General features: G+C 39.7%; 1 protein-coding gene across 3 annotated transcripts; it reads right to left on the reverse strand.

The window, feature by feature from the left end:
- Nucleotides 1-5,252: 5,252 nt before the first annotated feature.
- LOC115583727 (calcium-dependent secretion activator 1-like) lies at nucleotides 5,253-59,108 on the reverse strand. 3 transcript variants are annotated; one of them, XM_030420874.1, is made up of 10 exons: nucleotides 58,973-59,108; nucleotides 54,999-55,133; nucleotides 51,476-51,631; nucleotides 50,439-50,586; nucleotides 47,747-47,821; nucleotides 46,143-46,226; nucleotides 44,428-44,460; nucleotides 37,984-38,091; nucleotides 10,944-11,048; nucleotides 5,253-8,636 (listed from the first exon to the last, which is right to left on the reverse strand). In XM_030420874.1, exons 1-10 carry the CDS (start codon nucleotides 59,035-59,037, stop codon nucleotides 8,463-8,465), a joined length of 1,083 nt encoding a protein of 360 aa, XP_030276734.1. In that variant the 5' UTR covers nucleotides 59,038-59,108; the 3' UTR covers nucleotides 5,253-8,462. The 3 variants fall into 3 exon arrangements, with proteins under 3 accessions (XP_030276734.1, XP_030276733.1, XP_030276735.1); XM_030420873.1 differs by having other exon boundaries at nucleotides 44,428-44,466; XM_030420875.1 differs by lacking the exon at nucleotides 54,999-55,133 and having other exon boundaries at nucleotides 44,428-44,466.
- Between the last annotated feature and the right edge of the window lie 12,981 nt (nucleotides 59,109-72,089).

Here is a 72,089-nt window from a genome sequence, read left to right on the forward strand (position 1 = left end):
ATGCAGTGAGCAGTGTTCAGTGTGGGACGGTTATGTATTGCCATTCAAATTATAAAATGCTTTCAAAAATGTTGAACTGGGTCATTTAGAAAATGTGTCTGATCAGGATAGTGCAACACCAATTCAGAATACTTCAACAAGTACATGAAATGTGAACAAAAATGTTTTAATTTCATTCCATTGTCCTGAAAACGATACTTTGACTCACCACTTAGTTGAAGTAAAAGCTGTGGAAAAAGAGCCTTCAAGGGGGGAAAATGTCTGGTAAAAAGCTAGAAGTGTGCTCAATCAAATGTGCCCACAGGGGGGAGGATTAACTCCTAACATCCATCTAATAATAACAGCGGCCTCAGCAGTCCCAGTTTAAGATTGTGATACTGTTGATCCCCATATGGGCTCTTACTGTATATGACTATTACACAGAACAAATAGTCCTGTGTAATATTCATCCCTGAGGTATGAAACAATCTGCCCTCATGTCTTGCCCGAACATTGAGTGAGATTGCTTTAAACTGTAAGCTACTCTTTTCATGGAAAAGATCTAAAATTAATCAGTGAGCTTGTTGTCCGCTCTTAAGGCCGCGATAAGAAGGTTTTGGTGCATGGGGCGGGAAACATAAGAGGCTTTGGGGGCCGCTTTTATTAAAAGGATCTGACATCTACCTGCCCTCTCAAATGGCAGGCAATTTTGACACTTCTGGCACGCAAAGCAGCCCCAAAAATAACCACGTCTTCTGGGCTGTGGGCCAACTCTGTTTTGATTCTGTTTACCTTAAAGGACACAGTGGAAAGCATCGTAAATGAAATGCCTCTTCACAACAAATCACAGACCCATTTATTTGGCAACTCGAGTGTCTACACATTGGCTGATTTCTCTCTTCATCTTTTCATTTTCCTTGTTGTCATTATCCACACGTATCATGTTGGAGACGGCTTGATGGACTCAATGTGTCGGAACGGCTTGTTCTCACATCCGTATCACTGCAGGACTCCCCACAGTACAGCAGCGGCTTGTCAGCGCTCAGACTCTGGGCCAGTTTCTCACTGTGATGGTCAGTTGGAGATTTCTTTTTATTTTGATACAGTTATCGTTTCCCATTTCCCCACTTGATTGGAGCTTAAAAGCCAAAGCAGCTCAGATCGTGCCGGCATAAATCTCCAGGCCCATTAATCCGTCCTGGTGCCTTGTCTCGCACAGAACTGCCCAATCGTGTCTGGATATTCATGTGGAAATTAAATGAATGGTACTCTGAGGCAGCTCACCGACACTGCAGATTGGATGTTAAAAAAGGGTGGGCTGCTTTGTGTGTTAGCTGTTGATTATTGTCATATGTATAGGATGTGAAGGAATAACCTCTGTAGAGACAGCTGAGAGCATATGAAGTCTCTGTTACATTAACTCAAACAGCCCTTTCTCTTTTCTCCTCAGCTTCACATCCTTCTTCATTTCTGAATAGGAATTCCTGGGTATAAGGCACATCATTTTGAATGATAGCTAAACCAGGCATCCTCCAACATAACCACTGTAACCAAAAACATTTCATTTCAAGTACATTTTAATTAACCATATACCTCCTTCCCAAAACATTTTTTCTGATGTTAATGTATTGCAATTATCTCATATGGAAAAAAATAACTGAAAATGTGTTAAATGTTTGGATTATTGTGTGTAAAAAGCCTGTTCCACATTAACACCATTTCACAGGGTGTGGAATCTGTCAGTGACATTGGCATATTGTTTAAAGGACCACTCTGTAGTTTTGGTGAAGAAATGTTAATGAGCGGAGCTTTCTCTGCTCATTAACATTCTCCTCATTGGCTGATTTTCTCTCTGCCTAAACAAACAAAAAAAAAACAAACTCTCTTTGTTTTCATGACTGAATAAACAGAATATGTGTCTGTGTTTGTGTTATAATCAGGTATATAATTTCTAATATGATGAAATGAGCATATTATGAAGGGGGAATATTCTGTAGACACAAAGACATCACACCATACACAGCAAGGCTGTAAGCAAAAGTAACATTGCTACCAGCAATTTCAGTCATGTGGAAGTGGTTTGATCACAAATTATCAGATTTACAAAAGAACACTGTAATCATGTGTGAAGAAGGTGGCAAACTCATTTCACCTCAGCATCTAGTTGAGTAGGCTCACAAGGAGAGCCAGAAATCCTGCAAGTTCCAAACCAAAATATAATTCAGTATTTGCTCATATTGTCAAGAATATGATTAGAGTAGAAATACACTGAAATATTATACCATTTAGGGCCCTTACATCCATCCCTAGTATTTGGTATGATCCATTAAAATAACATCCTCCTTCAAAAAGTACCACAAATACCTTATTGCTCAGCCCTTATAATCTAAAATAGAAACATTTTCACTTCACACGTTTCTGTTTAAGTAAGGATTGATATAAGGGCTTCTGTTTTGTCCAGCTCAGCCTTCTAGTGTGACAGAGCGTGCACCAGTTACAGTGCTTATCTTTGTTGGTATGTGGTGGCAGCAGGCTAATTAACTCAGGTAAGACTAAGGACAAAGGTGCAGGCGAAACTCAAGGAGGTGGAGGAAGAGTACCGATAGAATCCTCACTGGTGAACGTCTGTTGCTGCACTGAATGCTGGCTTGTGGTTGGCGTTTAATAGCATCTCACTGTGGCAATCAATTTTATTCAATCAAGCCTAATCCAACATCCATCTTGAAAGTCCTATATCACATTTGAAACCACTTGACTAAAATTTAAGAACATTAGATCTGGGATCTGCATCAAATTATACTCACTCATAGATACCAGCCAGCTCAATACAACAGATTTTTTTTCATCTGCTCCCAATCTGAGCCCCTGTTCTATGTTAAAGAAGGACTTTTTAGATTTTGGTTGGCATAAGGTGATAGCATATTTTTAAGCAAGAGAGCAGAGAAGATGAGGAGTGCAACAGACAGATGAGACATCTATAGAGCTACGACAGAGGTGAGGGAGAGGACAGCATCAGATGGACAGAAAAGACACAGAGTTAACACAGTTTGTCACAATTCAAAGGAAACCATTGTCTCACAATAGAAGCAGAGGCTATGAGAACAGGTTTAATCGATGTAAACCTTTTACTCTGAAATAACCAGAAAATGATGCAATTATTGGGTGAAAATCTAAATAATTCTGGGATGGACTAAGATCCCAATAACTCACAATCCTAACAAACTCCTCTGCCAACATAAAATTAATAACTTGTATTATTATTATTATTATTATTATTAAGTTAAATAATACAATAGTGTTGATTTGCTGACTTGTTGACTGTAGCTTCAATGAATCATGTACAATTACAAAAAAATCTGAACAATTTAAGTGAATAACTGCACATGTCTGGTTGATATATATGGGCCATGCATCAGTATCATTCAAGGAAAAAAAATATCAAAATGTACTTGTAGTTTTATTTACCTCATTTCCTCCAAAATCTTGTTTTTCTCTATTCTTTCTAAGAAGGATTTGCCCCCCCCCCCAACATCATTAAAAGATATCCTCTCTTCTTTTAATTTGAGACTATATTATATCTAATCCGCCTGTCTTTAGTCTTTGTTCTCCATCTTGGGCTCTTGATTTGATTTTGGTCATTGTTGATTTGATCTTTAGCAATTTTTTCAATCTCCTTCTCGAAGGTAATATCATCTCTCAAGACGACTAATGCTTTAATCCACAGCATTAATCTCAGACCTTCTTTCTTAAGAAAATGCTGCCAGAGGATTAACAAATATGTATTTTTTGCTGTCTGCTGACACATCCCTGTCCCCTCTTTGCCCCTGTGCTTATCTCATTGTCCAAAATAGTATAAGTCATGCCCACGCCTTGAAAATACATTTATTACTTACTGAAACCTTTCTATTAAAAAAATGCAAAGCTTTTAGACTTGTTTTTGTGCAAAGCACCAGGACACTTTCATCTGATATCGCCCTTAAAAAACATTCAGCCAGTCCCTTCACAGTAGCAGCAACAACAGTAACAGTTTATATTGGATACTTTTAATAAATCAATTTGTAATAAGTCCTTATGAAATGCTTATTAATAAGATAATTTATACTAAATACCAGTGCTGATGATAATAATATCATAAACATGTAACATCTTACTATTATATGATGATGATAATAACACTATTATTATTATTATTATTATTATTATTATTATTAATAATAATAATAACAATAAGAACATTATTAATAATAATAATAATAATAAAAAGAAGAAGAAGAAGAAGAAGAAGAAGAAGAAGAAGAAGAAGAAGAAGAAATTATCATAAAACAAGACATTTATGGACTTAAAGCCAGAACAATGTCTTGTTAGAGTTAATATTTCCTTTATATAACACTTACTAACATTTGTTATTTACTAAGTGCTTATAAATGTGACATTACAGCAGCAATAGTTAACACTATTTGGACAGTATGCCTACAGTTACATTACACTGTAAAGTTCTGCTGGGAAGTCCTGGCATTCATGTAGATGTTGCTTTGACACGTACCAGGAATCAAAACACTGTCACACAAGCACACTCCATCATGACAGCTGCATTCTTGATGACAAGAACAATAGTTCCTATCAAGCTGAATATTAAGACATAAATTGGTTATATTATTTGATTAAGAAGATTATATTGTAACTCCACTGTTGCAACTTGTTAGAATAGTTTGACATATGAAAAAAAATATTCGGAACATGTAAATAATTGGATTGGAAATGTTAAAACTGATAAAAGAAACAACATATAAACATTTGAACTTTTTTATATGTACTGTCGAACATTTGTATTATTGTGGAACATTGGGAAGTTCAACAAAGATTAATGAAATGGTTTGCAAAGTGTTTGTCTAATAATTATATGTGTTTTGGTACAAATCTGTAGCATAGATTGAGTGAGTAGTTGTAGTTCAACTACATTGTTCTGTCAATATTCAGAAATACAAATAGTCAAATATACTCGAGACAATATGTAAAACACACACATACACACACAAAAAAAAACACAGGCTAACTGTTGAATCTCAACTAATAAGCTTTTTGCAGTGGGACTGTCCGAATAAAGGGTTCCCAACAATAACAATGAACATGTTTATGCTATTATTAATGCTTATGCGACCTTATCAATGCTATCTCCTTAAAAGGACTTTTAAGGCCTTATTACCTATAGACTAATGCTTATTCCAAGGACCTTAATATGAAGCATTACTGAAACGAATGAATGAGCTGGCAAATTATTTTCATATTTTCTATCACCTTTATTTAGATGACCATGGTGGGTTCTTCTACAAGGCAGAAGCATGATGAACCCACTGGTTACTTCACACATGGAGTGAAAACACTTTGGACAGTGAATATTGGGGACATGCAGTACTTGCACACAGGGTGACACAACGCTTTACAGTACAGTATAGAAAACAATTGACAGAGGGAAAGTGAATGTAGACTTCACCACCCATTATCCATTATAAAAATGTGGATTCACCCCATCATTAACCTGCAAATAAAGTACAGGGCACATACAGTAACAAATATAATAGATGGCAAATAAATTGAAAGACAAAGAATGTATGACTAAAATAGAATAATTGCTTTAAAACTGAAAATAAGTTGAAAACAGGTCAATCATTGTGATAGTACTATATGAGTATTGCCATGCTATCTTCTCTACTAACTAAAATAAAGAACGGTTGGGTTGATGTGGAAATCAAAGTACCATTGTCTGAAGAAGTGAGACGACAGGCAGATAGTGTTTATTTCAAAGGTGTGTTGTCACTGGCAGATTCATATGTAGGCAGCTGGACATCGATTCTTAAATTACTAACACAGTATCACTTTGTTTGTAGAGGATAAATGCAGCTGTCTCCCTCTCTAATAGAAGAACATGTGGTGGCAGTAGAGTAAAATGTTGCCATAACAGATTATATTGAAGCTTTAAAATGTTATTTTTTTAAAAATACAGACCTACCGTCTTCTTTGATTCTAAATCCTCTATAACAATTTGAACAAAACACTATTATTATACTATTTTTCAGACATATTCAAAACATTTCTCGTTTTCGATTAACATGTGCCTTGTACTTCAAAGTGCTTACAGATGATACAATTATCTTCTGTTTCATTTTGCACCATGTACACAACTCCACACAACAGCTTATTTTCTTGTCACAATTATTTAAATTAATAACGCTAATGTTTGTTTAAAAGGTTTTGTCCTGCTAAAGTCAATCCTATTTACTGACAATTTCCGATGGTAAATCGTCCATCCAACATCACAACCATTTGAATGGTAGTTGTGTTGCTCTCCTGAGGATTATATTTTATCGTACATTTTTTTACCTTGTGGGCTTTTCATTAGCATAACGCTCAGCAGAATTTAAAACTGTGTAAACTACTACTGGTAATGTTTTAACCACTGCTAACTCCTCGTCATGCTGTTTGTTCTGTCCAACCCTTTTGTTCTGTAAAATGTAATGAACATTGTAGCCTCGTTGGGCTGCTGCCTGGGATTTGATTGATAATATTATTCATTAAAATACACTTAGTCACCAGTTTATTAGGTACACCTAGCTCAAATTAACGCAGTCTATCTTTAAGCTAACTTTGGTACAGTCCAGCAAATAACATTTATGCTTAATACTGGCCAAGGTTACTTTGCAAATATATAAATAAAATTATGGTGTTTTTTGTTGAAACTACTTTAAAGAGGTGCTAATTCAACTGTATAGCCATGTTGTAAGATGTAGTTTGTGGTACCTTAGTTACATTTTGCTGAAAGATGTTATTGTTTATTATTTCGTCCACCCCATTTATATGAGTAAGGGTGGGTTAATAACAGAAACACCTCTAGAGTTTAATGCAAGGTAGTTAACCAATGCCACAAAATACATCCTTCAAAACTATCATACACTTGAGTTTGTGCATACATATGCTAATCTACATTAGTAACTGTTTGGTTCACAGGGCATACCCAAAAGAAAGACATGTACCAAGGTGTGCATTTGTGCTGAAGGGTATAATGAGATCAGTAATTGATAATGATCTTTACATATGACATCCAGATAGAGGGCAAACAATGGGACTCTTTTGAATGACTGTTTCCTTGAGATAAAAATGTTTAAAGGTTAATTGATATCTTTACTTTTTGTCAATATGTTACTTAAATTACTGGTTCGTTCTTAGATTTCACTTCGAGTGTGTGACAGTTGTTCTGACTGTTAGGCTCATCATTAGGCCTGTTTTAAAAAGCTGGCCCAAAAGAGCTATACAAACTGTTAATGTCACATCCTATCACTGCACACCATAGTAAACATTTATTTAGATTTTAAGATTGAGACATGATACATATCCACTACAAAAAAAGTATAGTGATACCATTTTCACACTCTTTACAACAATGCAGCATACAGTAGCTGCATTCACTGCACATCTTTAGCGCAACACAAAGAAATTCATAGTTTTGTTCATAAACTTGAACATCCATATTGCTAAAGAACATTCAAGAATTATTTTGGGGGTATCTCATGAATATTTTAGATTTAAATCTGTTTTGGACTCAATAGTCCAGTTCTAGTGTCATTTGGATCTTCTTGATTAAGTCAGACAGAAATATGGAACTATTACAGGAATGAAAAATTATAAATCTGTTTTGGACTCAATAGTCTGACGTCAATTCAAGTGGGAACCATCAGTTCTAGTGTCATTTGGATCAGTTGTAATATGATTAAGTAACAGTGAGTGGGCTAAAATTAAGCACCCATCAATCTATATCAATTTCACTATTTCACTTAGAACTACAATATAGTGGCCTGGATCACATGAGTGTTTCATTAGTTGTTTTTGGGCAGAACTGCCTTAAATAAAAAGAGCACTTTGTACTTTATGCACTTTTCAAAATGTGGAATTCAAATCGTATCAACAGGCAACAGGGAAGATATTGTGACATTATGTGCTGCACTATATGAAGATACAACATAATATTTTTCATGCCTTCAAAAGTTGTAATCCATATAGATGCTTATCATCATATTTATGCGAAGAGTGTTGGCAGCCACATTGTACACTTGAATATTCTGGATAATCATTTGTTCACACTTCAGGAGAAATCAGTCAGTGTTTAATCTGGATTACAGTGCTATCCTATAGTACTTGGATGTTGGAAATTTCAGTTTTGAGAAATTAAAGCTCAATGACCCTGCATGGGGAATTTCAACATCAAAGGCGTTGGTAGGACAGACTTGCATCATGCAAGTGATTAAAGTCCCAAAAACATTCTTCTTGATTAAGTCAGACAGAAATGTGGAACTATTACAGGAATGAAAAATTGACAAAGCAAATAATAGAGAAAACCAGTCGGACTACAGGCCAATCTGTTCTGACCTCACGGAGCGGCTGCATGGGTTCTCAGGCAGTGTGCATTCTTGTAGTTTTCAGGGCCCTTTGTTCTAGTTATCGTTGTCCTCCTCATCGCTGTCCTTCATGGAAATGCCCTGCATCCCTCCTTCCCTCACTGAGGCGGTGGCTTCTTCCAAGGTCAGCCGGTTTCTCACTGTTTCATACATCTTACTGTTTAATGTGGAGTCCAGCACCCCTTGAAGGCGGAAGTCACGGTACTTTTTCTATCCCAGATATAAAAAAACAAAGTATCAGAAATAGTTGGCGAAGACCTTTGACATATTACTTCACAGGTTTTATCAGACAGAGCGTGTCCTGCTGTTTATGTCTTCATTCAAAAGGAAAAAATGTGTTTGCCTGAAGCCAGCCTCTCTTGTTTCTCTGTGCAGACATTTGGACACTTTTAACAATGATACAGTGATAATTTTAACAACGATAAAGTGATGATTAGTTAGCATTCATCAATAGCAAAAACCACTTATCTAAAATTTGACCTGATCAACATCATTGATTCAACAGATTTTATTTGGGGTCAGATGGATACTTCTAGACTGACATGTTGACTTGGAGGTGTGTGGCTGTCAGATTTCTGCCCTCACACTACACATATCTTTATACTTGGCAGCGATCTTTAGAAAGGATATGAAATGATTAATCAACCAGATATGTGTCAATGAATCTAGATGACCTGTCATGATTCCAACGGGGTCATCATCATGCTACAGTATCATCACCACCACAAGCTGTATCATATCCAGCTAAGATGTAATAGGTCAATTCCCATTCCCTTTAAAGCTGAAATGATGAGAATGAGGAAAGCTTTTGCTTTTTGTTCTACAGCTTTTATTTAACCGTCATCTTTACTTTTACTTTCTGAGTCAGTGATGATAATCAAGACAGGTGTTAAAGTGGGTGGCACTGTGGACTCTTGTCTTGTCATCTTCTCGATGAATATCAGTTCAGTCTACTGTTCGGGTTCAATCAGCCTCAGCCAGGTGTTCCAGTGACCTGACCTGCTGGTGTTGTGGATGTGCAGCCTCTGAGGGATCATGTCTTACTTTATATTTGGGGCATCTTCATCTAACTTGAACCTCTCAGTGCTTCAGTATTTTAGATTATACTGGATTATTATTACTGATGCATTTACTGATGCATCTACTTGTCTGTTTGGTTGTCTAAACCATATCAGCACCTCATATTTTGAGATGATTAAGATGATCTCAACTTTTACATGTAAAATCTGCAAAGTAGCACGTAAGAGCTGCCAGATAAAAGTAATGGAGTAAAAAGTACAATATGTTCAATATGAAGTTGAATGTAGTATCAAGCATATAAAAGCAGCAAAAGAAATGAAATTATACAAGTAAAAACCAACTGGAACATTAAAAAAAATTGTTCCTGAGATGGAATATGTGATGTATTCATAAAAACAATATAATGAAGCCTGATTATAATAAGCAAATATTCATGACACTGTATCACAAACTTCATCCCAGTTACCAGAGCAAAATGTTGGCAGTTAACGTTTCTGCAAACCAGGGATGTACAACTTTGTACATCATGCATGTCATGTTGATATCTAAAAAAATAAAATAAAAATGTCATATCATGTTCTGAAATCATGTATATTGGAGTAGGTGGAGGGGATGGTGGTAGAGTTACAGGCAGCAAGGCTGGTGAGCCATTGACCTCAGTTTGATCCAGGCTAAGTGTCAAACCATTGGATATTTTTAAGAAGATGTTGAGACATGTCCAGCCAGCTCCGTGGTGACAAAACCGAGTATTTTATGCCAAAACATGGTCGTTTTTAACCCCAACCAAGTGTTTTTTTGTGCCTAAACCTAACCAGACTGTAAGCAAGTGTCAAGACTGGGGCAGCAGTAGCTCAGTCGGTAGAGATTTGGCTTGGGGACCGGAGGGTGGCCGGTTCAAGTCCTGCCGAGGTGCCCTTGAGCAAGGCACCTATGCTCCCCGGGTGCTGACATGGCAGCCCACTGTTCCTAGCTTGCAGTGTGTGCGTGTGTGTATACTTACAATGTGCAGCTAGTGATGGGTTAAATGCAGAGGACTAATTTCAGGTGCGTTTGCATGTAGCATAGAAATATATGCTGACAAAGGCTGAATTCTAAAGAAACATACATTACCATACTCTGGCGATTGGGTTGATTTTCATTTAAATAGTTTTACTCCATTAGCATACAATTTAGCAGGAGATACAACATCAGTGGATCACTACCACTCACTGTTAAAAGTCTCCACTCTACCAGAAAGGCCAAATAAACCAAATAAAAAGTGCAACTGTCAGAAACGCCACACTGTGTGTCAACAGAACAGATGAATCATGTTTTAACATTAATCACCAAATGATGTGGGATGCAGAAATGTAATGTTATGTGTCAGAAATTAAGAGTCACACAAGTTGATATCATTGCCACTGATTTTTGAGAATACACATATGATAATGGTTCATGGAAAATCTTTGCTGACATTTAGACATGATGTTTAGGAATATAAAAGGCAGCTGTTCACACCTTGACAATCCTGATGAGAATCTTCAGCTGATAAACATGGAGCTGCAGATCCATACGGTCAGTCAGCCATGTTCCTAGAAGGTTCATAGTGCTGGTGTACCATTGCTGAAACAGACACACAAGCACATGGTACATAGCAACATTGTCATGACATGAATGTACTCCAAGCTCGTTAACATCAAAACACACATGGGAAGCAACATTAACACTCATAACAATGAATCCACAGCCCTGAAGACCAGTTTCTGTAATGTATCAACTCTGCTCATGGTGTATCTGGCAGAGAAAGCATGTGATGTCATCTTTGCACTGTATCATCATGAGTTTCCTTGCAAATCCCTGAAAGAGAGGCTGGAGGGACAAAGCTGACAAACAAGTCCTCAGCAGAAAGACGTCTCTAATCTGAAGATGTTCATGTCATGTTGGTTGCACGGCCTCATCAAGCCATGAGGTGACACACAGTACAGAGCAGTACTTCTCTGTAGAAGGGGTTGTTCTGCTGCAGTTCAGCCATGCCCACATAGTCTTCCCTGGGACATAAGCTTAGGAAACAGTTATTGTACTCTGGTCATGTTGGCCCCATTAGATAGACCCATAGGCTTAGGATCTATTTGAGTCTGGAGTGTGGACCCCCGGAAGATCCAGCAGCCAATGAGACGTCAGTTAATGGGAATCCTAATAAAGAGTACAGCTTATGATGCTCTTGGCATGCAGTGACATTTTTTGCCAACAGCACTTGTCATAGTCCATGAAACAAATCTTCTAGGTGTCAGCTTGGCAGTCTGTTCCAAGATATATTGCCTTTGACTGTTGCAGTCTCTCTCTTTGTTAATGAACATGTCTCTTGAGTGTTTTCATGACAGAAAGGTAATGTAAAGGTTCTGTACAAAGACAGCTCATGCTTATTATTCACATCATAATTTATATTTTCACAACATCTATTTGCAAATTTCTGTTTGTAGCATCTTCTCCAAATGTTTTTATTGAAGTGCTTGAAACTACACCTCTCTGGATTGCAGGTTGAGTCCATGTAGTTGGAGAAAAAGTGTATTCCAATCAGTGAGTCCATTGAAGAGAAGCCTGTATAAATAGTAGGTAGGCAACCAATTAAATGTAGTCAGTGAGAAACTGTGAAACTGTGAATGAGTAGGAAACATTGTGAAGAGAAGACAGGCTGGTGAAATGATGAGATGACACAAGTGAAGGAATACTTGTGGCACAGATACCTTTGTAAAATGGAGTGATGGGAGGGTTTTGAGTGTTGTTAAAAACAATTTACCATCACAACAATTGAAGTGTTCAATAACATGAGAAAACCTTGTTATTAAATGTCATCAAGATCTTGATAGCATAAAGTCAGGCCTACATTGACATTTGTCTGTACTGAAGTCACTGGTTTAGCCATAACTGATTCAGTAATGGTACAGTTGATCTCATTCTAAAATAGCTCATTCACTTTAAGTTAAAGTTGAAGTTAAAGCAACATTATGTACATTTTCTGACCTTAAAATAATAGCTTGAAATCACTTCGATGGTACAGTGTCTTGTAACGGTGAATGGTGTCTAGGGTCACGGCGTTATATACATGTTTAATTCAACATACCAGTTTTCAAGACATGATACTGTTATGATATATAATATAAATACATTTTGTTTGTAGTGAGCACCGACATTACGGCTAACAAATAGTTACAGATCAGGGGTCTGATTATTATCATTGCGTACGCACTCAATGGGGCCTGAGAGAGGTTTCCACCACCTCCCACGCAAAGTTGTGATCTATAAAAACAAACTTGACGGGAGAGTGTGCGCACCTGTGAGTAAAGCCTGACCCATGCATATGAACATTTTGGAAGTGAAGAATTGAAGCCAGACTGTAAAATGAAAGTCTCAAACATTTAATTCCATTTAATATAAAATGTTAGATAGATTAGACATAGATCCATGTTATCCAGCTGTGTTATGTTTGCTTGTGCTTTTCTTGAGCCACAGTTATTTCATGAAAACTTTTCAATTGATATCTGCTAGATATTTCATCAGCGCTGCCACACCTCAGCAACTGTGGGGGGCACCAAATAGCACAAAATGCCAATTTCTACATAATGCTGCTTTAAGTAGGCTAAGATGAATGGGTTTGTGAGTGTTAAGGGTGTGTCTGTGGTCCATTGCAACCCATTAATTTATCACAAACTTTTAAATGACATCTGTTTGTGACTGAATGTTGATTGATAAATATATCCAACTATTGATCACTGCTTGGTATCTGAAAGGTAATAAGCTTGTATTTTTAGCTAGAGAGCCAGAGTCTATGTTTTTAATTTGTATGACATGCAATTTTTGTTAAATTGATCCATTATGTAAGTATTCACACTATAATAATACTTCTTTCAAAACCTTGCTCTGAAAATTGTAACATGTTTGTCTGTAAAAACTATTCATATTAAATAACAGAGACAAAGGTTTCAAATGTAAGTTTCTGTTTGTACCCAAGCAGCCGTGAAAGAACTTAATTCAAATCAATTGATATCTGATTTAAAGTATCCAGGACTACAAGTCGACCAAACCTTTAGAGCCTGTTCTTATGATGTTCAAGCTGATATCTGAGTGGATATCAATTACAAAACAATATTATTACATTATATATCATTAACCACTGCTTGTATCTGACCAGGAAAGACCGGTGGCTGTGGCCTTTAGTGTATTCCATTATATTCATAACCTTTTATGACAAAGAAGGAATGTGTCAATTTTATAATTATAGGGTTAAACAAACTAATTTAACATCAACTAGTGCAGAGAGTTAGTATTCTAAAGATGACAAAGCACACAGTGCTGAGTTCCAGCACTTCTAAATCTCTGCCTTAAGAATCAATGGACACAATTTGGTCAGTACTAATAGAGTACTCAAGTGCCATATAGTGGACCTAGTCCTGTCACCATTTACACAGGTGATGCAAGCTTTAACATTGAAATTTGTCCACAGCTTTATTTAGACAAGACCCCTCTAATCAGTAACCTCTGCGAGGCACAGTGAGCTCAGAGCATGGCAGCCATGCAGAAACAGAGCCGAAAGGCTGCAGATGTTTCTCTGTGGGCCCTGGCTGTTGCCAGTCTAATTGATGGATAATGATGAGTGCGGGCTGATACTAATAGAAGCCGACTGACTTTCAACAGTCAGGGTCACAGCAGAACTGATGCAGTTGGGGGGTGGGGGGCTCTGGACAAGAATAAGAAGAGAAATGAAGAGGAGGGGGGGAGCAGTGTGATACCATACCATTTTATTTTTGAATCTCAACAACCTCTTAACAGAGTCATCAAATATAAGCCTTATTGTCCATCAATTTTGATGAAGTAGAGAGTCAAACGCATAATCTGGTAATTTGAAAATATTTCCTGGACAGTTTTTTCAATCACAGCACTAATGTCACTATACAATGATGGTTGTTGCCGTTATTTTAGATTGTAGGGCTAGGCAATGGGCCTTAAAGCATTTTTAGGCCATATCTAGGTATATATTTCAATATTTTAAAATATATAAAACGGATGCAGTTGGGGGCAATTTCAATATTTGGAAATTGCCTTTTAAAGCACCTACAATATTTTTTTTAACAAAATACCTCAATATTGTGACAACATGTAGGGATGACCATTGGTCCTTTTGCAAATTTGAACACAATGAGATTCATCATAATATAATCATATCCAGCATCTAAGACCCCATATAGTCTCATATCACAATATCCATATACAATCTATATATTGCCCAGCCCTACTTGATTGTACAGAAATTATTCACGAAATACACGTGCTTCATAGCTGGTTCTGCATTCAATCTTCATCTCAAAAATATGTTTAAGATCCATCCATCCAATGTACTATATATAGAATAATGAAACAATCACTGTTTACAATGTTCACTATAAACCTCCATATCACTAAACAATTTGATCTTCCGCTGGGCACATGGTCACCCGGGAAAAGTAAGGGTTAAGTGGGGATCCATTTCTATTATAGACTAAATGAGCGAATGAGCTCACTTCTTGTCCTGTGTTGTTATTTATGACTCTGAGGAAAACTGAGATCAGCAACGATCCATTTGTCTTTGCCAGCAGCTGTGCCAGCAACAATACCATACCAATACCAACGCTAGGAGAGAAAACTAGTCTGTTGCCACTTAAACAAAAGGCAAGGCAAAGAGCAAAGAGAGGATGGTGAGTTTGACCAACTACAAGTGCACTGATACTGGCTTTTGTTGGCTGGTGACCTCGGCCTGTGACAAATAATTCAAAAATAATTCATAATTCACTCAATAAAATGTTAACTGGGTAGGTTTCAGAACAAATCAAAATTCATGCTGTAAACTCATAACATCATGAAACAGACACAGACTTTGTGGTGTGTAGGAAGCAAAAGAAACACGAAGATTTAAATGCATTGCAAATATTTTGTCTAGAGTGAAAATCACAGATGACACAGCCTGAGAATTTTGAGAAATGTGTCTGCCTGAACTAACAGTTTCTATTATTTGGAATATATATAATATAATATAATATAATATAATGTCATATAATACAATATATTATATTATATCATATTATATTATATATACATAATTTTTTGTTAGACAAAAGACCAAAAGCTGCTCAGTGGAAATTCAAGATCACCTATTGCTCTGAAACCTGTTGAGGCCGTTACAAAGGGCAAAGAGCAGGTCTACATGTAGGTCAAGCTTAGTCAGTGGAACATGGGTAAATGAGAAGATGGCTGTGCTGAGGCAGTGCTGGGGTGAATCAGTGAGGCGACCTGGTGCCAGCAGCTTTCTATCTGTCGCTGTGTGCCTGTGAAGGCTTCAGCGTGGCAGCAGGCCTGTGATCTCGCCCCGAGCACAACCCCCCGCCGAGAGGCCAGGCCTGGAGTGACTGATCCACTGAGTGGCTGCTCTCCCTCTTTCTATCATTCACTCCTCCTTCACTTCTCCTTTTTCTTTTGATTTTGCACCATGCCACGCAGCTCCCATCTGCAGCCATTTTTGCAGCAGCCATTTTGTGCCCTGTTCTGCGTTACTCCTCTTCATTTTATATAAAAAGAGGCTTGACAGTTATGTCACAAGTCTTCTTGCTGCCATCACTGGCATTTTGGAGGTCTGTCAAGGACATCTTGTGTACACATAATGCTTGTGATTTTCATCAACTTTAAGACATTATCAATGCCAGTCTGAATGGAAAACTAGTTTCATCATTTAATAAAAGAAAGTGACTGCTGATCCATCGGGAGACATTTGCATGCATACTTTAGATTCTTATCAGGAGAACAGGATAAAGAAATGCTGAAACTATTGAAGACAGAAAATTTGTTCAAGACAGTTTCCTTATTCCAGTCTAAGGTTAGAGTCTCATGCTGGATCTTTTCATACAGATATGTGATTTTGGTGTATGATTTGGCTCGACTCTTTTAAACTTTCACCATCCTAACCAAGGCATATGAAGTGAAACACATGACAAACTGTCGAGTATCATTATGTTCCAGATGTCCAGTTGGATTTAATAATCCTAAATATCAATGTGATTTTAAATGTTTTGACTTTAAAAGATGTTTACTAGAGCAGAACCCAGAAGTGCCAGTTTCACTTTGATTCTCTATAAGAGCTTGCCTTAAAAACAGATTAATCGAAAAACAGTGCATGTCCCGCAAGTAACTTTAGAAATGTAATTAAAAGTTGGCTGTCTGATTAACTTGTCTCCAATAAGTACTTCAAAGGACATTCAGCCTTCCCATAACTACCAGTTAGAGCAATATCTTAATCTAATGTGACCTATATGGTCATATAGGTTTCACAGTGAAGCCGTATAACATACACTGAACACTAGTTCAGAAAACTGGATAACTTACTGATTGAAAGTGACACCCGCCACAGCTTTTTCAACTGTCATGATATGAACTCAAAATACAGCAGACATCCATGATTCATGATTATCCTGAAAAGCCTAAAAATTACATTAACTGAATTCTGTTGTAAGATCACAGTCACTGATGTAATCAAGGATGATAATCCAATCCACAGGATACAGGGCTAACACGTCTGTCCTTGTAGACAGCATTATTTTCAAGTTCTCTCGAAGCGAGTCCTCTTTTTAGGAAAGTAATCATTGGGATGCCTCCATGCAGATGGGTTATGTGCTTGATATTGCATGTCCAATCAGGTACACAGCTGTTCATTTTCCCAGCTGTTTCAACTGGTGATGTGCTGAAGATGGCCTTTGATGTGCTGCATCAACCCTGCTCTGGATTTCCTGAAGTCTACCTGTGTAAAGCTGTGATGTGGGAAGGGCTACTGGTTGATATGTTTTTCAGGGCACTCTCCTGGATGATGATATGATCCTATAGGTTTTTGTTATGACCAACAGTTTCAATTATTTCAACCTCCGTTTTACCAGTCACTTTAGCAAGGTGGATTTCTCTAAATGCGGCAATACTGCTATGGAGAAAAAGTGTTCCAGAGGCACTAATCAGAGTTGTTCTCAATTAAAATTAATTTCAGTTCTAAGAACCACAGTTGCTGAATTTATCAGCCATTTATTTCCCCGGAAATATTGAGTGATTTGCATTAGGACTGCAGATTGTAAAATCAGTTCTCCTCATCATAATCCTTGACTCCCACCTGCCATTTGCAGTCAACATGACAGAATTTGAATCCCTGTAATTCAATGTTTTTTTTTTTTGCCGAAATGTCAATTGAGGGTCATATCAAGCACTGAGCAAATGGCCTCTGATCTGGATGCTTCTTCTCCAAATACTGTCAACGAGGAGAAAATAGGGGCGACAATTCTGCAGGATGAATTGGGCATTAGATGACCTTAATGTCAACAAGCTTGTGAGGCTGGACTTCTAATTAATAGCTCACAGACCATGTTGATCACCGCAGCTGAAAGAAGGAAAGCTATATTGCATGTTATTGAAATCTTTGAATGCGGAGTGCTAATATAGGACACATCTAAATCTTTGGTAAACTAACACTAGTTTCCAAATGTGGAGATTTTTATGTCACAGCCTTCCTAACTCTCATGATATATTCTAGCATCTTTGTTGGAGTATCTTATAAACACACATTGTCACCTGTAAATCAATGTATATGTAAAAGTATTTTATTTTCAAACATGTGAAGTTGAGAACACCGTTTTTCCTGAGCACTGTTTGAAGGCTGCAGATCATCCTGCCAGGCCAAATTCACCCTCAATAAACTTCACCAGTCAGGTGATTGGGATGGGGTTGGATCATGATGGTGACGATGGGCAGCATCTGCAGTAGCTGAAATTATCTGGAATTAGTTGTCTTCTTAAACTTTTTCCACTATTTTCTACTATTGTACTCTTATCTTTTGCGTTTCTCCTGAATAACGAACTGTAGTAATTGATTCTCAAATATTACACAAAATGTACTTTTAACATCTTAAAGTGAAACTCTCGCCAAAAAGCAACAGAGGCTTTATTTGTGAATGTATATGAGTCAAACCTGACAAAAAAGTGTCGGTCCACGAGTGCGACCATCAGGAAGGAGAGTAATGGTGGGACGCTCCTCAAGCTTAGTTCCATATGAATGCACGGATAATTCATTGTTTTGTCGTTAGTAAAAAGATTGCCTGAACGGTGGTTGGGGAATTGGTGGTGTATGTGTGGGCACTGTGAAGTAATGGCCATCGAAACCGAGTGTTTGTGCTGCCGCGAATGGGACCTTCGTCATGATCGAGAATCCCAAGCACGGTGTGTCAACGAAACTCAAGATTTCCCCTCCCTTATAAATCGGATAGTGCTACAAACTTTTTTCCATGTCCCCAAAATCAACTGGAAGTGGCGACTGACCCCAGCAGGACCAGATGGACAGCTATCTGACGAGTAAGTAGCCTAAACAATTACTGTAATGCTGGCTGTATATATTTTGAATGTGTTGTGCTGTTGTGCTGTGTCTGTGTCTCTCAGGTCACCGATAGCATACTGTCTTCTGGCAACAACTACCCACGCGAGATGTCACGTGACTTTTCCGGCTTTTGATTGTAGTATTGTCTTTTATATGAGGCTCCTTTTTCAACTTCAAGGTCAATCTTGTTTTTCGCTAACTACAAAACAATAAATTATCCATGCATTTATATGGAACTAAGCTTGAGGAGCTGTCCACCATTACTCTCCTGCCTGTTAGGTCGCACTCGGGGATCGACACTTTTTGTCTGCCATGATGGCGGTGCGCCGAAGATCAGCTAACGTGAGTTGTCCAAAAAGCTTCTTTTTAGTAAACTCTGCGCACAAAAACAATGTTCTCAGTGCTCGTGTTCATGTGTAGAGACCCTGGTGATACCACGAGCAAAGTTTCATGTTGTGTCGAGCCTTCTTACTGTTTTAAAAATAGAGATTTTGATGCTATCGTACGAGTGCCCCAGCACTCCATTGAAAATGAGCCTGCCTGAAAAAAGAAACTACGGTAAATCTTAAAAGTGCCTCTTTCATCGTAATTATGCTTTTACACGAAGGTTTGACTCGTATACATTCACAAAAAAAGCCTAAGTTGCATTTGGCGAGAGTTTCACTTTAACATTGATCTTTCATGAGACACTGTTTAATCATTGAATGACTACTCCATGTTCAAACTTGTGTTTGGTTGCTTATCTCTTTTACCCTGACTTCGCCCACCTTCCCTTCTAAATGTTTTTTTTCTGTTTTTTGCACCAATTCTTGAATTATTTCTCAACCTTCTCCAACACGCACTTATCTGAGCCCTATAAGCCAGCTGTTAAAATATCCACACAAAAAAGCCACAGTTTCACTGAAGAATCCTGGACAGGATGACAGTCCAGGGCAGGTTTAAGACGCTGTGGCATCCACGCGTTGATAAATTTGAAAGCCACTTTGATGCTTGTTGAGCTCATCAAATGAACAGTGATGGCCTCTCTTGCTTTGTTCCTCTTGGCAGGAACTAACAAAAGAAAATCATCAGAACAGACAAATTCACCCAAGCTCCCTTTTTTTAGGCTGCATGGGGATCAGCAGGGGGCTAGCACTTGCTGACAGCCAAAACAAGCGTAATATGTCTCTGAATACATAATGCCATAACCCGACAGGGATCAAATCTGTGACATTCTAACGAGTTCCATCTGAAGGAAGGGTTTCATTCCTTCAACTGGGTTATATGTGTGTGTGCATTTGTGTGTTTTGCCACTTCCCAACATGTTGATGAACCCCTACCTATACACAGGCGACATGCACGCCCAGCACAACACAACACACACACTCCCACATACACACGTATACATCTGCTGGTCCATCCCCCTTCAAGTGAAAGCTAGGAGACAGTACGACCTCCTGCCCCCATCTGACACCAACCTACCCATCCCACTGAAACCCCCCCACCCACCACTACACACACACACACACACACACACACACACACACACACAGACACACACCAACCTCGCCTTGAAGCCAGTGTTCACACCCAAGTCTTCACATACCGCTTGGCAGGGGGGGCCTGCCACCAGCCGGATTTGATGCAAAAAATGGCACACCTCTCCTTCTCTCCCTCCCCATCCACCTACTCACCTCTTTCATGACCCTTTTGCATTTATTTGCTGGGTAGTGTAATGAATGGGAACTGGCCTTTTTAGATTCAAAGAGCAAACAACACATAAAGCATGCAGTCTGCAATCAGTGCAATCTGCTAATATCAGGAGACAACTTTCACTTCCCTCTGAGAGCGCTGTAAGGAATTACAAGCAAGAAACGTGCATCAGATAGATCAATGCACCTTTATTAAAACTGAGATGATGGCATGACATAATAAAGCCGGGCAGAATTAACAGTCCTATATGTGTATATGTGCTATTGCCTCTCTTTGTCAGGTCCAGGTGCTAAGGATGCAGAGCTAGTCAGATTAAATCAGAAATTTAAAGTCCCCTTCAGATATTCCTGTTGGTGGTTCCACTGCATCTAACAACAATGATGGTGCATTAGTTTGGTAATAAATTAAAAAATGAAAACAACACAGTGGTTTTGCTCACATGTTCTTTGTTTTCATTGTGGTGGGTTTGACTGTCATCTATTTATGTTTTAGAACATAAGCCATGGAACTATTTGCAAAGGTCTGCTGCTCCATTGCCTTGTTTCAGTTTAAGTTATCCTCTATTGATCCCAGTAGAGACATTTTTCTCTGCATTTAACCCATCCCAAGTGATAGGAGCAGTGGGTAGCCATTATGCTGCTCCCGGAACCAACCCAAATTCTATGTCAGTGCCTTGGCCAATGCAGAGATGATCACAAGTAATTTTGTACAAGTCCAAGTCAAGTCTCAAGTCTTTGAGCTAGAGTCCAAGACTAGTCTCAAAATGCAATCTTCACACAGAAAGGTGAAGCCAGGAAGCTTTTGCTGTAAAATGCCATGCTGCTTAAACTTTCGTATCTTGCTTCTGTCTGTCTGTCTCTGTGTCTGTCTCTGTCTCTGTCTCTGTGTCTGTCTCTGTCTCTGTGTCTGTCTGTCTCTGTGTCTGTCTCTGTCTCTGTGTCTGTGTCTCTCTCTCTCTCTCTCTCTCTCTCTCTCTCTCTCTCTCTCTCTCTCAATTTGTCAATTCAATTCAATTGGCTTTATTGGCATGAGGTAACACCGTACATATTGCCAAAGCAAGCATTTAGAACTCAAAATAATAATAACAATAAAGGCAAACAATATTTACAATAATTAGTTATACTGTATGTATACTATGTATAACTTATGATTGACTCAGTCATAGTCACAACAGGACTGTAATAACAAAAATAAGAAAACAACAAACAAACAAACAAAACAAAAAATATATTGTCACTTCCTGTCTCTCAGTCTATGGCAGACACAAAGACTGTGGAAGTCTGTGTGTGTGTGTGTGTGTGTGTGTGTGTGTGTGTGTGTGTGTGTGAGTGTGAGTGTGTGTGCGTGCATGTGTTGGTGTTGGTTGTGGTGTTTGTGTGTGTGTGTGTGTGCGCGTTTATGTTGATACGAGAAATAAGTAAATAAATAAATGAATAAGTAAGAATGAAATAATTAAAAACAATTAAAAGAAGTAAATTCTGAGTAGTTTCTCAGGTTCCACTGGCTGTCCTCAGGTCGTGACATGAGATGATGAATTTGGCTGCAATGTTCTCACATTTGGGTATTTCCCCAAGTAAATATGGGAGTTTCTCCATGTTTGTTGTGTGTTCAAATTCAGGGTGTATTTGTATTATTTTGGGAAAGTGTTGATTTCTCAGAGCCTGGTATATGGGGCATGAGGTGAGGAAGTGCAGTTCTGACTCGACCTGTTGTCGGTCACAGTGGGAGCAGAGTCTCTGTCTCTCTCTCTCTCTCTCTGTCTCTCTCTCTCTCTCTGTCTGTCTGTCTCTCTCTCTCTCTCTCTCTGTGACTAGCTCTCTTTGTTACATTTATTTTTGAACACCTAATTTAACTCCTTATGCTTCAGACTTGAAAATCTGAAGCTGACAGTGGTATTCTAGAGTCAAAGCTCTTTTTACACTGATTTTGCCCTCTTTTTTTAATGTTTTTTTTTTTTATTTTTACACACCCCAGTGTGGGATTTTAAGATGTCATGCTGGCTTTATGCAAGCACATGGAGTGACATGTAATTCCCAGGTAGCACTGCGCGTTTGTGCAGAACCTCGTGCTTTTAATTTCGGCACCCATGTTAACTGTGAGCAGCACCGCTGAAGCATCACCTCATCTGGAGATTCGGAGACTCACATACTTTTCTCAGCAGAAACAGACCTGAAAATGATCTGGGGAAATACATATCAGCATTTCACTACAGTTTCAAGGTTTGTACATGTAAAATATGAGTGCATGTAAAAAGATGACAAACCAAATTGTTGGAGTATATACGGTTTAGGTTAAGATGGTAAAATATGGCTATTTCATCAACTGCTTTTTAATTTAAATAAATAACACATGGAAGAGGAGTAAATTAAAAGAAATCCTCGCAGGGTGGGTGGTCATAACCAATCATAGCCACCCATAAGGTTTAGTGCTGAGGTCAAAAACAAGTGCGCCATAATTCCAACACAAAAACCCAACAGCAAGAACAGAGTTTTAGTTAAAGCGCAGAATCAGGAGAAGGGAGAAGAGTTCACGGAAGAGCACGGGGAATCTAAATTCCAAATCTGAATGTCAGCAGGGTTTATCAGAGAGTGAGTATTGATGGGAACTTAAAAAAATCATAAATATGAATAAACTCAAGGGTACTATTGTAAGCTTTAAGGTTAAAATACCATCTTGTTTGGAAGTAGGATGAAGGCACCATTAAAGTGTGTATGAGAAAAGAGTAAAGAAAAGGGCAAATAAAACAAGATTATTTACACACACACACACACACATGCACACCCACCCACACCCACACACCCACACACACACGCACACATGCACACACACACACACACACACACACACACACCTACACACACACACACACAAAAAAAACCCCAAAAAGCCAACTGATTTGTTAGGTCAGAGGCCCTCTTTTGTGGGGCGGCCCAGGAGCTTTTGTACTGCTGAGAGCCAGGAATGTTGGAGCTGAGGAGGGGCCTCACCACAGGGGGTACACAAGGATTACAAGCAACCTGGGACTCTGCCTCTTTCTGCCTCTGCTGCTGCTCTTGTGTGTGTGTGTGTTTTAAAAATTGAGTAAGAAACCAGAGACCTTGTTAAGTGCTGCCTTGATTATGTCAGGAGAGTATTGGAAACTGTGAATCCAGTTGCCATTAAACGCTGGGTTATATTATAGTCCAGTGCACAGAGTACATACTTACTGATTTAAATTAAAAGTGTTTGTACTTGATACCATATATTATTAAAAAGTACTTGTTTTTGCTTCGTAACAAAATGAGAGATGTGACACTAGCACGAAAACAGCTTTTATAAATAGTACCTAGAATGAAAAAAACCTTAAAAAAGGCTTTTTCAAGTGCTTATCTGCAGGTCATTTATGGTGAACATTAGAATTCCAAAGGATCATGGTACTGGTGTGGGTAGGTCAGGTATGGAGCTGGAAGGGTTGAAGAGTTCAAGGTTAAGGGGGAGCAGTAGTCATCACATGTTGAAGCACAGCAGAAGCACAGGTTGTTGATTTCAAGGTTGACCAAAATACCTTTCACGTTCAGAGAATAGTTGTGGTTAATGATCTACTCTATTAGCATGCTAATGACTTGGATGCTGTGAGTGAAGGAATCAATTAATTCGCTTTTTAATATTCCTTCAGTATCAAATTAACTATTATTATTAAGTGATTGCTGTCAGCGAACATCCATGTAACTGTGTAACTGAAGTTCTACTTTTAAAGGCGCTAATACAACAAAATCAAACAAACATATAGGCCTAAACAACATGGGGCTCAATGGATATTACCCATTTATATACACATTTGCTTTTTACTGTTTACATTTTGGGTCACATTAGATTAGCATTTCTGACTCACACAAAAGTCAAATGTATATGTATATGTACGTACGTACGTATGTATGTATGTATAGATAAAAATAGATTAAAAGGCAGAAACCTCTGGAAGAACCAGACTCATCATGTTTTATATGTTGTGATTTGGTACAGCTCCTACCTTGGCCTGGTCTCAATGTAAAAGAGATTTTGATCTCAACAGGACTTCCTAGCCAAAAAAAAGGTGAAATGAATAAACATAAAACAAATACATTTTTGGTTGTTGATGAAAAATATGTGAAATTGAAGTTTCATCCCTTCCATTTATAACACACTCCCATTAAGAGCACTTCAGTAAAGGATACCTCAGTAAAGTGTCTGACATCACAACTTAAAGCCTAATTTCTAAATAAATCCATCATCTCATTTAAAGTGCAATGACTGGTAACTACACACAGAGATGATGGCTATTGATTGGTATCCACTTTTTCATGGTCATGCCAAAATGTTACTGAACGCTTGGTGTGTATGTCTGAGCTACTGCTCTACGCAGAAGAGATAACAGTCTGTATTGTCATTGCTATACTAAGGCTGTGTGTGTGTGCGCAAGAGAGAGAGAGAGAGAGAGAGAGAAAGAGAGAGAGCATGTCCTGCTGAGACCCAGCTGTGTCTGCAATTAGCAGGAGGCATGGAATGATGATTGCTGGTGCGGCAACACTAATGCCAAGTGACAGGCTTCCTTGTGAAGGAGAAGGAAGGCCACTGAGTGCCATAAAGCAACACTACTTTTTCTTTTAAACACGCATGCTTACACTGGTATACACACATAGCACCCATACACATACAGAGAGAGAGACAAGGAAACAAATACGATGAAGGCTGGTGTGGGTGGGGGAGCTTTAAATCTGACTGCAAGACATTATGCACTTTGGACAAAGGCTTGTCTAATCCTACCTGCTCTGCTTTTCAGAGCCCGCTGCTGGCCTATTCTAGTCCTACTCACTAGCTCAGGAGAGAGGGTCCATTGATGACGACACTCAATTACCATAGTAACTGAAACAGTAGGTAAGGAGGCGTCCCCCAACCCCAATCTCAGTACCAACACTATAGGCCCCATCCCTCCAAGCTCCATGCCCACCTTGTCACCCAACAGGAGGACTAAGCTTGACCCTCAGAGAACAAATAGGGCTTTTCACATGAGGTTAATGGGGCTCAGCATCTTGCACTGAATGACATCATCCCTGAGGCCGTGTCCACACTAATGTAGATAAATGCACATTTCCTCGCTGAAATCCTATTCTATCAATATTAAGATGGCATTTCCAACCTCAAATCCAGAGCTTTTCCCAAATATCACTTAATGGTTTACTTCACTTCAAAAACAACATTTGGTGTGTAAGTGTAGATACTAATGTCCAGACAGACGCAAAATCCATGTTCCAAAAAATCAAACTCAGAGACAACACTGCAAACAGCTCGCTGTCAGAGCCTGCTCTTTGCTGCATCCCACTGCAACTTTAGCAGTTTCACTCATCTGGTCCATCACTGTGAAATGTGGGATTATTTGTAGAATTTGTATTATTGCTTTAATCATCTTCATACTGTTGGTCGATAGTGTGTGAATGGCAGACTTTTAGTAAATTCTGTGAAAACGCAATTGTGACAGTTGTGCAATTTGACCCATAAACATGTTTTCAAATGTATCTGTATGCGGACAGACAAGAAAGGAGCTTTTCACAAGCATTAAATGGGTCTTAGCATCTTGTACTGGATATTGCCATCCTGGGACTCTCTCTCTCTGTCCCTTTCTTTTCCTTCTGCAAGAGGGGGAGGAGGGAGCAGAGGGGCTCTGAAAGTAGGACTAAAGTAAAGTTTTGGGCTCAACGAGCTCACAGGTCTCAAACTGTTTTGATTGTGCCGGTGACACAAAAGGCAAACCATGGCTGACCATTGACCACAATCTGAGCACAGCTGGGACGGCAACAAAACGGACTCAGTGGGCATTTCAGCCAGGCAGCTGGTTAAAAAGGAGTGCTGAGAAACAGGATGGCAGCCAACCCCGGGTGTACAATCACAGGAGAAAGGTAAATGTTTATCTCAGGTCTGTGTTTCTTTTCAGGCTGGCAATCTGGGTCTCTTACAAAACACCCGTCTCCTTCTCCCTGCAAGTCAGTTCAACAGACAAGAGAGTCTAAATAAGGAGCAACTTCATAAAAACACTGTGGTTTGGAGAAGGGGATGGGTGTATATTTGGGGCTGCGGGTGGAGGGGGTTGGTGGCCATGTTGTGAGAAACTAAACAGTCGAAATTATGGTCAGCGACCAGTCATTGAGTAAACACACAATGAACGACAGAAAAGCTCTGTGGTGGACAATAAAAAAAGGAAAAACGGCGGCTTCAGGCCATGAGAAAAGTGAGCCATTCTACTTACAAAGAGCCGCTTAGGGGTGGATTGAGGGAAGGAAAAAGGGGGCTAAAACACTTGTGGGCTCAGGGAACTCTATAGGGGGAGTGAAAATGGAATAAGCCAGCAAGCACTTGAGGGTCCCGCCGAGCACCTGAATGAGATAGAGGGGCGGAGCGCCAGAAGGGGGTCTGGGGAAGGTGAATGGCCTTCTTTTTGGGTCCAATTTGTCTCTTTTCACCCTGCTCGCCCTGCTCCGGCTCTGACAGATGTACAAAGAGGGAGCGGCGCTGGGCCACTCATCCACATACACCCATGAGCAGCTGTCACTTTTGTCAGACAAGTTAATCAAACAAATGCCACCGTACCTCCCTTTTTAACAAGGCGGAGGGAAAGCGGGATGGAAGGGGGCTGTAAAGGGTGATAGAGACCTGAGAGATGACATGTGTGTCCTCGATCAATTCACCCTGCCAGCCCTCATCAATAAACCAGCGGGACCTGACAAAGGAGAAGTCTCTATTAAACTTGTATTTCCTTCCTCTCAGGATCATCGTGGCTTTAGTGTCCTTAGCTGGCAAGGACGGTGCTGGGAATGCTCACAGAGGATGTAGAGCAAAAACAAAAGCAGGGAAACAAAAATGCTCTCTCTCATTAATTATGAAAGGACTCTAAGCTACTTACAGACTTCATTAAACGGCAGTGAAACCTTTTCAGGGCATGCTTTGAACAGTCACACACAGTCACTTTAACCTTTCTGGCTTGGCTGGCCTTTTTTATTATCGTGAGCAACAACTATATCCATTATTTTCCTCCCTATGGCTTGTGTAATCCATTTACAGTTCTTTTACTTCAATGTAAAAGAGATTAATGACTGGCATGAAAAACAACAAGAGGACATCTAGCAATATTGCAGTCATAAGCCCCTGTATCACATGCAGTGTAACTCCGGATATTTCCAGAGTTGACTCTGAGAAGCTGTATGGGTGAACACAAATGTCCGCATTATTTGCCCCTGCACTTTACCCTGCCTGCTCCCTAGTCTTTTATCCAGGTGTGCCATATGTGTGAATAGTGCAGACAATTGTCCAGTGTGACTTTACAGCAAGTGAGTGGGAATGTTGATGACATGTAATATTCCTCGTTTGTGCTAACTAGAGATGCACCGATCAGGATTTTTGGGGCCGATCACCGATCACCGAAAGCAGTATCTGCCGATCCCAATATTGCCGATCACCGATCACAGTGTCAAATCCATAAATTCCTCTATATTGTTGTCTTGTGTAACTTTCATATATTTAATTAATGATTCTTCTTACACAACATTGACATTGTATTATTAAGTATAAAAATTAGGAGATGAGAAAGTATCATGAATTGACCACCGTTTTATTGCAGGCTGAGGCAATGTGCAATATTTCACACTCTAGTGGCTCTTAGAGACAACTTGGAATCAGCTTACACAGAGTAACTGTAGCTTACTAGTGGGAATGCAGTCAGGGTGGGAATTTCCTCATTTTAGGGGCAAGTCCATTTGGCCTTCACTTTTTTTTCAGGGGCACCAAGGCCACATGACAGGGCACAAAGGCCACTGAGTAAAATGTGTTGATTTACCTTTCAGACTGACACCATAACATCCTAATTTATAATAAGACATGGATTGTGTATTCAAACATTTTTTAATACCAAAATCAAGTTATAGTTACATTAGAAAGTAGTTTTTGTTAAGTAGGGTTAGGGTGAGGTGATTTTTGTGACACCACACTGAATATTAGTGTTATTTAATATTTCTCCCAAATAGAAATTCCCCAAAATTATGGCAAAGCACATTTTTTCCAAACAAAAAATTGTAGAATAACCATCAGGAGACCACTGATGTGTGGAGTGATTTTGGTGACACTACACTCTGAATAATAGTGAAGTTATTGAATTTTTTGTAGTTTCTCTTTTCAGTGTTGCACTTTGTAGACGGTCCCTGCGCCCTCGTCTCACAGCTGGCTGACCATACAGACCAGAGTTAATGTCCAGACGCTCGTTTTGATTAACATACGGTTGTAGCTCGTTGTCTACCGTACTACGGTAGGAAAGAGCCGTCGTTTGTGTTTTAACAAGGTTTCACTTATGAGTTATTGATCTGGGAAGTTCGAATCTGTGAATATATTTCCAACTTTACCGGACTAAATCCTACCACATAAGTCAGTTACGTATCATGTCAAAACCGGCTGCGCTCGCACCTGTGCTGTAAGTTTCGTACTTCTGTTTTGAGACGCTGCTGCTGTTTGAGAGGCTTTCACGTGAGATCATCGTGATGATGAGACTCCACCTGCGTAAACCGCGGACTCACTGAAGTTACTGTGAGTGACTACTGTGCACTCAGGTGGCTGTAATTAAAGGCAAGCTCGCTACGCTGACCGGGCCAGGGGCACAGAGGACACTGTGGCGCGGGGCAACGGCGGCCATGAAATTCCCTCTCTGCATGCAGTTAATGCACTGTCTTTATACTTAAACGTCATCTGATCGGCCTGATGTGATCTATTTTGAGAACTCTGATCAAAACAGATAGGGGCATTATCGGCCGATTGCGATCGGTTGCCGATCGATCGGTGCATCTCTAGTGCTAACCAGCTATAACTAATACTTCCAGACTCACATCATGCATGTGGAAATGGCATCAAAACTGTTTATCGGGAAAGTCCTGCATAACATCTGCCCAGAATATTTCCCCACTGGGTCTATTGAGCTCAGGTCTAGCCCTCGGTTCTTGCTGCTGCTGGACACAGATCCAAAATGCTACAGCTTTCTTGCTATGGTGGGATCTCAGTGCAGAGTGTAGCTGCTTCGTAGTCTTCTTTGCTTGCCTGTGTATTAACTTCCACTCTTTGGCTGACATTGCGTGCAAATACATGTAGTATTGATATCGATGCAAAAATAGTCATCCTTACGGAGCAGTCTGTAGCCTCCTACCCAGGTGTCACCGCTTGCCCAAACCACACTGTGTATTTCCAACATGTGTAAACACGTCAGACACAACAATCTCCTGTTGTATGCTGCATGTGTGAACAACCAAATATGGAGTATATCCTGATCTGATTCTCTGGATATATGTCTGGAGTTCATATGTGAACAGGGCTATACTGTTGTGGATAAATGGTAAAGGGAATCTGTTCATGGTTTCTCCAAAAAAAGCTAACTCATTCTAGAATCCAACTACGATCCCCTGTTCGCTGCTATTTCTCAAATATTTAAATGATAGATTTTATCTTTTCTCTTTTTTGATGGCAGAATAACAATTTGGCCTCTTTATTCTATCCTCACATAAATGAGTTGTACGAGCTGAATCTACATCTGCAGAATCTGACAGGCTGAGGGAGTTAAGTTTGCGTGTTGCCTGAGCTCAGTGTTGATTAAATTGTTCACTTGGTATGACTGTGGTGGCGGCAGTTCATGACCGGAGCCGGCAAAGTGGTGAAGCGTCCCCGGACAGCCAAGTGGTATGACTGCAGCTCTATCAACCGCTCGTCTGCTGGCATTCCCTGTCACCACTATAAACCCCCCACCCACCCACCAACAAACCCACCCACGGTGACTAACAGACATCAGTGGGGACAACAATCTCAGATTCCCCAATCTGTGGCTCCATCTGACCCCTAACCTCTCTCTGCTCCGACACAGCCGTCCAGCAGTTGGTGAACAGAGCAAGACGGGAGCAGCAGCTGTGAATAAAAAGCTCTTTAACTGTTACACAGAAGTGCAATATCGCCACGCTCGAGAATCTGATAACTGCCCAAGGTCAACGGAAATACTTCAAATCAATCAATGAGCCGCGCTCCTAATCCCCTCCCGGCAAAGGCAGATTAAGTGTATAATTGACCTGTGTAATCCCAGTATCTGCAAGTCCAACAGGGGGAAGGGATGGGGAAAGGGGGGTGACTCACTGGCTCTACAGCATCATCTCTATATTCCTCTTTCTTCCTGCTCTCCTTTCCCCACTTCTCTTAAAACAAGCTGGCGTGTTGGTCGCCTGGGCTGGGTACAGGGGGAGTGTCATGGGGCAGGAAGCTGTGGTATATCAGTGCAGGGCTGGATTTGGCTCAGGCTAAAGACATGGCTTTTTTTAATCAATGATCCCCAGGCTGCGCCACACTAAGTCCCCCCTTCAGTATCATTTAAGCACATCTGTCTTAATCCGGGCCTCTTCAGCCACTCTTTCAAGAACTAAACCCATGGAGGGGAGGGGGGAGGGGTGCAGGGGAACCAAATTAATTTCTTACTATTTCCCTAACACACACACACACACACACACACACACACACACTCAAGCATCTCATACCAAACAAAATGCCAAACTACATCATATAAACACAAGTTGTGAAAGACCAAAAAAGCAAATAACAAACTACCTTTACAATTTTGAAAACTTACTGTATGTCCTGCATGAATAAATGTACTGCAAATAAAGACAATACAGACAACAGAAACATTCGGCAAGTCAAAAGGTTTCTAACGGAATGATCCAACTAGTATTAAGCCAAAGATAAACCCTACATTGAACATCTTAAGGTCTTATTTATCATCAGTGATAAATGTTTCATGTCAGTAAATTAACCCCACCACTGTATTCCCAGATCAGATGAGATATCTTATCCCTCCATTGTGTTCTGAGCCTGACTCAGGGTTTCCTGGATGTGACTGTTTTTTAAAAAAATGGGATCCACCATCCAGGTCTGCCTGTCCACAGACACAGCCCTAACCTTCATGTGACATGAGAGAAACATTCTGGAAATAAATGGTAACAGCTGTGATGTGGTTTCAGCTAAACTGACGAAAAACATGCAATCAAACAGAAAGCTGCAGCTCATTTTTTCCTTTCATCACATTTTAAATATGTGTCCATTCTGAAGTATGTGTTTGAAGAAAAAATCAAAAATATTTTCGAATGTGCTTAATATGGTCATGACCTGAGGCAGAAAATAAGCGCATCTTCACAGTCAATCTCCCTGCAGGGGATTTCAATGTAAGTTTAATCATGATGCTACGGACACCTGCCGTCAGATCCATTTTCACAACAGTGGAACATATAATATTACAACTACTCCATGATTGGATTGCTAGTCAGGATTGTGACGGGTAAATAACATCAAGTACAAAAGTAACACATTCTATGCTGATGAAGTAACAAAAATGACAAATCTTGACTGGTCAGAGAACTGGGTCAATTATCAATTAAAAATGTCCTGCTCTGACAAGCCCCCCTTCCTGCCAATGTCTAATACCCATGTCAGAACCATGGGTATTAGCACTTTTCATGTCTTGGATTATGATTCATTTCTTGAGAAGCTGTTGTTTGTTTAACATTACCAGTATAAGAGCACATATGGGCCTGTCTGCTGTCACTCTGAATGTCAAATTGTGAGGGTTGACACATATTTAGAAATGATGAGGGCACAGTGAAATAATCTGCTTACTCTAGCTGATATTAGAGGGCATCTTGAGACACTGTAAATGCATGTCATAACCCCAATTAGAATGACATCTTACCTTCGGATTATTGTCTAAGCCAAACATGTTTAAGAAACCCAAATTACTTTGAGGCAGATGCAAAGTGCCTTCACTAAGCCTGTGTTCCATCTCCTAAATTTAACCTTGAATCTTATGAGGCAGGATCAGATCCTGTATTCTGTCCAGTTGGCTGGAACCAGACAAACACACCTTGCTATTCTTCAGATTTGGCAGGGATGTGTGAAATGAAACATGCTTAAAGGACTTAATGTGTTGATGTGATTTGAAAAGTAATCTCTTTACAGTCAACTATTATGGTGCTGGGATACTTGATGGGGTTCTTCCATTCTACATCATGGCCCACTGAAAGATTTAAAGACTTTAATCTTGTCAACCAGCATAAAAATAATGTGTCCTGGTGGGTCACAAAAACATCATAAAATGTCTTTCTAGTCTTGGAAATGTAAATGGATTATATAGAGAGGGGTGAAAATTGTTTTTCAAGCACTTTGTTGTTGTTGCAGCTGTTTCTTTTTGCTCTTCTTTCTTTCTTGTTTACGCCTTTGTTGCTTTTGATTTTATTGACTTTTCAGAATTTCTAAAGGAATTCTACAAAATTGATGTACGAACTGATTTGTGAAATCAGTAATCTCACCCTGATGTCAAATGTGTGTACAATTTGTAAAATTAAATTAAGTGCTTTCCTGTAACAGAGACAATGTGAACTCTATTTCAAAACCGCAAACTTTCCAAAGGCATTTCTGAAACTAATTTATGGAGGAACGACATTATAGGAAAGGTCCTATCTATGTAGTGAGCCACCTCATTGTGAGTATGTATGGGAGACAGGTTGTAATCCTCACCAGACAAAACAGATAAACACATAAAGTCAGCAACGGGAGGAGGGGCTGACTAACAAAGCAAAGATTAAGGGGAGTCCATCCTGACCTTCTTTTAAGAGGATGACCCCCCCAAACCCAACACACACACACACACACACACACACACACACACACAATAATAAACCCAACTAGGAAATAAAGTCATCTGATTTGTGCAGCATATCTTTCATTTTTTTATTGAGTTCATGACTGACTTTTCATGTTTTCTGTGTTTTCTTTTCCAATTAATTTGATCCTTATCTCATACTCGAGTGAGTCAGGTTTTATTTAATGCTAGTTTGAGCCCTCTTTTAAAACCATTTTTTACTCTGCCAAGGAGGATCCGTTTCATTGAACAGATTTCCCAAAACTGTGGATGGAGGATGGACTGAAGAATAGAATATAATGTGGATCCAGTTAAAGGGACAGATCCAGGAATGTTTTAATGTCCGTAAACTTCTACAGGAGTAATGCATGGATCTTGATGAAACCAGGCGTATGGATGTCAACCAGCCTGACTGAGTTAATAGTAAGAGTTAGGCCTTGGCAGAAGTATGCGCCCATCTGAGTGCCATTCTTGTGTCATTTTACCCTTAACTTTTATTGGCATGTTTTTAACTTTTACTTTGATCAAGAAGTTGGATTTTTGCTTTTGTTTTCATTTTCCTGTGCACACAGGTAGCTCATGCAGTACAGTGAACTACTTCAATTGGATTGCTTTGTATAAATAAATACAATTGAATCAATTAAGTAGAAGACTGTTCCTATATAATAGCTGTTCTTGTGGTCTCCACGAGGTACCTCTGCAGCTGCTGTGGCTCCAAAGTGTAGTTATGAAGTGCTGCATGGGTACATGTAAAGGCTATACCATAACCCCTTAATGCATAACTTGTTGTCCCTATTTAGAGAGAGGTTATGACCTTCATGTTTATGTCTGTTTATATGGAAGAAACAATTTTTTGTGGCCCTTGCAGTATTCTACCTCTATGAAAATCTTCCAATTGTGTGAAATGTTATATAAATCTAATTTGAATACTGTTACAGTGTGATGACAACATAAGGACATAATTTATCCTCTCTATTTTGGTTTTGTAGAATCTGGGATACATGCAGGTTTCATGGCATGTGACTGTAAATTACCCCTAATGAATGATTAAAAAAAGACAGATAGAAACACAGCTCTGCTATTACACCTAGAGGCAAAGGACCAAATGAGAGAGAAGTAATGAAAAAGGGTGAAGTGACAAGAAAAGCACAACAGAGCTGCAGAGAGCAGCTAGAGACACCTTCATCGGCCTCGGTGACGCCGTGGGGAGAACTGATATGGAATGACAACAAAGAGAAGCCAGGGTGAGACAAATCCCAGCAGAAAGGCTCTTGTGGAGGAAAAAAAGGATACATGGCAAAGCAGCAGGTCAAGATGCAGCATCAAACAGCAAACATCGACCACTGGACACCTCTCTGTCACCCTCCATCAGGACAACCGAGAGGAAGACGATAGGAGACGGATTACACCTCAAGGCCTTGGTTCATCACAATGGCATGGACAGATAGATGAAACTGTATACAAGCCTACACTGTTCAGTCTGCAGAGAGTCAACCATGAACACGCACGGTCAGGATGCAGAGGTGACAGTTACATCAGTTGCAGAGTGTTACACAACTTGGATGAGGTCCCTGTTCTCAACTGTTTTTACCGGTTTTTGTTTTAGGTCATCAACCCTTCAGCCCTCATTAAAATAAATACATTTGCAGATAATTCATTAAGCTATTTAATAATCATTCAATTGTCTGATAATCATGTAAATAATAATGCTTGTGAACCTGGGAGCTGTGTTCTTGGTAGCAGCAGATCCCACTGCCCTGTGGGCCCAACACTTGCAGGGATAGGCAGTGGGGTTGGATGCACTGTTTAGTGGCAGGCAAAGGCAGAGACCTCTGCATGCTGACTCCATTCATCATAGGCTGGTTCTACGGTTATGGAATGTCATCTCTCTGGCAGGTAAGGGACCATAGCTAGAGTAGCGATGGAGCAGTAGATAGATCTTAACCAAATCTATGTGAATCAACACCTGGAAGAGAGATGGACTCCTTTTCTGGAGTTTCCCAGGCTGCGAGTGTTTGGCAGTGTAGGAATACTCATGAACCCCTAGCCGAATGCTGCTGACTTTCAGGAGTCATGTGGGAGGTTGCAGGAGTATAGGGTATTCGGGCAGTTTCTATGGGCCATCCAGTCCTTATATAATGGGAATGAGAGCTGTGTCCATATATTCAGCAGGAAATGAAACATGTTTTCAGTTGGTTCGACTAGGGCTGCTGTTCATCACTGATTCTCTTTGTGATGCCCCAGGAGGAGCTTTAAGATGCTGCTGAGGAGAGGGACTACTGGGCTGCTGGGACGAATGCATGGATGGATGGACAGACAGATGGACAGACAGACAAAAGACAAATGGATGGACAGGTAGACGCTGTGTTACCAGATGTAAGCAATTAAATTGGTGAGCGTGTTATCACAACAGTCAGAGTTAATGGCCATACTCCAAAGATAAGATCCAATGGAAATGATCTTTTAAGTAATGATTTTAAGACACAAATAAAATAAAAGGAAGTCAGGTAAACAAATTAAAGGAAACACAACACACCAATGAATAATATAATTTTGGATTATTTGAAAGGAGGAGACTGCTGTCTGTCTGAGCAAATTCCAAGTCCAACAAATAGAGAAAAGGGCAAAGATGACTTTTTAAAGATATCTCGGAAAGACTTCACTTTGGTTAAGATTCAGAGAAGAAAACACGTTTGTTTGATCCTGATCACTTGGAAATCAAAGATTACCCCCATAATCTACCAGATTCCTGCTGAGGCAGTATTCTTACAGCATAGTAAGCGTAGCGTACAGCATAGGTGTGTCCCCAGAAAACGATCTTGCTCACGGGGTTAACCAGCTAGACCAGGATATATCCCCTATCTAGATCATTTTAAATTCTAGATGGAGGAAATCTAGGATCTATCAACTAATAAACTGATTGTGATATGCCTGAGAGAATGAAGGAGTAGGACACTGTGCTGTGGATTGTTAGAAGATCTGACTGCATATTTCAAAGTTCAGTTTTATGAACTGTGGCTCAGTTTGGTCCGAGCAGCCGCTGGCTGGCAAAAAATCTAAACACAGGACTTTGAACCCAAGCAAATATCCAATATGTCAATCAGAATCTTTCCTCAAAACACACACTGGTGGTTTGTGACGAGTGTCAACACATAGGCACACATTGTTTTCCATATAGACAACGACACATTCTAGTGACTGTAATATGACTACTTCCTCTCTCTGTATGATGTGTCCATGGTGAGATATGGGTGGTAACAGATTGGGCTATTCTTAAAATGTGCCCACTATGTCATTTCAGAGAGTAATTCACAATTCACTAACCTGAGAGTTTTAATGCTACTTTTAAAAGTAGCTAATGAGACAACCTGTTTGTAAGTCCTGAAAAAGAAAATAAGTACAGAATCTGTGGTAGGGGGCTGCCTGTAAACATGCACCTAAGCCATCTTACAAAGTGATCTTTTGTGTCCTTTTTTCAATTGATTAACTTTTGTTTGCTGACTCAGACAGACAGAGAGCTGCTTAGGATAATCTCTCCTCAAGATCACCACAAAGTGCACTCAAATGCCATGATACAAAAAAGTAAACGGCGAGGAGCAGAGAGGAGAAACACGCCCGCTGTGTGCTGTGGCTCAATATGCAACTCATCCTGCTGCAGGGATTGTTTTCACACATTTTTGGGAGAAATCCTCCAGTTTAACCCAAGAAGAGGCTCAGCAGAGAGGCTTAGAGATTTACTGATTGTTTTGGTGTTACTTGACCTCATCTCACGTAATGGAGGCAAACAGTGTCATGGGACTGTTTTGCAAGTTGATTACAGCTTGAGTTGATTACAGTTTGTCAGCTATGGAGAAGGACACTGAAGCAACCGTACAGCCAGCAGTCACTAAGTGACTCTCAAAGACACAATAAGACATGAACCTGCCTGAGATATTGGCAGCAGGGCAGACAATAAATACAAGATTAATGTACTAATTAGTTAGAAGTTGAGGCAGATTTAAGTATGTCAAACTTGCCAGACGCACCTTCAGGCTCGACAGAACAAACCCAGTTTTATTTTACCTTGTAGCTGAGATCCCAAAGATACCAACTATCTAAGAATACGTTTATAAATCATGTAAACAAGATCTGAAATTTTTTCATTTGGTTAATATTCTCAAACCAATAAATTCACATCACCTTTACTTTTGAATATTCATCTCTACTGTTAATGTGGAATAAATGCTGACTTAATTGTGGGAAAAGTTGAAATATAGGGTCTAAAATGTCAGACAATTTCCCAATGACCCATACCCACTTCTATGTTACAACACATTAGCCCAAGACCACTTCCCATGATAATTGCTGGGGTGACCCTGTAAGATCTGGTTAAAAAAGAAAATCTCATTAAATATCATCAGTAATGTCACACACAGTTTGGCAAATCAAATCCTTTCAGGAAGCAAATTATGTAAAAAGAATATTGAGTTGTAAAAACTGTCTGAAAATGACTAAAGTACAAGGCGCTCTAAATATTTTGCATTCTATCCAGATTAAAGCTCACATGTAAGCGGAGAAGATTTCTGGCAGTTATCACATGACTTTAATCATTTGACTTTGGTTCACTCAACTGATGGGAATGACCTGGATTTTTTTTTTCTGCTCCTCAGAGCGATCATAAGTGGAGTGAATTAAACTTTGTCATTATTTATCCTTGAGTGGGAGTTGCTGTGGTTTACTTACATCAAATAATCTCTCTATGTACACCTCCTCATTGACCTTCTCCCGCAACATGTCCTGGGAATGGCGAACAAATGTCACATAACCATCAGCAACGTCCATCCCCGGCTTCTGCAAGGAAGAAAGAAAGAGAGAGAAAGAAGAAATAAAGGGTAAAAAAAATTGCTGAACCAACTGGTGGAGTGTAATTGAAATTAAATCTGCAAAAAGAATTAGACAAAAATACAAATATTCCTTCTGAAGCGTATAGTATATATAGCGTATACTCATACGGAAGCGTATAGAATAAAAATAAAATAACTATGGCAAACTAGAGAAGGGAAGTTCTAAAGAACTTGTGAATGCTGCTGTTGAGAAGTTGATGCCAAATGTGCATTGCTAGCTGTGAAAACTTTGAATAATGCCAAGGATATATGAAACATGGGAAATAATTTAGAGTTTGTTTAAAAGCTTGGGCCAAACTGAATTGGTGGCTTTAATTTCTATTAGTAAGTATTATTAATATTTGTCATATCTGAAGTGTATGAAGCATCCTGAAGTTGGATGAAAATGAAGGATTCTAAATATTCTATAAGCTTGGAGCCAAACTGCAATGGTGGCTTGAAATTGTGTCAAGAAGCAGCTGATGGAGTCTGAAGAGATGTTACAGTGAGAATGTATCAAAATGAGAATGAATGGGACTGAAAAGTTGAATAAATCTCAACATTTAATTATTTATAATGAGTTTATGGCTTGAATGAATAAAAAGATAATAGTTAAATATTGAAAAATGTTGGAAATTATGCCGGCCTGTGTGTATGTATATGGTCATGTGTGCATGCTTACGTGTGCATATTTGTCTTAATTTGTGTGTTTTTGTGTGTATTGAACTGCAATCATTGATAAATGTGTCACTCTGTGTTGGCCAAATTGTAATCGGTTGCCCTGGTGATGGTAACTCACAATATCTTCTCCCTAAAAAACAGTAATGGCTACAGTATCACTTAAATATTGATATGCTAGAAACAATGAGAAATTTGTGAAATTTTCGTGTGTGTTTGGTCAAAAATGTGGCTAATGGAGCAAGCTAAGAAAAGTGGATGTGTTTTCCTGCCTCTAGATATCTTGCCTCCCATTTGAATCGGACTTAATGCGGCAGTTGGTCAGTGTTCTGTCATGTAAACGCCCACTGAGCCAAACATACTAGAACCACTGTTGCAACCAGCACAAGTTTTCCTGCAAGCTGATGTTGTAATTGTTCTGCTGGAGTGAACATTTTAAGAATGAGAGCAAGTTGAAGACAAGGGTTATGAATTTTTTATGGCTACTCCCTGATGTGTCAATTGAGGCCTCCAGTCTGGCTGTCAACATTTCACCCTATTTATGTACTATAGTGTCATTGGGCCCACTTAGTTACATAGAAAAACACCTCCTGAACTCCTGCTTGTCTTGGAAAAAAAACTTATTGGCTGTGGCCTAAATGTTTATACCCTGAGCAGCAGGAAACATTGCTGAACTCAAAGATGTCTTTCTTATTTCTGCAGAGTATAGAATGAAGGAGACAAAACTGGTACCATCCACTGTCCTCCAGAAATCTAACATTGTGGCTTGTGGGGCTGGAGTCGCTCTAGGGCTTCTACAACCAAAAGTGTAAGACCTGCATCTGAAATAAGACAATCAGCTGAAGGATAACATTTCTATGTATATACATTGTCTATTTGAAAAAGCTGGAAAGACTGAAAAGTACAAGACTGGCAGTGCTTAAGAAGCTGAACATTTTGATTATCGAACGGTTTCTCTAGCAGAACAAATGCTGAAGTAGTAGCACAGTAAGAATTAATAGGTATTTTGCCTTCAGCATTCACAACCATTCAGTTAAACCACTATCTTCAGAGTGGAGATACTGCTCGTTTGTGCAAGCAGTTAGTGGTCAGGCAGTCAGTCAGTACAAACTCAACCCTCAGAATTTTATTTTGAATGCTAGTCCCCAAGTTTCAAAATATGCAAAAATGTTGCTGTTTTTCTCAAAAGTGTGAAATTGGTCCTTTGGATATCATTAGATGATACCACACATGGTTCATAAAGCTTAAAGCTTAAACTGGGGCTCATGAACATGCTCTGCAGTTTTCATATTAATCTGACCATTAGGTAATGAGCTAATGCATGCCAGAGGAAAAGGTCTTCGGAAACATTAGGATTCACTCTGGACACGTCAGCCTGTTGGTCCATACTATACATCTAGACAATTACTGAATAAATTGCCATTTATGGTAAGTCAGTAAGTAAGTAAATAAGTTTTTATTTATATAGCACTTTTTTTAAAACAAAGTTTGCAAAGTGCTGTACAGGGTACAGTAAACATAAAACATAAATAAAAACAATCATAAAAATAAACTAAATAAGATAAAATAAAATAAACATACAGATATATGCAGAGAATAATTACGGTTATATTGCAGGGAATGCGGCACACTGTGGGTAGAGGGTAGACTGTTTCAGAGGGACGGGGTCCTGACGGCAAAAGCACAGTCACCCTTAGATTTGAGGAGGGAGCGGGGTATAAATAGGGGGCCTAGGTTGGAAGATCTGAGTGGTCTAGAGGTGGAGTAAGGGTGTAAGAGTTCAGAAATGTAGGGAGGGGCAAGACCATGTAGGGCCTTGTATGTGATGAGTAGTGTCTTGAAGTCTTTTCTGTACTTTACTGCGAGCCAATGAAGGGATGCAAGAATTGGTGTGATGTGGATCTGCAATTGGTTTTGGTTAGTAGTCTGGCTACAGCGGTTTGTACGAGTTGCAGGCGAGACAGGGCTGTATGGTTGAGACAGGTGAAGAGAGAATTGCAGTAGTCAAGGTGAGAGATCGAAAATCAGGGTGTGGATTAGAAGTTCAAGATGTCTGGTTGATAGCATCGCTTTGATTTTTAAGATGTTCTGGAGTTGGAAAAAGCAGGATTGTGTACGTTTGTTTATGTTAACGTTTATGGTGCCCTGAGGATGAGTTCCACTGACTGAAAGTATTGGCTTAGTAATATACTTCTAATTACTGTTTAACTAGCTGATGAATTGCAATAGTAAACTTTTTTATTGTTTTTGTCATTCACTTGTCATTGTTGTCATTCACACTCACACTCACAAACACATATACTGCCATGCAAGGTTCTGGCCTGCCCCATCAGCAGTAATTCAGTAATTCTTGTTCAAGGATGTTTCATTAGATTAGACATCAAGAGTTGGGACTGAACTATCAAACTGACATTTGGTGTCTGATTTTGGTTCAGACATTCATCAGGATGAATTGTAAAAACTTAGGTGACCCTGACTCTTCACCTAGCACCATCATCAGGTCAAATTCCTGCAAAGCTGAAGACAACTAGCTATATTATACCTAGTGTTTGGTTCTAGTATGGCGATGTTGGCATGCACACCTGCAAGATTAAGACGGTGACTTTGGAGAATACATTTTACATTTCATTGTGAGCATGTTAGTATGCTGATGGTAGCAATTATTTTCAAGCTATTGTTTTTTGTCGAAGAGGTCATACAGCTTCACAGAGCTACCAGCATGGCTGTAGGCTCTTAATCTTGTAAGGCACATTAGGTGACAAATATACAAGTATATACATAAATTAAATAGAAGGCAATCCCATCAACATTCTAACTGAGCTGCTTCTCTCCAACTTTCAATTACTATTTGGAGAAGAGGAATGATTGCATATCGAAAGAAGTGTTTCATTTAAATGGATGCAGACTTAGGACATCAAGGCAACAGGGCAGTTGTGTTGTTCAGTCAGCTCTTATCAAAGACTTGAGCTTGGCTGGAAGCCAGCCCTAACAGTCTGGGCTTGTGCAAAGTGAACAGAGATACTGGAGGCACTGGTTTTGGTGGGGAGAGCAGATTGTTGAAGGTCTGTCATTCTGACATCTAAAATGTTCAATTAGGACTATGCATTTGTGAATACCTTAATTTTCTTTTTTCTTACACTGACATCTCTTACCATTTTCAAAGATAACACACTCTTTAAACTTTGTGCTCACAGATTCTCTCCAAAATTCAACTTTCAACTTGAATTCTAAGTCCAAAATAACTCATTGTTAACTGCTACTAAACTTAGTTAACACATCTGCAATAACACTTAGAAGTGTAAATGAGTGTCTTTTTTACCAGGGAAACTCTAATTTTGTACATTAAGGACACAATTAGCATGCTGGGCTGGAAACTGTGACCCCTGCCAGCAAACACAGTGCCTCGTCACATTCACTGACAAGGCATTAATGTGAAATTTGGCATGCTGCTACGGCCAAAGTGTTGGCAGCTAATACAGATCTGATGCGCACACACACATGCACATATACATATACACACACACACACACATCACTGCCACCCTAACAGCAGAATGGGCATGTGTTGTACAACATGGACTCACAATGTGTATTCCACTGAGAAGGAGGCACGAGGCACGGCTGCCTGGCCACATACATATGAATGGACATTTGAGGGAGGAAACACAGGAAGATTTGATGTGAAAATACGACAACTAATACCATCTGGATTATGATTCTACATGTGAAAGCAAGGCCAAATATTTGTAAATGCACAAGAAACACACAAACACACTCACACATCACTAGGGAATCGAATGCTTTCCTTTTGATCATTAAAACCACCATAAACGTTTCATTAGTGTGGAGTAAAAAAATCACTATCTAATACTTAACATGCAGTTTGTGGTTACCAGACTAGCTTTACATAACACTAAGTGAATCTAAATTATATTAGCAATTAAATTCACCAATGTACAAGACCAACGGTTTATATTATTGCAACTGTCTGCTCAAAATTACTATGACAAAAAAACAATTTGCCTGAGCAGATGCCTGTATCGTGCATCTATCTGTATCTCAATTGCCAGTATACAGTATATGAAGTTCCTATAATAGAAACTGTACTCTGTGTACACTGGGCATTATATTTACACAAAAAAAAATTCAGAGTTTTTCAACAATTTATATTGTGTTTATCTTTCACGTTGAACAAATCCATTTTCTTTCTAATCAAACATGCATTTTTTTTTTAGAATATCTCAAAACCTACATTGTTTACTTCCATGTTTACATTGGTTAGCAGTCTACATTTCTGCTTGTTACTGATCTGAATCCAAATGTACACAATCATCCATTTTCTGCCCACTCAACAGATTATTTTTTTCCAATTTACTGACCCCCACCCTCCGATCCCTGGAGGCTATACTGCCCTTTGAATTAGTTTTTTAGACATCGCTGATGGCGCTCAGGATTTAGCAGAAGGCTGCTGGATGTTTTACTCCAGAAACTGGACTGTGTGTGTGTGCACTTATGGATATGTACAACACTAGGATTAATCAACTTTAGATTCTGACTGTTCCTGTTGGTGCTGGGAGATTTAAATAATCAACGATTTTGCGACGCTTTCTCTTTTAATGGGAAGTTGCTTCACCCTATGTCACCCATCCACAACCCATCCACTATTAATCTGAATGTTAACCTTTATTACCCGTTCCAGCCAAAACAAGTATTAACTGCTGTGCCTGCAGATATAACTGTGATCCATGCATATTTAACAGATGCATTTCTGGGTGAGTTGTTTGCCCAAGACCATCTGATAAAATCTGCCAGGCCATGAGAAATAAACTAAATAGGGACCCTCTCCTAAAATATTGCTCTAAAGACCAGACCACCACCAGTTGCGGGGGTGATTTTCGTGAGTGTCATATTTATTATTTATTCTGAATATCACATTTTGTTGCTATGTGCTAAACCATCCAGTTGTGTTTTTGGTTTATTTGACTTTATTTCTTTGATTTCCTTTAATATTCACTCCTTGAAATTAATAAATGAGGTCAATGTTAATTGTCTGTTTAGGGCTGTCCAGAAAGTGTTACTTTCTCAGTGGCAGCGACTTTCAATTGCTTCTAATGAGGTATGAGCGACTGATCATATATCAGATCAGCTGGGATTCATCACACTTCACCCTGGTAACCAAGAAAATGGAGGAGAAGCTTGTTCTGGCTGTGTCTGTCTATCTTGAGCTAAAACAGACAGAAACTGTGTGGTGAGTGATGTGCTTTCATCACCCTGTGCTTTATACGCTCGTTATTATCTGTGTGGGTCAAACCTCTGTTACCATAGCAGGCAGATGTCAATCAAAACCAACGTGCACCTTTTTTTCTCTCAGCACACAAGTGCTTCTTCCCACCGCTCCCAAGTGCACTGCCAAAAAAATGCTATGTGGATACAGGCCCTTAGACAGCTCAAAGCACAGGTGTTTTAGGAGCCTAAACCCAGACACGCACGACATGACATTTCGTCCAGAACATATGTGGCACAGAAAACCAAACAAACATGAATACATTTTGAAGGACAAAGGGTTAATCAATGAGATGATGAAGGCATTTGATGTACACAAATATAAAACAAGAAGTCTCACTTACAGGTACATCCACATACTTTGAGGCAGCTTTCACCTTGACATAAAGGAGAGAGAAATGGGTGAAAAAACAATGAGGACTCAACTTTCAGAACACAGGCTGCTGTGGTGATTCTGTACAGTCTGTAGACTGGTGCCTGCCAAACTGCCAAAAGTGACTTGTGGGGATTTTCAACTGCAAAAGTGCACTCACAAATTGAATAACCTGGCTTTTGTAATTCTGTGGGAAACCAGCTGAGGTGTTAAGAGATTTCGTGCTCCTGGAAAGTTCAATAAAGGTCAACTGTATAAAAACAGTATGAAAGATTAAAATGAAAAACAAAACAATAATCTAAAATACAGTATGATTAAGTCATCGTAAAGTACTTTTAAAAGCATTTTTGTTATGATCGTGATTGAACAAACAGTTCAAGCTTCTAAATGTTTTACTCATTTTAACACAGCATGGTTACTCAAGACATACCAATGACACATTTAGTGAAAAAGAAATGCAGAAGTTAAAGTAAAAACTCTAATCATTAAAGAGAAATCAAAAAATTAAAATCAGTCCCACCAGGAAATTGCAATATTGTGACTGCAACAGTTCATGCAAATTCAACTGACCTTGCTAACTTTCACCAATCACAGCAGTCACTTTTATTGAGCCACATCACCAAATTCACTTCCTTCTTTCTGGTTGAGTTGTTTGGTCACAATGAGCAGCAATATGTCAGGTGAAGAGAAGGTGAGGCCTTTAAACCAAGAACACCATAACTACTGTCCAGCATGGTGCTGGTAGTATTATCATGTGGGGCTGTTCTGCAGCCAGTCGATCTGTTCTAAACAAAGTAAATGGAACAATAAAGAAGGAGGATTATCTCCGAATTCTTCAGAAAACCTAAGGTTATCAGCCAGAAGATTGAGTTTTGGGTTCAGCTGGGTGTTTCAACAGGACAATGAACCCAAACACACATCAGAAGTGGTAAAGGAATGGATCAATCAGGCTAGAATGTAAGTTTGCAAGTCCTGACTTGAATCCCATTGAGAACATGGGGGATGCGCAGAAGATACAAGTCTGTGTCAAGAAGCCAACAAAACGTAGTTAAACTTCACTGATTCTGTCAAGAGGAGGGGTTAAAATTCAGCCAGAGCACAACCAGAAGCTTGTGCATTGATATCAGAAGCCCCTAACTGAGGTGAAAATGGCTAAGAGAGATTTAACCAAATAGAGAAGACCTATTGTGGACAACAGACAAAAAAAATCATCCTGACTGGTGGTTGTATGGAGATCTATTGTTATTCTAATTGTCGAGAGAATCCAGATAAGATAGAATAAACATGCATGGTTAGTGGTAAGGTAAGAGGAGTATAAATCACAAAAGTGAATAGTCTCAAATTAATTTATAATATTGTGTTCAAGCTTTATTCAATAATTAGAAGCTAAATGAAATCAAGAGATGGAGCGCAGGTCCGTTCGAGATAAAAACAATCACACAAAACAAAAAAAACAATATGCAAATTAATTTACTAAATTGTTTTAGAAAAGCCATGAAATCAGGCATTTTAGGTCAGAAATATTCAGCCTACAAAATCCTGGAGGGACTGCAACATGTTTCAGTTCTTCACAACGTTTACAACTTGTATGTATATAAGTGCACTCGCAAAAGTATGGTATGTCAAAATTAAGCTGGAAGGTGTTTTAGAAAGAAAGGGCAGATGGTATGTATAAGTGCAACTTACTGTGAACGATAGGAAGGAAGAGAAGAGTGTTCCCTCATCATATCTGGAGAGCTTGGCTAAGACACTCTCTAAAATGACCACAAACTGAGAAAGAGAACAGAAAAAAGCAGCAATAGAGTTACTTATGTAAATACAGCAGTACCTCAAAGTATAAATAGCTCATTCGGTCCTTGCTTATGATTGTCATTAGGACAGCAGAAACTCTACCCATCACCATTACAGGCTAAAAATGTGTCTTTTCAGACTGTAGCTGTCTTGTTTCTAAATGTTGCACACTGACATGGTTACTGTAAGTCACTTTGGATAAAGGCATCAGCCAATTAAATTTTATGTAAGTTGCAAAACAAAACAGGAAGTTGTAGTCTCTTTATGTTGGACAGGAATACGTGTTATTATAACACAGCAGGGTAAACAGGCTGTTGTTGGGTTGCATACTGTATTACAATATCCTTAGGCTCGTCGAAGGCATCCCACGTCACCGATATCACTAGCCCTTTATACACTGCGTCTCCGCATTATCTCCGGAGAGGTGGTTCGCCAATTCTCCGCTGATGGTGATTCACACAGAGCGAAGCATCTCCGCCTTCACGTGTGTAATTCACACAGAAAGCCGGCGCTGCGGCTCCTAAAGAGGCGTGACGGTATGCGTCACGTTGATGACGTCGGTGTTCGGTCCTGTAACGTTGCTTTGTGGGACATTTCTCTGTATTTAGTTGAGTGAAGGACCTTTGCAGTTATCAGACTGTCAGACCGACACGCCCTCGCTCCGCGCCTCCGGATTATCCGTTCACACTGGGACGGCTCACCAATAACGTCTCCACATCTGAAACTTTCACACAGAGGCGGGTGCGGAGAATTGGCGCAGGATCCCCGCATGCAAACGGCAGTGTGAAAGAGGCTACTGACACTCTGCAGATGGATACCAATGATGTTTCTGTGTGATTTGAATCACCTCCATGCTAATTTGTAAAGTTTCCCATCAGCATATTTTCATGGTTTACCTGATGTCGAACAGTAGGTTGTTTTCTGTTGACCACTCTGCAAGATTGCTGATTTCCACTTGATATGAATTGTCATTGTATTTGTAATCAAGCTGATGACTATGGTGTCATCCACAAACTTCACAACAGAGTTAATGTAGCTGTTGCTATTTACAAGGTGTTTGAGGACTAAGTGGAGGGCACTGAAGACAGAATCCTTAATGGATATACTGGTTCTAAATCCAAACAAGTCCAGTTTCAGGCTTGCTGGGCTGTAGATCGGACTAAAAGCTACAAGACGGTCATCATTGATTAGACGCTGCAGACTTTTTAGGTACAGAAAAGATGGTGGGTGTCCTGAAGACAGTGGGAACACTCTCCTGTAACAGCAGTATTCTAAAAATCAATAGTGACATTAACTTGCTTGTTTTTTACATGCTCTTATAGCCAGGGATGTTACAAGGCCCAGCAGCTTTACACACTTTCGCTCTCATAAGGGTTTTTCTTACACCCACTGTGGTTACTGAAAACACATCCAGTCCTAGGGAGGCTTCGCAGACTCACAGTTGAATCTTAGTTGAGTCAAATGCAAAATTATCAAATGTATAGTTTTTAGTGTCGTACCTTAGCTACCAGCAGAGTTATCATCTCCTTCACCGTCTCTTCAATTAGATTGTCAATTTGGGAATGATATTGTCTCTACAGAGGAAGAAAAAAAAACATGTTACTCTTCTCATTAACACTCAGTTACCCAACCATGAGGTGACATTAGAGTGAAACACTGGACATTTTAACATTATATTACATTACATCATATTCATATACATTTGTACTTAATTAATGTTTTGCTAAAGGGTAGTTATACACTGTCTTCCGTAAGAGCACCAGACACTATCATTATTATGACAGTACAATAACATGTAACTGATTTGCTGAATGTTGAATATTTTTAAGACAGGGTGTCTACTAATAATATCTTCATCATGATGTCCTTAGGTCAAGCATAACTAGTCTCGAGGTGGGTTCTTAAACAGTCTTAACCAAAATACATGATACATTCTGTTGGAATAAAAGCAAAAGCTAATATCAAAAGTTTTCAACTGGAATTCCCACCTCAACATTTTGTAAAACATGCTTGTTTTTTCTGTTTTAGAAAGGCTCAGATGACAGTCTCAACACTGTGTATCCACCTAATAGATGTCATTATGACAGCCGGGCTCCATAATGCAGCATTTGTGCTGTATAAGCAACTGAAATCTCTCCTCTCTCTTTCCTATTAACAAAGCTTAGCTCAGAAAACATTTAGGTAGCAGCTAGTCATTTTAGGCCAGCAATGACATTCTCAGTGGTTAAAATGGCAAATGTTGATGGTGGGAGGTATCATATCACGACTCGTCTGTTGTCTGGTTTAAAAGCTCTTGACAGCTGGTGTCTGTAATCTGGCAAATACCCTTTGTAAGGAGCAATCCTCTCTGTGACACCACTGTGCAGAACATTTGTAAGAGTTGTTTTTTTATTTAAAAAAAAAAAAGAAAAAGCAATCAGCTGATTGCATCACATCAGTTACAGGAGTCACACTGTCTTAAGAGAAACTTTTGTTCATATCATATCAATAATTTAAGACCACGAGCCAGGACCTTCAGCATCTGGATGAATTAGCCTGAGATAAAAACAATAATAACCAAATTTAGTACAACTTCACTACTTACTTCAATCTGTCAGGTACATATTGAGTCAGCATTTTATACTGAGCATCTTTGGCCCAAAAATTCTCTCTGGAGGAATTAAGTTCTGTCTTATTTCCTTTTCAGCTTGTAGCCTAAGGGTACACTGCCCAGCTGTATAATCTAGGCATATATAAATATCGGAATGACTTTGAATTTCTCTGCAATTGGAAAGAATATGGTCTTAATATTGATAAACATTAGCACCAACACTACCCCAGTAAAACAGTTAATGTAGTTAATTGCCAGATATTCAAACCTTTTTTAGGCACTTCAGGGACTTCGTGAAACAATAATCTTTACACAGTATTCAGTAAAAATGTAAAATTAGAGTACAGAGTATTTAATACATGTAAATAATGTCCATTTTATAAATTGTATACTACATAAAAATTGTACGTAGTGAATCAAACTGCATTTGATCATAGTAGCTGGTTCCTATTTGCAATCAAAAGTCATTATTATACAAACCCTGCAAATTGATTGAAGCAGCATACAGTAAAGTGAGGACTAGAGAGTTAGAGGAAGACATGGATGCATGCTAGCAAAACATAGTGCTCATAACTATCACAATATAAAATTACAACTGCTAAATGGAGAGGCAGATAAGGAATTGATCCATACATTTTTTAACATTAAGTAATATATGTCACATCAAATAATATATTAATCTATTAATTATTTAAAATGTTTGTGTGTGCTAGACACAGTGTATTTTGAAGAATTTTTTCATTTTTAGGTCATTTAAATTGTGAAAAAGCCTTTTTTATTCTTGTCTTTTTAAAGAATTAAGATTATTCATTTCATAAAAACTTTTTTGCTTGTTTTTTTTTAAGTTACATGTAAATGATTGAAGTGCATTATAACCATTGTCCCTCCAAAGGTTCTTGTCTAAAGAAGGGAGAGCTCAGTGAAAGACTCTGGAACGATAAGCGCTACGAAGGAGCTGCTGTCATAGAAACTCATATTCATTATCACTGCGAGGAATCCTTTTGTTTAGCCTTGTAGCACCAACAGAACAGCGAAGGACTTAGCAGTAATTATTCATCGTCAGTAATTGGTATCAGTCTTGAGATACTGCGAAATATGAGATCTCTCACTTCTACCCCATGTATATTCAATGCTATCTACACATATGCTAATGAAATCCAAACAATTCAACTGGAGGAAGACAGACAGGGAAAACTGATGACTAATTATACATTTGGGAATCAGAGGGTGAGATTTCAATTGAATTCATAGCCACACTTACCCAGTCTCTCACAAACTTTCACAAGACAGAGAGGAAATAAAAGCAGCAGAAAATGAGAAGATAGAGGTGACATGGGACATGGAACATTTTAAATATAGCAAAAGAAGTAAGAGACAAAGAAAGAAAGAAAGTATTCAAGTGACAAAGTAAAAAAAATAAATAAAAAAAAAACACTGTTCCACCTTTATCTGACAAGGCCATTCACAACTGAAGTATGATATATGACCTTTGAACAGGGGAGGAGTCACTGGCAGATTCAATCTTTTCAATAAGAATAAATGATTTCCCCCAAAACAGTGAGTGTCATTGACTCTTTATTCTCAGATTCATTATCTCCTACCTCCTGCCCCAGGTCCATGGCACATAGCTTGGCTGACTGGGCCTTGGCATCCACCATGACATTGAACATGGTGCAGATGGACTGTGGCACGCGGAAGTCTGTGGCCCGACTGCTCCTCTGAAGCTTAGCCTCAAACGCTGCCCGCGTCCTTTAGAGAAGAAAAGGAATGTATACCACTGGAGCCAGGATTTTAGAAATGGGTGCTAGTCCCTCAACCCTCCCAACCCCTTAAATAGAAAATAGAAAAAATGTTATTTATACATTTTCTAAATCCTATTTCCACTCATGATGCTCAAATGCTGTTTCAGAACCTTCTACAGAATGCCAGGAGCCAAACTTATATTGAAAAATGTGTATAGTTAATTCAAGTCAAATAGTACTTTTACTTTGGTTTTAAATATTTGCATTAAACAACATATGGTAAACTTACAAAAATCAAAGGCCCTAAGTGGAAACAAAGAAGCTCCTTCTTTATTTGAGTGTGGGCAGACAGCGGCAGACACAGGGCACTACCACAAAAACAAAACAAACTGAAAAACATGGTCATCTGGAAAAACAGTTGAACCTTGCTCAAATTTTGCTGCAATGCAACATCATCTGGCAAAATGGTGTGTTGGCCGATCAAACTCATGCAAGTGGACATTACTAGAATTACTTTGTGACGAATGCTGTTATGTCTACTGTTTATCCTGCAATTGCTGCAACAAATAATAAAATATCACTGCCATACTCATTTTCTACAGTCTTAAAATCATGGCTTGGAGTATTTTAACACTGTTCAATGTTTTGGCATCTGTTGAGCCTTCCAATTCAGAATCTGTTACCCCAACTGGACTCCCTGCATAGTATTTATTTTCTTGCAGGAACTGGATAACAAAAGTCCATACAGGTCAGTGTCTTCTAATTTTATAGATACACTCTCCAAATGTTGCCCCAGTATTTATTCCAGGCTCCATGTTTTAAAACCTGCTGTCTGACTGCTGAGTGACTGTTATTTGCTTGCAATCAGACCCTTACATATGGAAACAAAATGTTACCGTTTCACACAGGATTCGATCATGTCACTGGACATCAGCTTCAATCGGGTCTCCAGGTGTTTGCCAAACTCCTCCTCTGGCCAGTGGAGATCTCTGATGAAGGTCTGCAGAGCATCCAGCTTCCAGAAGAGATCCTCAGATGTCCCTGAGCCATTACTACAGGGCCACAGGTCAGAAGTTAGCATTTTAAAAACAAGAGGTATGAACAAACAGTGATGATGGTTGTACATGAAAAGCTTGAATCAGTATTTTGAATTCATGCAGAAAATCAGGTAGATTAAGAGTTCCTGTTTAATGACTAGGGAGATTGTAGTTTAACTTACACCACTGAAATGGTTCTTTGATAAGGAATTACACATTCTTATTTTTGTCAAAGCGGTATCACTGGTAACACAAAAGTGTGGACTGTATGCACTTCAACATAGTCTGTGCAGGACCCATGCTAACACTGTTTTACACATTACACTGTGAGTCAGTTACATACCAAGTAATATTAGTGAGTTAGACTGTGTGATGTGTGGTCACAGTATGGGTATGATGATGGTTATTGAAAACAGTATTAGCATGGAACATGAACTGTGTTTAGAACAAAATAAAGATTGCATAGATTCTGCAATTTAATTTACAGTTAATGTAAATAGAAACAAGGAAAGATACATGCCAAATCTTGCAAGACATTATTTTTTAGTATATTGTTCAGATCCAAGTTAGTCAAGGGCACTTCAAGGAATGTTTTAATGTGTACATAAAACCCAATTAATTCATTTCCAGGACAGTTTTACTTTCGCTGCATGAAAACAACATGATTTCCAGAACGTGTAGGAATAATCAGTTGGTTAATATCAACTGGGAAAGGGGTTAACATTTTTGGGTGAAGTGGAGGAGCAGGACCACGATAAGTACTGACACCACGACAGGTCCTTCACTTCCCTCAACAGCTCTAAACCCAACCCAGTCCCAGCACTCTGAAGCAAAGTGCAGGGACTAATTCAGACACAAGGGGCCCCTCCTTGTCCATCCACCCCAAGAAAGTAGAGAGAAGCCAGGGCCAGGGAGCTACAACATCAGGTAACAGGGGGAAAGGCTTTAGAACGGGAGAAGATATGAAAAGATGCAAGTTCATAACCAGGAATAATAATTACTGAGACCATTCTGTATTTTCACCAGTATTTAGAGTATGTAAATACTTAGTTCTGGTGGCTGCTGAAACATGCTGCAAAAGTAATGCAGACTATTCATGATTTTAGATCTTTCGGCCTGTGTCACATTCTGAGTTATATCATGGCCACTGAGGATACACGATTTCTATTGGCAGACAGGTGTGGATTCATTTGTGGGAAAAGAGTTTATCAGAACAGTAATACAACTGACTTGTGAGAACCACATTTATTTTCAGTTGTTTGTGATGTTTGCATGAATAATCATATATATTTACATTAGGAGACTTTTGAAATTAAGAATGCAGCAGGAATTCTGAAGTACAGGAACTATAGAACTACCTTTGCATCACAACACTCACCACATTCACTAACGTTGGGATGGAGACTGGCCACCGTGTTTAACTTTTACACTTTTGAATGTTACAGTGACAGTTGAAAAGGACCACAAAATTAAAGTTGTTTGCTGACTTGACACATCTCCCTGATGCAAATCAACCGGCAGCTGTCTCTGCTGAAGTGACTGTTCTTGCAAGAGCAACGCCACAGTCATCGGATCTATTTCCCCGACATTTTAAGTAGAAAATTAAGTAAAATAAACAACATTTTTTAAGTTATATTTAATAAGTTATACAAGTAATTAAAGAATTAAAAAATGTACCATCATCCCACTGAAAAATTTAAACTAGTTATTATCGAAACTGATGACATCACCCTTCAGCTTCAACCGTAGCCTACTTATCATTTAATGCTAATAAGCATGTTTCACAATTTATTATGTTTCACAAATTATTATTATTTATGTTAACTGTGTTTTTAACTTGTGTTTATTTTTTTTTGCACATCTGTGAACACGTCACAGACGAATTTCCACTCCTTTTTGCAGGGGACAATAAAGTTTTTCTGATTCTGATACATGTATAAATTACATGCGCTAACATGCAGGGTATTCATAAGGAATTGAATACCTTATAAAAATGGAGAGAAAATGACAAAAACGGATACATTTCTAGAGATGATAAATTAAGTAATTTCTTAAAGAACAATTTTATTTACAACAGCAGCATGCAGAACATACATCCTCAGTTCAATTGTTTTATTTAGTTGCTCTTTGGTATGTACTGTCTGTCTCTGTGTTATGCTTCTGCATCTTTCCAGTCAATATAAAAATACATACAGTGTGTGGGAGTGATAATGTTGGGATTCAGTTCCCAAGTCGCTGCCTTCTCCATCCATCCACAGACACCATGCCATGATGTTGGCATGAACGTGGTTTTGGGCCCGTATAAAACCCAATACTGGCAACCGACTACAACATCTACTGTATGTGCTGTAGTCACTCCTAAACCTGCCTCCGCAGCTCCTTTTGGATAATCAGTTTCGTATTTGCTAAAAGCTCTCTTGATCTTGGAAAAAGAATATGAAACAAGTCTACCAACTCTGTTGACTTTTATTCTATGCAAAGTAAATTAGTTACTAAATTTAAAGTGAGAGTTGAAAAGCGGCTCTCATCATTTTTACAATGAAAACTTCAGGGCTGGTATTTTTGAATGTGTATCCACAAGATTCCTGATGAGGGAACAGGGATGGATGTGCTGTGGTGACAGCGTCACACTCTGCAGGATACTGCAGCATATGTAGTAGTGTTTACACCTTTGTTCCCCGTTGATGGTGCAGACGTTTCACTTAAGTTCTCAGAGTGCTATAGATGATGTGTTAAGTGTTTTTTGAGATATTCAGAGTGCTTTTAATGATAGCACTAACAAGATCACATACATATTAATAGAAAACCCCTTATGAAATCAGAAGCTTTTACTCATTGTTCATACAAATAATGTTAACTGCTTATACCACTAAACAAAAAAGTAGTATGTATTTAGATTTGATTTATATTAATGGAAATTAATATTTTATCTGAAATCAGCTGCAACAGTTTCTCTACCCTCATCGTGGGTATAAATGGGTAAAGACCCCACAGATTTATAATTTTACTGCTTTCATGGGAGCTCAGCTCTCATTGGCTTCTATGTAACTCGAACTCTGATAATGACGCCAGTTATCAAAGGAGAACATTATAGATTTGTGCACACATCCGGATGATTTAACTAAATAGCAATGTTTACTGACACAATATAAAAGTCTTTTGTACATTGTCAATTGGTATTACCAATTATGCACAATGGACATGTCCCCCCATTGTCCAAAACATAAAACAAATACGAAATGTATAAAGGAAGAAAATAAACCAGTTTTAGAAATGTAATTGTTACAGGTAACCCTGCTGCTTTGGGGTCATGCCAGTTAGATGTCACGTTCATGCCAAGGACATGTGTGCATGTCTCAGGATGCACAAGGCAGATACACACTCTGTGTCATCATTAGATGTCATCCAGTTGGGTGGAGAAAAGCTGGGCATTTGTGGAAGGTTAACACTTGACACTGTTAGATTTGGTACTTTAGGCATTTGGAGGTTAACATTGGGCAGAGTGCTCGCTATACTCCTGCGAAGAGAATTACAAAACAGAAGACAGAGAACAGACAAGAGATGAAAGCTGAAGCAAATGATTTGTAAGGGCAACAAACTGAAGATTACTGAAAATCACATATCATTTAAAGATACCAACTCAAAAAACTATTGTCTCAGCTCAATGCCATTTTGAAACCCAATGGAAAAGTTTCAACCATTGACTTATTCTGGATATTGACATGTCATATGTATTTCACTGGAAAAGAACTGGCAGAAAAATGTGAAATTACTAGACCTTTGAGTTAGGGCTGGGCGATTAATCGAATTTTGATCGCGATTTCGATTTTGGCTTCTCACGATCATGAAAACACTGTAATCGAAGAAAAACGATTAACGTGCCACCGCGCGTCGTGTTTGCAAATTACTGCGCTGTAAATGCATTTACATGCATCATTTACTTTTTTACTTGTTACTAATCTATCTGGTTGTTTTTCTAAAAGTTATATTTAAAGTTGAGTTTTGGTGGCTCAATAAATACTTTTTTTGAAATCAGTGAATAATCGTGTTTATTAATCGTGATTTCAATATCAATCAAAATAATCGTGATTATTATTTTTAGCATGATAGCCCAGCCCTACTATGAGTGTGGTGTTGGTCAACATATTCAATCATCTCACAAGTCAACAACACCTGGAAGAGCGGAAAAATTGTGCAAAGTGTGGTGTTTCCAGCAGGAAAAGCACTACTTGGGGTTCTGTAGCACTTTACTGATTCAGAAACTGATATTCAGTATTGATAGTTTTAATTTCACCACATTTTTAAAGAGTCCAAATTACAAATCAACTTTCAACTCTGTTGAGTTTCTGAATTCAGCACTGAGCTGAGAATAATTTTTGGAGTATTTTTTCTCATGTTTTTTGTTACTCTGTATCATCTTTAAGGTGTTATCTTATATAATTTATACTAGTAACACTTAATAATAACCACCATTAATAAATGTATCATCAATTATTAATTAAACTTAAATTATTAGTTATGTGACGATGTAACAAAAAATGAAATGCTAAATATTCAGTTGTAACTTCACAATATTCATCTTAATAATGTTTATTGATGAACATGGTATATCATAACCATTTACAAAGTATCATAAACATCTGTTGTAACTTTACATTAAACAAGTGCTTAATAAATGGATTATAAAACATTTAATTCTCTGTTACAGTGAAATAACTTTCAACTAAAGTTTGATTAAAGCCCCTGTACAGACTTTTCATTTAGTGTTGATTTTGGCGGCCCTGGTGGACGAAAGCGGTGGTGTTTTGACGGAATGAAGACCGCATTTCCCACGAGCCCTAGCGCCCACTTTCGTGAAGACGTTTGTCTGGCCGGCGCGTGTAGATTTGTTTTGGAAACGTCGGGAAGAAGACGGGACTTGCTTTGAAAGCTTTTTTTTTTTAGCAGCTATCTACAGCGTGCATATGGATGAGGTAATGTGTCTATTTGTATTTCTATGTAATATAATATGCCGCCGGTGAAACAAAGTAATGTTAAAACTTGTATCTAAGTTCTCTCTAAGTAATTGAATCATGCCTTGACCTGGACAAATGAGAATTTACACAGACATACATCTAAGTTCAGTAAGCCTACAACCAACAGTTTAGATAACTCGGTAGTAGAACTGTTTAGTTGTCAACTTACCTTAGTAATATTTTATTGTCAGTGGAATAACCCAGCATTGGAAAAAACTGCAGTAGCATTGCCAACATAATATCTTACGTTGTAAGCTAACTGTATTACCGTGATGTCTGTGACATAGGCTAAACATGCAAAGACTGCACTATTGTCACTGTGTGTAATGCTGCTGTTGCACTGCAATTTCCCAGCTATAAATATTACCCACGGTGCTACAGAGCTAGCGTTACAGCAAAGTCACAGTGATTGTGATGGATGTTTTGTTCTAAGTAAGAAACTGAATCATTTATAATGACAGAGGATATTACCGATGCATCGTTGCAGGTCGGCTGGGCTGATACACACAGCTGAAATGGATGCGTGATCTAAGACGTTTGTTGTCGTTTTTACGAGTGTAGTACCAAGAGCTAATCTAGTGGTAACGTTAGCCAGCTTTGTTGTAACAGTATAAATTCATGTATTGCTGTAAACTACGTCCCGCAATACATTTCATAAATGAAATAAAATTTACATACCTGTCTAGGAGGAATTGGGCAAATTCTGGATCCGACTTGAATCCCTTCAAGCCCCGCAACTCTCTCCATCTCTCGAAGGAATCGCCAATGTTTATCCGTGTTTAGCCCTAGCTTGATCGGATTCCCTCTCGGCCTTTCGTTGGTCTTCGGTTCGAATTATTTTTCTTTTCATTGTCTCATTATCAGCCATGACAAAAGTTTTAGCTCGGTTAGCACTGGTTAGCGTAGCAACAAAACAGATATGCTGAGTGTCGTCAGTTCCGGTCTGACTGCCGTAAATCGTTTCGTCAGTGGTCCGACCCGACCAAGGCCTTTCAGAGGTATAGAATTAGACTACTTAGAAAAAGCGTATCTTCACGCTGATGGGCTCATTTGCTGTTGTAGGTAACAGAGACACATCAGCAGAAACCAGAGACTTTTGCATATCCAGTTAAAAACTCCGTACAGGGGCTTTAACTATAAGTTCACCATTTATTAATGATGGTTATCATAAAGTGTTACCTAAATGCCAGATCAGATCATCATGTAAACAAGGTACATTGCAATTTTCCGTGATATGTTCGTATATTGGAAACAATTCTTAGGCTGTGTCTGAAATCACCCACTCCCACAACTTCACTACTCCCTACTCACTATGTAGGGAGCTCCACATAGAGGACTTGGCTCGGATCAGTCAAATGGAAAAATCCTCTTCCAGTGTGATGCATATGGTATATAATAGTTGGTTTTTACCATCAGTTCTTTTCATGATGCATTATGGGATACTTTGAGACAACAGAATAGAGTATAATCATTTTCACTATACATCCAAACAGCACTACAAAGTGGCAAACTCACTATATAGTCCATTATATAGTGGGTAATGAATGATTTTGGACACAGCTCCAGTCTTTTCTACAGAAAAAAACAGATTTTTAGCTGATTATTGAGTTTTAAAATTAAAAATGAGGATTATGATATTGAGATATTTGTTTTACAACTGACAACATGTTAAAGACATATTCCATTCAGAATAACTATATTCCTCAATATGACATAAAATGCTAACTTAAAGATGTTGAAATTAGAAGTGATGTGAGGCCAAGTACATAGACAATAACATGCCCACCACTGTTTTATCTTTGTACAAATACAAGAGAACTCAAGCAGCTTTAGTATGAAGCCAGAACAGTGAACTTTGTCACCGAAAACAAAACTTGAAACAAAAGAAACATTTGTACTTGAAAATGTTGTATAAAACAAAACGCGGACACCAAGAGTTGTTTTATTATATATTGTTTATATATATTATAATGGTATTATTTTGGTTTTTGATGTGTTTTTCAGTAACAATCATCAGATTTTTTTTCTCAATGTGTCTTTCTGTCACTGATTCACAGTGACCCTGATTTTAGCTAACACTGGCAGTATTCGTTTCAGTGCCAGTTCAGATATTGTTTTCTATGACAAAATTCACTGTCACTGTTCTGGCTCCAAACTTGGTGGCAAATAAGGGTCACATCCAGTTCAGTGCAGCTGTACTTGATAAAGGGACCAATGGGGAGTCAAAATAAAAGATACATTTATGCACAGATCTGCAAGGTGGCAATGGTCTAATCCTAAAAAACCTCCCCCTAATGCGGGTGAAGATCGGTAAAGGTAGAGTGAATAAAGGCATCCTTACTTCACAGGTTCCCAGGATTCCCTTTCAAAGCCTCTATGAATGGACTGAGCAATGGAAGACTCCATCAGGTCCACATATCGCACCACAAGGGGGGCATACAGGTCCTGCAGGTGTTTGTGGAATTTCCCATTGCACAGGTTAACTGAGGGAGGGGATTGAAAGGAAGAAAGAAGATATGGAATTGATCATAGAACAACTCAGTGTGAGTTGTGTTACACTTTGTGTTACTCACTTCAACACTTGTCTGCATCCTTGAGCTCTAACAATTGTGTTCAATGCATTTCCTTCCTCATAACGCCTTCGTCAAAAGTGACTTACAATGTAAGTTTGTCGCAAGAAAGAAACCACAACATATCACCATTGATAAAGTAAGAACGAAAAAAAACAAAATTTGTCTTAAAGTATTGAAAAATGAAGCCTCCCCCTACTTCTACACAAGCCTGTGGACAATTTGTTTAAGTTTTTTAATTCTGCTGGACTATGGAATCCTTTGTGAAGGACTGTCTGTTGGGTCGGATTGTCTGCAACAGTCCAAAGGATGTGACTTTATGCACATTCTGGAGTGCCTCATCTCAGTGCCTCTCTCTGCTTTGCTAACAGAGAGCATCAGTACAGTAGCTCAGGTGGGTTTAGAAATGGAGTCCACTAACACAAACTAACGAATGGCTTCTAAAACTTAAATTCCAAAGAGCTCCTTTAACCTGTTAGTGAACGCCCCCATTTTAAGGTTCTTTTTCCAAAACGACATACCGAAATTAAAAGCATGACAGCTCCCACATTGTTTGAGACTCAGGGATGTGCTTGGTACCATTGGAAAGGTAACACCCTCAAGTTTGGAACACAGGTTTTGGTTTCCGTCCAATTCAAATGTCAATAAACTGACTAAGATATAAGGGTTCAGGTATGTCTATGGACACAGCAGACACAATTAGGCCATAGCCATAGGTCTCAGCTTGCTACACTCAAAATTTGAAGTCAAAAGACAAAAAAATTGATTTTTCACACATTTTTTTCTAAAGGCATGTCTTTGCGTTTTGCTTGGGTCCTTTTGGTTTCCAAGAGCGCCTACTGAGATTCAAAGGCTTATAACTTGAGAACCCCTTTACCTCGAAAGCTAAGACCCTGGGGTTTCTTGCTTACTTCTTGATTTGATGCTGCTCATTCTGGGATAGAATGACAGAGGCATAACCATTGAAAACAACATTTTTACCAAGTGAACTTGAAAAATGTTTTATATAAATATTATAAAAGTAGAAAAACTTAGCAATACAAACAGAACAGTGCAAGATGGTGCAAAGAATAAAAGAGCAAAATAGTGTAAAGAATAAAAGAGCAAAATAGTGCAAAATATAAAAGAGCAAACCAGTGCAAAACATCACAGTGCAAAAATGCAGACATCAAACAGTGTGCGGCATGAGTATATACTGTTAAGATCTGATGCTTAAAACTATTAGCAAAGTTTTTACGAAGTTTTGGAGTGCCCCCTCTTAATGAAGGGTGTTCCTATGTTGGAACGGTAATCCTTAACAGGTTAATCTCCACAGATGTCAGCACACAGTGTAATGCTTTACACGTATAACTATCACCCCAAGGGCCTTTTTGCGCTTTTAAGTGTTCATGCGCATGCTGGGCTGCAAAATAAATCTGATGCGCAGCGACACAAACAATAAAAAAGCCTTGTCCTAGATGGTGATTATGAACAATGACGTGAGGTTGGTGTTTGAGGCTAACACTGGCTCTTCATTAGCAGGTATGACACAGCATATCCAGTTTTCAATCTTTCTAAACAAAAGGTCGGAGTCTCGGGGTATTTCTAAATCCAACCCGTCAAACACATTTCCCCCAGTCTCCCCCGGCTCCCAACTGGTAAAAAGGCAACACTGACAAAGACCACAGGAGATAAAATGGAGGCCAGTGTGTGCTAATGTGATGCCTCACGGCTCCATGCAGTGTGTCTGCTTTTCCTCTCCCTCTCTCTCTCTTTGTTTTTCTCTCCCCCTCTGAGCATGTGTGTGTTTGTGTTTGTGTGTGTTGGCATTGGAGTCAAGGTCGATGATACACAGTAGGTGCAATGTTTGTTGTGTTCCCTGATTGCCACTCTCCCAATTAGCCACTTGAGCGGCTGCTGTCCACTTGGATGTGTTGTGTCCAGGAGTGTGTTCGCAGGGCTCGCCGGGGTCCAGCTACCACTGCTTTAGACCTCATTAACTCCTCGAATGGCAGCCCAACTTTGGCGCCTGTCTAGTGCTAAGGCTATTTCCTGCAACATAAGTGCACCGCTGTGGGGCAACAGAGCAGATGACCTTCTGTGGAAAGATGTCCCCATGATGATGTGCTTTACTAAAGTGGTGGTGGTTGTTACACTGTGTGAGCAGTGGGGGCTCTGCTGGGTCTCATACTACTACTGTAGATGGTTTGTTGCATGATGAACAGGAAGGATGACGCACTGATGAGCTCTAATGTTTGTATTTACACAGTGATTAAAGGAGCTCAATTGCTTTTACAAATAAGGTCACATTACTAGTCATAGGCAGAAGAACTCGGGCTGTGAATACAGTTATATAATGTCTTCTGTGACCTTGTAAGCATTTTTTGTCAAGTAATAACACTGATGATTTCAAATTTATGACAGAAACAAACTGGTGAAACAACCAGTTACAAACTGGTGAAATGGAGTTTAAAAGACAGCAGGGTTCTCCAAGAGTCCACACTAGGAGCGTGAGGAGGTGGACTCAGGAGGCTGCTGACACACTACAGGACTGCTTTGAGTCGACAGACTGGGATGCACTTGTTGAGCCACATGGAGAGGATCTGGACAGCATGACCGACTGTATCACAGAATACATCAGGTTCTGTGAACACACCACCATGCCAACCCGGACTGTACGCTGCTTCCCTAATAATAAGCCGTGGATCACCAATGACCTGAAAGCCCTTCTTAACAAGAAGAAGAGGGCGTTCAGGTCTGGAGACAGGGAAGAACTGAGGAGAGTGCAGCATGAACTCAGGGATATGCTGAGGGCCTGTAAAGACGCCTACAGGAGGAAGCTGGAGGCCAAACTCCAGCAGAACAATGTGAGGGATGTGTGGACTGGTATGAAGCAGATCACTGGGTGTAAGGTGAGCGGCAGACAGTCATCGGGCAGCCTGGAGAGGGCAAACGAGCTGAACAGATTCTTCAATAGGTTCAGCTCACAGCCTTCTGTCGTCTCCCTGACACCTCCAGACCCCCACACACCCTCACTGCCCCAAATGCTTCCTCCCCTCCCCCCTCACTCCCCTGCTGTGAGCTCTCCTGTGCAGCACCTCTCCTCCTCCTCCTCCACCTTCACCTCCTCCTCCACCTCCTCGTCCTCCACTGAAGACATCAGCAGCCTCCCCCGCATGACTGTGACTGCAGGCCAGGTTAGGAGACAGCTGGAGAGACTCCACCAGCAGAAGGCTGCAGGCCCTGACGGTATCAGCCCCAGGATCCTGAAGACATGTGCCAGCCAGCTGTCTCCTGTCCTACAACACCTCTACAACCTGAGCGTGGGTCAGGAGAGAATACCGGTGCTTTGGAAGACTTCCTGCCTGGTTCCTGTTCCAAAGAAGTCGACACCATCAGACCTCAATGACTATCGACCAGTGGCCCTCACATCTTACGTCATGAAGGTGCTGGAGAGACTGGTTTTGGCCAACCTGAGGCCGCAGGTGAGAGCCCTGCTAGACCCTCTGCAATTTGCTTACCAGCCCCACTTGGGAGTTGATGACGCTGTCATCTACCTGCTGCAACGAGCCCATTCGCACCTGGATGGTGGAGGAGGCACTGTGAGAATCACATTCTTTGATTTCTCTAGTGCTTTTAACACCATTCAGCCACTGCTACTGGGGGAGAAGCTGCGGGTGATGAGTGTAGACGACACAATGATCTCCTGGATTACTGACTACCTGACAGGCAGGCCACAGTTTGTCCGTATGGGCAGTGTTCTGTCTGATGCGGTGGTTAGTGATACAGGAGCTCCACAGGGGACTGTACTGTCTCCTTTCCTGTTCACCTTATACACCACTGACTTTCAGTACAACACCGGGTCGTGTCACCCGCAAAAGTTTTCTGACGACTCGGCTGTTGTTGGGTGTATAAGTGAGGGACAGGAGGAGGAGTACAGGGCACTGGTAGACAACTTTGTGGAGTGGACTGGACAGAATCACCTGCGGCTGAACATCAGCAAGACCAGAGAGATGGTGATAGATTTCAGGAAGAAGAGGAAGACGGCTTTCCAACCTCTGTGCATTCTGGGAAGGGATGTGGAGGCGGTGGAGGATTATAAGTACCTGGGTGTTACCATCAACCACTGACTGGACTGGAGATCTAACACTGAAGCTGTTTACAAGAAGGGGATGAGCAGACTTTACTTCCTGAGGAAGCTGAGATCCTTCAACGTGTGCAGCAAGATGTTGGAGATCTTTTATCAGTCTGTGCTGGCCAGTGTACTTTTCTTTGCTGTGGTTTGTTGGGGAAGCAGCATTGGAGCCAGCGACACCAACAGACTCAACAAACTGATCAGGAAGGCTGGCTCTGTGATTGGCTGCAAACAGGACACTCTGGAGGCTGTGGTGGAGAGGAGGACACTGAACAAACTGTTATCCATCATGGATAATCCTCTCCACCCTCTCCACCTCACACTGGTCAGACAGCGGAGCACCTTCTCCGGAAGGCTGCTTCAGCTTCGCTGTCATAGCAACAGATACAGGAAATCTTTCCTGCCACAATCCATCACTTTATACAACAACTCTCTCACCTCTGCCTGACAGAGAACTCTGGTCTCTCTACTGTTTTGTTGTATATATTATTATTGTTATAGTATATTTTGCATATTTAGTTTTGTTGTATATATTATTATTATTTATTGTTTATAGCACACTGTGCACTGTATATATACACTATGTATATATTGGATTCTATTTATGTTATGTACAAAGTGTTTTATTTGCTGACCCACTACTGCTGTAACAAAATAATTTCCCAGTCTGGGATCATTAAAGTAATTCTATTCTATTCTATTCTATTACTTCATGTTGACCCCAGCACAAAAATCTAAAAAAAGAGATTCATGTTATTGTGTTAATAACACATACCTATAAATGCAGTTGCGCTTGTTCTGTAATTATCACGGGAACTCCTCGGTCTCACAACTCCAGCTGCCTGGCAGTGATGCGCCGGGCTGCACTCCAAATGGAGCTGGTGGGGGTTCAGGGACGTCAGAACATGGAGCAAACTGCACTGGAGCCGTTCCACAACACACATGCATCCAGTGCAATTCCTGGGTGACAGTACATAGATGTGTGTGCATGTAGGTATGCATGTACATGTGTTCAGCACACATGTGTGCACTAGCATGTATGAGTGTGTATGTAAATAACATATACTTTTGGATTTATTAAGTGAACATAGATTATATTGAATTGAATATAGTTAGATGGGTGCGTACAAAGGTACACAGGTTAATAGGGGTGGGGGAAAAAATCGATTCACATAAGAATCGTGATTCTAATCATCCACAATTGTGAATCGATTCATAAACTTCAAAAATCGATTGTTTATTAACGTTCCCCCGTCTCTCTGTGTGCCCCCACAGGCTTCCGTACACAGCGTTGCAGCAAGCTTGGGGAAAGAAAGACAATGAATTTGTCTTCAAAATAAAAGATTTACATTGCACCCCATTGGAGTTTAGAGCTGGGTTCTTAGCGGGGGGCTTTTAATTTGAAAGTAGCGACCGTTAGTAGCTTGCCGCTACAACAACAAGCGAACAGCGAAGACAGCTTCAGAGACCGAGGAGACGCTAGCATCTCCTGGATCTCAGCGGCTGTCCAGTTGCTCATCTTGATGTCCGTGGATGAAGTGATGGACTGACTGCTGTGATCAGCTGTTTCCTGGTTTTAAAACTCCCAGGCTGTGGGTCGCACAACAGTGCAGGTCATCGACACCTCCGCCCACCTCACACGATTTCCGGCATATCGACGTCTCAGATTTAGATCGCAATGGAGTTGGATAAAAGTGTACCCTCTGTAGGAGACACTACTTTGATAAAAAGGGTTAATTAATTGCTGGTAATCAATTGTACTTTAGACGGGGCACCACCTCCGATGATTCTCTGTGCGACTAGCTCGGAGGGAACTAGCCAGAATATTAACTGTCCAAGTTTGGCTTGAACACAAAAGATCAGTCTCGAATTGATCTGTTGAATTTCAATTTGCTCCTATTCTGAAGTCAAGAATTCTTTCCACTATACCGTCGGTTTCCCACCTCAAATTAAAAGAGCACAGACAACGACATGCGGTTAAATATGTTTATTTACTAAATAAATGCAGAATAAAGGATGTGAAATAAAAATTCAAATATGTGACAATATTAACAGAAATTGTGAAATAAAATGAGGACAAGATGAATTCTAAACGATGGTGGGTTTTAGTGTAAGTAACCGGTAATTTATCACTACGAATTAATGTTTATTCTATTGAGGTGATATGGCGAGGTCTTTGAATTTGTGAGATATATCTATATATATTCGAAGCTTCCACAAACACCAACTCTGATCTCATTCGAGTGTGACTCTTGTCGTGTAAATGTTTAGCCTACTTTTATTCGAAGAGCGGGATCCCGGACTCTGGACGGCCGGGAGAAGCTTCGTCTCTGTGCAGGGAGGCGGCGGCGGTTTCAGAGCCGCTGGAGAGCGATGCCGTCTCGGTTCACCTGAGGACAGCTCCTGGCCCAGCAGTGTTCTTGCTTGTGTGCGCTGGAGGCGGTCGGAGACGATTGGATGCTCTTTCTCCTCTAGGCTGTGGATTTCTTCACGGCTTCTTGAGCAGTTAACTGCACCGACTTGTAATAATCACGAGTTCTGGTCAGAGTCTCTTTCTTGAGCTGATATTGCGGAGCTCCGAACATATATCGATTAGGTCTTTGTACAAAAATAACGGGGAAAGAAACGCTGGCCTGGCGAGTCCGTCTTAGTTACTTAATACAAAAACAAAAATAGCTTTTCTGGCTTACTGAGTTGCAATACTTGGCGATATAAAAGAATACAAAAAGGATTAATCTCGTTCTCGCTTTGATTTTGGAAAGAAGTTATTTTCAAAATAACTGCGCGTTTCTTGGTAAGAGTTCTGGGAGCAACTCAAATCTCCGGAGAAAAAGTCCGGAGGCGCGAACAAAGCAAAGTACGGAGATTAAGTTTGAGAATTATAAGTGTAAACGCGTTGTAGAAAAGATTAAACAGATAGGGTTACGAAAAAGAAGAAGAAGAGAAAGAGTGACGTGAAGTCTGCTCTTTTAACACTTACGCTGAAGGCAGAATTGAGGGCGGACTGTCACGTCACTTCCTCCGGTGATGTCACGGCTCATATTACAGCTGATATTGCGAACTTATTACTTAAGGAAATATAATAACGCTGTAACGTCTCAAGATCACGATCGACTTATTCACCTAAATCCACCATGGTCTTTACATCAACCTTTGTTACATAAACATGAAAAGAGCATGACAGGAATTGCCTAATAAAGTAAAAAGGGGAGTCATTGGTTATAACAAGACCCACACACAATTGCATACGATTTTAGCAGCACTGATGGCTTAAAAAAACATTTCGAAAAGGTTAGCTTAACTTTCGGTACAAGAATATATGTTGGAGGTAGGTAATCATATTTATAAGTACAAATATAAAGTCCATTTGTGTCAGAAACTCTCCTCTTAACTATATCCGGACTTACCACTAGGTGGAGCTGTGGCTCCATCATACTTTCAGAGATTAAACCTGAATTTACTAACTGTAGTTTCCTTGAACTTAGAAAACAGGGGGAAAAAGTATGTTTGGGTTATCATCCAGCTGAGTAAGGATATTTTGTCCTGTAAAAGATGAGATTACATTAAATACCCTTTTAGCATTAAGACAGAAATCAAGGCTCTTCCTTTCTCCTGTTTGGAATGTAGAAAGACTCGGGCTGGGTTGAGTGTCATAATTCACACGTGTGGCACTTTGATGGCTCGTACCAGATGTGGAGGGTATCTGTTGATGACAAGTCTGGTATAACAAATTGGGACCTTGTTTTTCTCAGTGACCACTGCGCCCTGAATTATCAACAGCCCGTCAAAGTGAACAAAATCCAGATGTAAAAGGAGACCTTTCTGAGTCTCGAATGTCCAGTGTCCTGTTAGCATAGACCCTATATAAGTCAGGTAAGAGGGAACTTAAGGTGACAAATGGTCGTCTTCCCACTCTCAGCGGTAATCCTTTGGGGTCTGGCAACCCCCCTTTGTGAACTCAGCCAGCAGTCCCTTATCACAAGAAATGTTTATTGCCCAGCACATGTTGTTTAACCCACCATCAGAGTGTGAATGGAGGGAGGGGGAGGAAGAGAGTCAGGCCATTAGGGTGTCAAAGTAAGTGGATCAGAGGGGGTCTGTGTGGACCTGAAGATCGCGTCTCCTGTGATATAAAAGAGGTTAAAAAGGGACATGTTCCTACACCTCCGAGGTGGCAAATTGGCAGACCAGGACAGACCCCCAATTTACCGGCTTCTGTCTAAATCCGCGGACCGAGCCGCAAAAAGGATGGTCAAATTGGCGGCTTGCTGCCTAGTATAAAAGCGGCTATTAACTATGCAAATAAGGGCAGCTATGCACTGCAGGCACAATGTCAAACAGAAGTGCACAAAAAGAAGGTGCAGGTCATAACATCCACACACAGTGTAGCCAGCAAATCCTTGTATCATTCGTTCCTTTCATATTCAATTGAGATTCCAAAATCGAAAAATGAAAAAACGGTTTATTTCCTCATTCATTTATGAATCGGATACCAAAAAACAAATAACGCTTCATTTTTTTGTACTTTCGATTTATTGCTCAGATCAAAAATGGGAAATGAAATAACGGGCCATTGAAAGATTTTGATTTTGATATTTAATGTGTCCGATTTGTGTGAACCGGAAGTTATTGTCTTTCTTCGTGTGTTGCACTTAGTAGTTTAACATTAGCCTTCAAAACCATACTGAGGATCAATCATGGAGAGTTTCATCTTGTTCAGAGGAACGAAACGGGTGTGTAATGCCCGCCAATGTAATAATGCCCGCAAACGTAATAAAACCACAAACGTTATAAAAATCTGCAGCATTTAATGTAATAAACCCACAAACGTAATAAATCTTCCACAAATGTAATAGCCGCTGCCTACTACAAACGTAACACGCGATTTCCCACAAATGTAATAACTATTACGTTTACAGGGATTTATTATGTTTGTGGACGTGAAACTCTTTATTGTAATAACTTCCCACACATGTAATAATACAATGAATAATGGTCGTGGTGGTTTTGTGGCATATAAATATCTAGTTTAAAGAGATTTAGTTCTTTGCATAAGCAAAATGCTTCTTGTTAATGAGGATCATCTCTCTCACTGTCGTCTGCATGCTGCGCATCACTACCTGCGTGAATGTGTTACATCCAAATGAGTCGGAAGCAGCAGCCCGTTCCTAGACGTGGTCTGACATGAAGAAAATGAAGTTTGGGCTGTTTTGGGTTTTTATGCGTTTCAGAATTAATACAATCTCAGCTTTAATATATAGACCCTAGTCAACATTCAAATGATAAGCTGTAGTTTAGAAATGAGTTTAGTAACGTTGGCGTTTCCCCCAAACACATGTTTCTTGACAGCACTGAATAGAGTTTAGTGACAGAGGAGACATGTTGTGGTTGACAAAGGGAGAAAAATAATTTCAGTGAGAAAAACATCGCCTGACATTTAGATGTAAATTCCCATTGGCAATAACAATCTGAAGAAATCTGGATTTATTGCTTATTTGTAAATACAACACCTATCAGTCTATATGCAAGAATCAAAAGGTTTATTAATTCAATTCAATTCAAATTCGCTTTATTAGCATGAATGCCACAACAACAATATTTCTAAAGCACCAAGAACCACGAAAAGAGTACCCAGCACAGTACCCAGAGGCGGCCTTAGGCATCTGGGGGCCCGTTTCAATACTAAGTTGGTTTTCAACAAAATGCAAATGCATTTTTCATATTTATGTGCATTTTAAGACACGAACAGGTATCTTATTACAATCCAAAACTATAACACCTATAACAATCATGAACTTGAAAATTGGCAACAAAAGTAGCCTAGTAAGCGCAACGTGCTCCGCTCCTCTCTCCGCTTGCTACAGTCACGGGGACTGTCAACATCAGTCGGAGGGCGATGCTGAGGTTTGGGTACAGGTCCAGCAGGTTGTTGGTGTAGATGAAGCTCAACATCTGCAGGCAGTAGCGTAACATCATGGTGCACATATTTTTTATGTGCCCCTAAACACAAGCGCGTGCACACACACACACACACACACACACACACACACGCTTGGACACACGCACAGCCACTGGAGAGAACTGCTATTGCAGGGGTGGACTGGCCATCGGGAGTACCGGGATTTTTACCGGTGGGCCGATCAATAATGGGCCGATGGACGGGCGTTTTTTATTTTATTTTTATTCATTTATTTATTTCTGCTGCGCCTAGACATTTCTCTGTTGACCCCAAGAGAGGGAGAGATGGGTGAAAAAATCAAACGGAGCTTCAGCGTCTGTCCGAGGACAGCAACAGGACCAGGCTGCCTGGTGGAGGGAGGAAGGAGGCTAGCGAGGAGCCTGAGATAAACATGCGGGAATTAGTTATCAGCAAATGGGCACGCCACTAGAGAGTGTCCCGCAAAATGACCAGGGTGATGGCGGAACAAATGTACGCCACCGTGAGTGACAGCAGAGATGAGGAGTTTGCTGCGAGTGCTGGTTGGCTGAATTGTTTCCTCCGCCGCAACAACTTCACTTGCAGAAAGATGCCAGAGAATTCAAGGTGGCGAAGTTTGTTACATTTTCATCCCAGATTTTTGTCAGGAAGGAATTAAACACCTGTCCCAAAGTGCCGCCTGGTCCCAAATAAACGCCTGGTCTGTTCAGTGACTGAAACAAATAAATGCCCCGGCTATTATTTGGTAATTTACGGTATGATAACTCTCCCGGCCCGGGGAGAGAGACATGCATCACAGTGCTCAGCTGCAGACACAGCGGAGAGGTGATGAGACGCGACGCATCATGACTGACAGGCATCAAGGCCACTCAGCGTTACCTTACCGCCCCACCCCCAGATATTTCATTCCCAAAAATAGGGCCTGTGGCAATTCTGGACAGCTGTTTTTTTGTTTTTTTTCTCCTTTTCTTCCTTCATGGGCCCCTGACGGCGTCTGGGCCCCGGTGCAGCTGCACCGCTTGCACCGCCGATACTTACGCCACTGTCTGCAGGGCCGGCCAGTATTTTCCTGTACCGGCACAGCGGTGACAGCAGCCGATACATCGCGCACAAGCTCCTCAGTGGGTGCTCGAGCACCGGAGCACCCACGGGATCGGCGCAGCTATACCCTCGGCTGCCGGGCCCCGTTTCAATTGAAACGGTTGAAACATAGGTAAGGCCGCCTATGACAGTACCGTTACTTGTGTGCTGTGTGAGGGATGGAAATTAGCACCCGCCACCCGCCAAATACAGGTGAATTTGTGTGCTGGTGGGTGAACTGAATCAGTTTGCCAGCCACTGTGGTGGGTTCGTTCCAGTCAGATCTGATCCAATTAATCTTAATGATCTATAGTTAAAGCTTAACAGTGCGCTTTCCACAACCCTAGAGTTGGATCCGGTCAAATTATATGTTTCTGATTGGACCAAAGTGTCAGTTGGACTTCAGAAGGGCCAACTCAAACACTACTAGAACAGCCGTAAGCGGTCATTTGGACCACAACTTTTTAAATAAACGAAATAACACCAAAATGTAAATTTTCACAAAATTAATTATACATTTATCAATATTCACATCATCGCACATAGTAAACTGTAATTATTGCATATTTACACAAGATTTTAATAGAGAAAAATCAGAACACGAAAATTAACAATTAAAAAGAACTTATTTGATTATGAAACATTTTATTTTAACACTTAATAATATATGATAAAAAATAATAATAATCGATAAAGCTGGAAACAAGCTGATCTAAAACAAAAAAAATATCCGTTGTGATCACTGGTCACAGTCTACTCAGATTACCTCCGCTCTCCTCGCACAGTTACCACACCACTGCAGTGGTTGCTTCCGCTGCTGCCCACCTTGTGCCGACTGCCGCGGCCGCTTTCCCCTCCATGTATCCAGGTTTTGAAGGCTAACGTTAAACTTCAAAGTGCAACACACGAAGAAGACAATAACTTCCGGTTCACACAAATCGGACAAATTAAATATCAAAACCTTTCCGTGGCCCGTTATTTCATTTCCTATTTTTCATCTGAGCAATAAATCGAAAGTACCGTTATTTGTTTTTTTGGTATCAGATTCATAAACGAATAAGGAAAAAACAAACCGTTTTTTCATTTTTCGATTTTGGAATCTCAATTGAATATGAAAAGAATGAATGATACACGGATTCCCCAGCACCTTCCTTCCAAGCAGAGAGACAGCAACTTTTTCAAAACCCATAGTCATCTAGTGAAAACACACTCTTTAAGGGCTTGCTTTTTTCATTCTGCAGCAGATTGCGCTATTAAAATTGTGCTGTTGCGCATTTCATGAGAGAAGTTCTCATTTCTTATATAGCATAATGTGACCATAGATAGACCCCCCTCCCGACACTGTCACCTTTTTTACTCTGAGGAGTTTGCAGGTCTGATTTTATTTATGAACAGGAGGTTTTTTTTTTTTTTTTTTTTTTGTTTGTATACCTTGAACTTATTCTTGTAGTCACTGAGAGTTGAGACTTACTTCTGGAAGAAAGGGGCAGCTGGCCTAAGCTTTTATTTAGGCAATTTTATTTATGCAAGTTATTTCTTGTACAGTAAGTAAGTTTTTATTTGTTTAGCATGAATAAATGTTACCTTTTGTCTTAAGTTTGCCTTTGTGTGATTACATCATTGGTATCAATCAGCTTATTTAAAAATCACATTATCTTATACAAACTGTATTGTTTTGATGCCATAATTTGCTTTAACACACTATGCATTGTATCAATTTTTGAATCGAGAATCAGTTGAATCGAGAATCGATTTT

Source organism: Sparus aurata, chromosome 6 (genome assembly GCF_900880675.1).
Source record: "Sparus aurata chromosome 6, fSpaAur1.1, whole genome shotgun sequence".
Classification (NCBI taxonomy): domain Eukaryota; kingdom Metazoa; phylum Chordata; class Actinopteri; order Spariformes; family Sparidae; genus Sparus; species Sparus aurata.

Bases quoted from the DNA above. Each gene is read 5' to 3' on its own strand.
- LOC115583727 (XM_030420873.1), bottom strand. From the start codon at position 59,037: ATGGAGTCTTCCATTGCTCAGTCCATTCATAGAGGCTTTGAAAGGGAA. The intron at 44,467-46,142 runs GTAAGTTGCACT...TCTCTCCTTTAT, and splicing joins CTTCCTTCCTATCGTTCACA to GTCAAGGTGAAAGCTGCCTC. The intron at 8,637-10,943 runs GTGTGAACAGCT...TATCTGGGATAG, and splicing joins TTCTCATCAGGATTGTCAAG to AAAAAGTACCGTGACTTCCG.